The following is a 70,405-nucleotide window of genomic DNA, read 5'->3' as shown; positions in this document are numbered from 1 at the left end:
GCAAAGTTTTTTATTTTTAGATTTAAAATCTTATGAGGCCTCATGATTCTGTTAGAAAATCTGGGCCAATCTGTGGCAGCGCATGGAGGGAAAAAAAAAAATGAACAATCACTCACATTCGTAAAAAATCACTCAGAGCTGATTTTGGATGCAGCAAGAGAATTTAGGTTTAATCATCCCGTCTCACCGTTAAACACATTTTATCAGCAGCCCAGTGGAAGCCGAAGCCGCCCACAGGCACAATGTTAAGAATAATATCGCTGGTTGGGGCGGTGCTGCTGAGTCAGGCCGGCTCTCTGGAACACTTGTTGATGTTCAGATGAAAAGCGCGACCGGCGAGATGCTTTCTGGGGAGGAGGAGGAGGAGGAGGAGGAGGAGGAAGAACCGGCAGCTTCCCACTGAATCGATACGCAGTGAAATGAAATCACGCAGCGGAGGCGGAGGAGTTGTGCGTGGCGATGGGAGCGGCAGATTGGGGTTGATTCACACGCTGCTGATTCACCGTGATGGGAACCGGCAGCATGGAAAGCTCAGAGGCCACTGCAGCTGCGTGTCTTCAGTTCGGACGGACGGACGGACGGACGGACGGACGGAAGCGGCGTAGGTGACGGATGGAAAGCATAACGGAACCAATAATGTGCAACTTTTCTAAAAACCTTCTCCACTTTAATTGCTGACATCAGAAGGTGGACTGGGACGATGACTGGCTACACAACTGGTTCGGGAAATATATACGAGGGAATAAAAATAAAACAAAATCAACTCGTTCTGGCATTTTTCCCCCACCCCATTACACAATCGTCACAACAAGTTCATCAGTCATCGCGACTGGGTTCCCGTCTGGCTTCCTGACTACACGACGTCGCAATTAAAATTGTATCAGACGTGCTGATTGGTCGGTCAGCCAATGAGGGGTGGGCCGACTTGTTCTGTTCCTGAGTTAAAAGAGAAAAAGATGATCGGAGACGAGATGTTTGCATTGCACTTTGGCAAAAAAAAATGAATTTGTGAACCTTTGAAGCGGAAAATCAATTTCTGAAAAAAAAAAAAAAAAAAATCAGTGTAGAGGCTGTTTTCCAGGGTGAGTCGATATCCACCCCTAAAGTTGATTTTTTTTTTTTTTTCCTTTTTACGCCCGGAAGAGAAGCACAACAACGATGATTGTCGCCGACTGCACTTTACGTCAAGTGGGCAGGAGTTGAACCAAATAGGGGCAGAAAAGTGACAGTTGGTGATGATGAACTGCTGAACAGTGCAGAAAGTGCTATTGAAAATTGAGAAAAATCTCGACCAGCAGTTTTTGCACTTGACGGTTTAAAAGGAGCAAAGTTTCGCTTAACTTAACCCGGTGGTGAGAGAGTACAGACTGCAGATAGGGATCAGCTTTTAGCAAATGAATTAGCAAATGAAGACAAGTTCAGCTTTTAGTAATTTTAGTAAAATTATTTGGTAATGCTTTATATTAAGTCCTTGTAATACGCATTAGTTAATAGGTAATAAGCATTTTTTTGTGCTTTTGGCAGCTACCGGAGCTACAGCGAGAACAACGCCTTATCATGGCTGACAGGCTGCATTCTTGCCCATGCTGCATACTGATGTGACGTTAATGCATAAACACATTCTAATGCATTTAATGAGATTTCGCCCCAAGCGATGACACTCGTCAGTTCCGACTGGGCCGCTCTGGCGTCCATCGGATGTGACACGATTGTCAACCTTCGGTCGCTGCAACCAGGTTATCGACCGACTGCCCGTTATTCTGACAGCCGCTGCCGGTTCGTGAGCGCCGCGTCCCCACCGACACGAAATCAGGTTTTCAGCACATCAGTTTGGTGCCGTGCCACAGCCTCAACGCCGGCTGCTGATTGCAGGTGATGATAATGATGCTGCCGACACGTAATTGTTTGGCGGGTGCATAAAGTGCACCCAACATGAATAATTAATCCGATGGTTATCTTGCCAGGGAGCGGTGTCGTAATTAGCTCGAGGATAATCACAAATATGTCAATTTAAACTGGAAGCTCATGTTAAAAAAAAAGGAATGAATTCATGAGCAGGAAGTACAAGTTGTTGCTTTCGTTTAGGGATTCAGTAGAGTACAAGCACTTGCATTTCAGTACTCACCAATAGACCACAGATGTGCTATCATTTGAACAAATATAATCCTTCATTAGCTAAACGAGTCAGTCGTGGCCGTGCGCGATGCGTGTGTGTCATCTTTAAAGCAAAGAGTTTGATAATTACAGTCTAAAACAAAACAACCCAAAATCCAACAGCAACTGACAGCAAGCCGCTCTAACAGGAAGTCACTTGCAGCGTGTGATGTTGTTTCTCACACAGCCGTCAGGATTTCCGGGTCCGGGCATCCACGTCTCGCGCAAGAAGACGAAGGAAAACAAAATCGATGGTATCATTACAAATCATGCGTCCCGGCTCGGATGATTGAGGGATGCTGGGAAACGTTGCTGCTCAGAAGACGCAGGCTGCCTGCTGTCTGGATGAGACATCAGGTGAGTCAGTGGAGCAGGCGATAAATTTATCCCAGCGGCTCCAGCAAGACAAACCCTGCGCTGCAATCTGCAGCCACCAGCCTCTAGGGGCAAACAGCATCTTTTTTTTTTTTTTTTTTGACAAGCTGTTTGGCTGAAGCTAACAGGGGCCAGTTCACCCCAAAATTGGGAGGGAGAAGGAAAAAAAAAATCCTTCCTTTCTAGTCAGGAGATTCTTTACAGCTCTGGATTGGTTTGGGCTGAGCAGAAGACGTCTCTGCTTTCATTCCAGAGTAATTGAAGCCGACACTTCACGTCTCCGACAAGATTCTCCCCCGACTGGATGAAGGAGCTATCATTTTCTCTCCATCTCCACAGACAGACGGCCAGAGTGCATCGACTCCAGCAGGATCCCTGCAGCTGAGGGTGACCTCATCGTTGTGGCTCGTGTGGCTTCCATCCAGAACAAAAGGAAAACTGCAAAACTGCAATAAAACAAAACAATTGAAACAAAAGAAGTAATAGCTGACAAAACATTTATTTTATTCATATTGACCTTCTTTACTCTAAAACCTGGCCAATATGAACACGAAAAAAATAAATAATTTTGCAGGATTAGTTTGAACCCGCCTTGAACTGTTTGATTGAATAAAACAAAAGTGGTTCCTTTGATCCATCCAACATCTCCGTTCTTTGGTTTCTGGCTTTTTAAAACCCCCACAACTCTTTGTGAACTTTCTCCCAGTCGGCTGTTAGATACGGACTAAACCTTCCGCGAAACATTAGCCTAAAGCCGAAACCTCGTCGGCGCCTCCCTGCACATAGTTACCGTTGCTAAGGCAGGATTGGACTGTCGCTGTTCTCGCGAAGGGTCAATTACCAAGAAGCGCAACCTTTTTCCCCCGCCGCGGGTCAAACAGAGAGGAGGATGAGGAGGACGAGGAGGAGGAGGAAGAGGGGACGAGGATGAGAGAGATGGACGGGTCTGTCGAGACTTGAGGACGTGATTAGCTCCGGTGTGGAGGTGTGAGGGTGACCTTCAAAAGACCTCATAAGACCTCAGCTGTCCGTCTTCCTGCCGTCACCATGGAAACGCTCCAGTCAGGGGTCGCTGGGTGACCCCTGGGCTTCCTGCTGCTCTGCTGGTTGGATCAGGGTGGGATCTGTTTTTTTCGTGCCAGATGGAAACCGTTTCCTCCCTCCTCACATGTTGTGATTGGACAATCAACTGTCACATGGTAGCCTGAGATCCCAAATGGAAGATTTCTGGATTGCTTGAGCTCATTTCATGCATTTGTTTGTCACTTTCTCAAGGAGATCCTACGGCGAGGTCCATAAAAAAACAAACAAACATGGAAGCCGATTGGACGGCCATTCTGTTAGTTTCAAGTTGACTTTTTTTTTTTTTTGTTTTACTGCCAGTTGAATGGACTAGCAACAGGTTGAGGATTCGTATTTGTCGTGACGGGCAACACCAAGACGAGCTGCGGCGTTCAGTTACAACTCTTGCAAAATATGGACCCGTCCATCAGGTGAAAAGTTTGAAGAAAAACTGCTTTAGTTATTGTGAGGAGGAAACAGTTGATTCATTTTAATGATGTGTAGATGTCTTTTAAAAAAAAAAAAAAGGGGGGGGCAAGCTGTAGATTTTCTATTTGTTCTTAATTTTAAAACATCACCACATTTTGACAAAACTGTTGCTGCTGTGTAAACCAGGCTATTCGTTAGCTAGAAGGTGCTGTGTTTGCACAGTTGCAGTTGTTATGGTAGATTTTCCGAGCAGGGTTCAGGCAATCAGAGCAGTCTCTCTTGTTATGGTACTTCCTCGAAATGCAGAAAATGCAGATCCACGACAATTTTGAAAAAAAAAGAAGAAGAAGAAAAAAAAAAGAAAAGCCATCTATCGGAGGCTCACAAAATGGACGGATGAGATTTGATGGTGGAAATCTGAGCGACCGGAGCAGCTGCAGTGCGGTTTTTTATTTACCCAGAGCGGGAGGCTCTCTCATGATGAATGAACTTTGCTCCCCTTCAGCGCCAAATTGCTTGTGTCTAATGAAGTAAGTAAATCCAGAGGCGAACGCTCCGCCCTTGACTCAGGCACTATTTTTCTAAAACCACTTGGTGGCAACAGCGTCTCTCGCTCAGGTCGAGTCAATCACAGTTGGCAGGCTGCATTAGATTTCAAAGATGATTTAAGGCTGAGTGGTCAGAACAGAGGACGTTTGACGTGACACAGATCAGGGGATAAACACTGCAGACTTTACAAAAGTAAACTGAAACTGAACAAAATCGGGACACAAGACTGATGGGAAACAAAGCGGCAACACAACCAGACCTCCACCCGTGCAGCACGGCGCAGCAAATACAAAGTCTCATGGATGCAACTCTTGCAAAGTCGTTAACGGCTCAGGGTTGCAAGCGAGTCAATTATTATCGCTGTTCAATTATTACAAACCATAACCTGCTCGGGGGCCCGTGTGTTATTTATATCTCCACGCTGAATTTAATGGCCTATATATTCTTTCAATGCGGTGCTGCATTCCCCTCACAAGGGAACACATCTCTCACATATTTATACATTTTTTTTTTATTACACAAATCCAAACACTGTCTGCTAGGGAGTTCCGTTCCTCCAGACACCAGCGCTAAGCTAACTAGCGGCTAAAGGCGCTAGCCAGGCAAAATGATTTTATGGTATAAACACCTTTGGTGGCCTGTTTCCGTTCTGACAAGCGCGTTAAAAAAATGGAAGGAAATGAAATTTCTTTCCCGACAAAAACTCGGCCCGTGTCACTCGTCTATTTTCATACCTTACTCACCGCTAATCCCTCACTGAGTCTTCTGGCCCACTTACTTGACTAATTAAGATTCTCCTCAGCAGGAAAGCCAAGTGCAATGAAAGTATTTTTAACAAGACCCAATCATCTGCTGCGCGCGCCAACAATGGCCCATTGTTACGAGTCGCGCCGTGCGCTCCCACACAGGGAGCGTCGAACCAGAGCGCAGCCTCTTCTTAATTGTGTTTTGATTTCAGCGCCGGCGAATACCAGAATGAGGAGACAGCCGGGGTGCGATGGGGTGAATCAACGTCCGGGTGCCCCACGTCCACTCTCAGATCTTCCAGATTCTTTTGGCATCGACTGGCGTCCTGCTGTTACCGCCTGGACTCAGGGTGGAGTCGAGGCCGAGCTCTCCAGAGGACTTTTTTGTTGCTTCCTCAAAAGTTGTGTGCGTGCGTGTGAATCTGAACTTGTGACGGGAAGCCCTCAAAGAGGGAGGGATTATCTCATCCAGCCGGCCTTATTGATTGGTTGGTTGGGTGGGTGGAGGGCTGATTTGGACTGATTCAGAGCAGAGACAGAGACATTTTCTCCTACTTCCCTCAGCAAAAGTACCGATATATTATTCTCCAAGCCAAGACCCAAATCTGTTTACGATTACGTATTTACATTACTGCTGCTGTCACGACAGAATCCACACTTGCAGTATCTTTAACAGTAAGCATGGCTTTCTGTCACTAGCTGCATTTCCATCACAATATTTCTAAAATGTCGACAAAGTGCAGTTGCGATTTGCAGGTGTTTCTTTCCATTGAATGGTGTGAAGCGCACGAGCCGGAATTTTCGTAGAATTTCACCCCGAATTTCAGTTCCTTATTGTTTTACGCTGAAAAACGCTGGACCGCAGCTCGGCAAGGTAGTCATCATGCACAGCGGAGCAGCTGCATGGTAACGGCAGCCACTTGACTTTATAAGAAGCTAAAGAAAAGTGTGCAGCGGGGACTGATGACACAGCGGCACAACGAGCGGCTCAAACAGTGATGCAACAGCTGGCAAGGCAAACTTTACTTTTCCCGCTGTTTAAAGCGGAACGGGATTATTCGACTTCATATTCAAAATTCCGACTCCTCAGATGAAGACATGAGTCGGTGTTGAGTGATGAGAGGACGCAAGCATAAAAGTTCCAACAACTGCCGTTGACTTTCAGGGGCCTTTTATTTTAAGAATCAGTGTCCTTGTGTGACGTATTGGACGAAACGGACAATTGTGAGTTGAAAGCGTTTATCTACATGGAAGAGTTGAAGAGGGCGAGAGGGCAAATGTTTTACAAACTCACAGACGGGTGAGAGATTAACTAAAAAGCTCAAAAAGACTTTGCTCATTGATCCCGAGCTGAAATTGCAGTTTCTTTTGCTCAGACTTAGCAGTTGTTGTCAGTATCTTTTTATACTTCTTCATGCTTCATTATAATCACAAAACTAGGCACCAAATGCAAAAATAACTACAAGTTAACAACAACATTTTCACATTTCAAATCTGAAACAGAATGTTCCACAAGGACACATTGTTCTCTTCAAGCTGATTTGGCAGAAAAGACCTTAAATCCCCCTTCAGGCTGATTTACTGGCAATCAGTACATATGGTTTGACTTTGGACAGCAAAGATCTGAGCCACTTTTACAGAACTGCAGCCTTTATAATTAAGATCAGAAGCTGATGTCGCAGATGGCATTGATAAGAAATCGGCCCCAAGACCCAGACTGGCCTTTGTCTATTTTTTATCTTTTCCTCGTCTAACTCTGAGCTCGACATTCAGACACCAGTGCTCAGCCAGAGCAGCGTCGCTGCTGATGGAGAGCACAGCCTCGGGCCGCTGATCCGATGGCGCTTAACAATCTAAAAAAAACACCTGCAGTTTTTGATAATGTAACCCTGGCTAATTTGCATCGACACGAGACAGAAGTTGCAATCTGCAAACATCATCTTTGCATCAAGATTGGCAAAGAGAAACTCGCTGCTAATTGCAGAGTTAAATATGAAAAAAAAAAAGAGAAAAAGAAGCGGGACAGGAACATTAATACCAGCTGGGAGCAAATCAGAGCGAGCCTGTTTCTCTGCAGGGAGCACCGGGTGTTTGTATTATTTTATTTCTATTTTTTTTATTTATTTATTTTTTCGTGACAATCAGTAGATAGCGTCTGATTTCAGAGGCAGTTTCCTCCGACGGCTCGACTCGACCCGGGAGACGATTCACTTCAACGTCTCGCTGCTATTGATCCCGACAGGGACGAATTAATGCCTCAGACTTCTTGCGCCGCTTCCCTCATGGTGAAGGTCAGCAGAGCTTCAGAGTCGCACGCACACACACACACACACACACACACACACACACACACACACACACACACACACACACACACACACACACACACACACACACACACACACACACACACACACACACACAGCTGTGCTTTTATCGCCAGTCGTCGTATCGGCTGTGACAAAACTCACGTCCACTGGGCCGGCCTGCAGAGGGCAGCGTGACTCACCTCAGAGGCCCAATTAGACTGAATCAAAACTGTCCCCCAATTATCTCCAATCTGTATTTGGCACACTGCGCTGCTTTCCGCTTGAGTTGATGAAATGACATGAAATCGCATTAAGGCGACCTTGGATTTGGGAAGCCTGTTTTTTCAATGTTTCTCCAAATGTTTTTTTTTTTTCCCCTTTGTTTTATTTTATTTATTTTCAAAGTTATACTTTTGAGTTTTAGGAAGTTGAGATGGATTTAGGATGGTGGAGGGTCGGCGTCACAGTGGAAGGTTCCTCCAATAGCCCAAGGGGTCAGAGGTCAAATGTCAGCACAACAACAACAAAATACTGCCTTACTCCAATTATGGTCCAATGATATTATTGGTATTACTCGTCTAGAGTGTCCAGGTCTCTTACTCCATCTATGAAAACACTATTTACATACATTTTAAAACCCCGACCACAACATACATTTTTTTTTTTTTTACCTTTTCTAAATTCCCTTCATGCCACCCTTCACTCATAAGGTCATAACAGTTGAGGACAATTTGTCTGTGCACCTCCTGATGGTCTTTCTCCCCCCAACCGTCCAATCTCTCTCTAACGACCGTGACCACCATGAAATACCATTTCGTGAAATCCTCCGGATGGACCCCCAATCAAAAAGGTGGATTCACAACGTGAGTTGCGTGAAAAGTGGCCCTTCGGCCGCCACGGCGGAACAGAAACCACGAAAAGGCACAGCGGCCGCAGCAGCTCTGAGCTCTGGTGGCGCCACGGTGCATTAAAAAAAAACCAGGGGAGTTTTAACTCCACAGTTAGAAAGTTGCTCAGTGATGCAGCACACATGGGAGCTGGGATCGATAGATAGATCCCTCTGTTATTGTCCTCAGACACACGGACCTGGGAATCAGCAGCTGCGTCTCCATCACCCCTAGAACTCCGCCAAAACCTAAATATGGCAACAAAAAACTGGTAATGGAAACACCTCCACTTGGGAAAAACCTCTCAAATATGGCTAAAAGGTTTTTGACGCTGTCATGAAGCACACACACACACACAGTGGTGTCACAGGTGTGTTGTCGCTCGTCAGTTGACATTTGGCCGGGGATTACAGGAAGTGAAAGGTCAGAGCGCCGTGTTTACCCTGTGGCTCTCCAAACAGCTGACAGAGGGGGGGGGGGGGGGGAAGTCTCTTTGGTAATCAGTCAGGCTGAACCGGGAGGTAAATAGCTCCACTCGCTTCCTTCAAAGAGCAAACAGGGGTTGTTTATTCGCTGAGGTTTTTTTTTTTTTTTGTTTTTTTTCCCCCCGCTCACTTTCAGCAGAAAGGCCGGGCAACACGTTGCGTAACGCCACACCGCATTGAACCGACATTTATCCTGTGAGAGACCTTAAAAATGACCCCGAATTGTGAATCTCCAGGCTTCCCATGAGTGGCAAGTGCAATGTTGTGAACTACATAAAAAAAAGAAGAATGTATTGCACTAGAATGGCTCTTCCTCGTTTGATTGGCACTTCCCATTTCAAGTTTCTTCCCATTTCACGCTGAGCAAAGCGGAACCTTTAAAAAAACCCAGGAAATTTCTTTCTTTTCTCTGTCAGACAGGTGAAGCTCGAATGAGAAATCAGCAGGGGGGGGGGGTATACGGCCGGCGTGTGGAGCTCCCGGCCCGTGAAGACGACGGCTTTTCATGCAATCACACAGAGAGAGAGAGAGAGAGAGAGAGAGAGAGAGAGAGATGGGGAGAGAGAGAGAGAGAGAGAGAGAAAGAGAGCCGGTCTTCCTCCAGCGAGCCGCTCCGAGGAGAATGTCCAGCGTGAGCAGCGGCAGCGGCAGCTCCCAGTTCTCACAGCGTTCATAAAAGGCATCAGCGTGTCAGTCGCTCTTGTTTCTGTTCACCTGGAAGAGTGGAGCGCCGTCAGCCGTCAGCGGCACCACAGCAGCCGTCAGCGGCTGACACTTACAGTAGATTCCTGCTTGCATTTAGGTGCATGTACATTTTTTTTTTTTTTTAAATCCTCCCCGTTTCCTGACGACATCACGTCAAAACACAATCAAATCAGCACTCGTGCCGTCATTATTGCGCTAATCAGAATATTTGCTTTGTTTCTGTAAAGATAAAATGCATGCACGTGCGCACACACGCTCGGGCTTTTGCAGCAGGAATAAAAGCACTTTGGTCTTGACCTCATGAATGCTGCTCTCCTGGCTGGAGAGGCTCAGTGATGAACAAAATAGAAGCTGCAGAGAAGCGAGTCTGGCTGTGCCTGCATAACTTTTTTTTATTCTTTTAATTTACTTTGATAACATTGATCTGGCTTCTGTCACCCTATCAGGTTCTTTATAACCTCTGTTGGAAAAATAGGTGCGTCGTGCACAGAGTGCGGCTATAGAGGGATTTGGGGGGCATTACAGGTAGAAATTGGACACAGTGGTGCATGCAACAAAAAAAAAAAAAAAAAAATGAGAGTCTTTTCTGGGCACTGGTGCATTCTAGGTAATTCCGCAGTTTGACCACCGTGTCGAATCGACGAGGCCAAACACCGCTGGGTGAAGTCTGGCCAGCTAATTAAGTCTGCCGTGTTGTTGTATTGTACTATATTTTTGAATAAATTGGATATATTAGAAATAATTGGACAAAACCAGAAAACTGGTGATCTTTGAATCCTCTCTCTCTGTGTGTGTGTGTGTGTGTGTGTGTTTTGTTTTGTTGTTTTTGCAGCCTCAGCAGGTTTTCTTTCCATAACTTCAGTTTGAAAAGAAACAATGTTTTGGTTCGCTGTTGCAACCTTGAAAAAACACTGATATGCGATATTGTAAATATCACTCCTACATGGTGTTTTTCTTCACGGCTATTATAAACCGCCGGCTGTCTTTCAGCGTGACATTTTATGGAGTTTTTACGCGCGACGTTATTGCCGGGGACATCGCCTCGCAGGTCAGCGACTCCGCTGCCAAGAAAAAATAAATAAATAAAATAAATACCAGAATCGATATGACTCAAGTTAATTTTTTTCCCCTCGCCACCCCAGTTTGAAATGCCACGAGTCAAACAGTCCCAGAATGCCACGGTGCAACCTGAGCCCAAAGCCCCATCACTTTCATGACATCTTTTCCTTTCACTGATTATTTCCTACAAGGCTGGAGTTCCCACTTTCATCGTGTTTTTTTTTTTTTTTTTTTTACATGGAGCCTTCGGGGGTTTGGCTCATTTGAACGGAACACGGTCAACCGACCCATGATTCCTTTTGCACATAGAAAACTTAGAGTGAAAACACTCCAAAAGGCTGAAAACGATCCTTAAATTCGAAGGCCAACGTGCCTCCAATTCTGAAATTCTGCGGCGAGGACGTCGTCACGGGTCTAAAGTGATCCGTTCCGCGCTCCCACTCCCACTTCGAGTGTTCCCCAGACAAATACGTCGGAATATTAATAGTGCTCGATCGGCGTGCGGCTCCCGGAGGGAAGGTTTAACAGATGCAAATGACGGAGTGAAGCGTCGCTCCGTCGCTTCACGGCAACCCGGAGTCGCCGATCGTCCACCTGCGGCACCCGGCGCTTCGCTCGGTTGCCATGTGACTGTGAAATACGGAAGCATTTAGGTGGAGAGCCGAGAGTCAATTAACCTCTGCAGGGTGGAGGGATGAGCAGCGGCGAGGGAGGGTTTAATTAACCAAAAGCGTGTCTGCGCGGGCAGGACGTCGTTGCTATAGCGTCGGCATAATCAGCAGCACCGGCCGTGATTTATTCTCGCTCTCAAGGCATTAGTTGCCCGAGAGCGTTGGAAATACAGGGCGGAGGAGAAACTTGTCGTTTATTAACACCTGAGCACCTGAGACAGACGTGTGCAGGGAAGCGTCGGCGTGTTTGATCCACGCGTTGAGCCTCCTGAGCCTCTGAAGTCCAGGATGGTGGCGATGTGATGATCATACGTGACAGATTTGATTTGCATCCTGGCACTGAGCCTCGTCAGCCCACTTCATGATTAGAACAACAGGAGATTTTAACATCATCATCATCGTCGTCGTTGTTGTCATCACTCTGTGGGATTCGTGGAAGAACAAGGTCAGGTAGAGGTCAGTCGTCCTCTACGGAGATCGTGAAAGCTTCTTTACGTCGTTTTTCTTGCGACTCTGCGATGCCGCCTGCTGACTGGACACGACTGATTTAACACCAGTATAATTTCAAGATTTGTGAGGGGGGGGGCGTGCACCGGCCGCATGCATGCATCAACATGCAAAAGAGCCGATTAGCTTGCACTTAGCGAGCGAGCCGCTGCAGGGACGAGGCAGCCACGCCTACAGAATCTGCTGGCGAGGCGTTTGGTTTATTTTGCCTTGTTTATTTCATTATTATTACAGGCTCGTCTGCGCGGAGCTGATGAGAAACGTTGCTGAACTCGTTCCTCCCGCCGAGGGCCATGCGAGTCTCCTCCTTGACTTTCAAAATGAATAGCGGGATTATTAAAAGGCAGCGCGTGCTGAAACAAAGCACAAGATAGAGAGAAACTGGCCGAGAGCTCACGACGAGCTTCCTTTTGATGAATGGTTCACTGCATTCTTGTCAAACAGTCACAAAAAAATAAATAACAAAAGCACATTTGGTGCGTAGTAATCGAAGACCTGGATCGCATCCCAAGCTGAGGGGGGAAATTATCTTCAGCGATCATGATTTAGGGGAGGTGAAAACATTTCACAGAATTTGGACACCAGAATACAAAGCAGTACTGACTCTGACAAAAACCAAAAACAAGTGTGTGTGTGTGTGTGTGTGTGTGTGTGTGTGTGTGTCAGGGTTCTCCCAGGTGTGTCTGTATCTCCAGCACGGCTCTCCACCTCCTGAGCTCCCGTCCCGTCCATCACCTGCTGCTAATCCCTCATCACAGGGAACAACAAGAGCCCCAGCTTCTCCACTCATCATCCCTGGACTGTTCCTCCACAGCCACAGAGGGGTGTGTGTGTGTGTGTGTGTGTGTGTGTGTGTGTGTGTGTGTGTGTGTGAGAGAGAGACAGAGAGAGACTCACAGACACCAGACTGTCTCTCTGGTTGTCTTTGTGTCCTCCCCAATTAGATTTTCTGGCACAAACAATGTAGTACCGCTTTCATCCACCCTGTGGGACCCCTCCCCCCCCGCCCCTCATCCTCACCATAAAAATATATTTTGTCCAAAACGTGTCGGTCAGAATGAAGAATTTGACTGCACAAATTTCTCAATAAAGTTCTTCTATTTACAACATTAATTGAACCTGAATTGTGACGATCTCCTTTTCCAATTACAATCAACACAGGGATTATCCAAAGGTCAAATTATATCAACAATCTGCCACAGTCTCAAGTCGAAACCTAACGCCTGCTAGACCGTCCACCCCCCCCCACTCCCTCCCCCCCGCAGCTTCACCAACATTCTGCGTTATTGCGTCTTTTACCGCCTTAATCCCCGCTGTGAGAAGCTGGAGAAGCCCTGGCGTCTGTTTTTACGACACAGTCGCCGAGCTTTTTATTTCATAGAAGAAGAGCGACGTCTAATTCCCCTCGAGTGGCCAGCGAGGGGCGAACATAAAGCTGCTTTGAAAAGGGCAGCGATCCAGTGGAGGCTCGCCAATAAAACTCGGCCCGGCTCATTTTCTGGTTCTGATCCGTCTGTCTGTGGGTCTGCTGCAGTGGGGGGAGGGGCATCCAACAGGGACTGGACATTAGCTGCCTTTCTATGACAGTTTGTCGCAAAATGAATGCGATATTTCTAAAATTACGACAAATTACAATTCCATTGTGAATTTTTCAAAGTTTACGGGTTTCCATTGGCTGTTTTTCATTGGGATATTTAGGTTTTGCACAATTCTCGGTGTAATGGAAACAGCCACTGTCTGACTTAGATGTGAAATGTGACTTAGTGGGAAAAAACACAAGATTAAAAAAAACAGGCTGCCCTCTAAAGTGCAGCCAAACTAATTTTTACGCATCAACTTCCAGAACCAGAACTGGAATCGTCACAGACGCCCTTTTCCTTTAAACATTGTGTCTATCCGGCCAGTGCTGCAGGTTCCGACGTCCCAGAGCAGCTCCAGCGATGAGCTAGTCTCTTTTTGGACCGCGGATGTGAAGAGGTGGAGGTGCCTCAGGTAGAACCGACATGATGCTGATCCAACGACGATGAGAGGGATGAGAGATGAGAGAAAAAAACAAAACACCGAGTGCTAAAATGTCATCATTCTCCCCAGGGATCCTCCCCTCCACTTCCTTCCTGCTCGCGTCGTTAGCTTAACGTGCTAATTAACAATCGCTACGACGACGACACTCACGCTACGAATCCCCAGAGTGCCGAGCTCATCCGCGGCTTCGAGGCGTCCGACTAACATCCTGAGAGGCCTCCGCCTCTGCCAGCCGCCTTTCTGTAAATATATTTAACATATGTATTTTCAACAAATTGCTTTTGGTCAAAGGGTGATGAAGTTGGCAGGTGTTTTGTTTGAGAAGAGGATGATCGGGCTTGGAAAGGGGGAAGTGGGAAGGAGAGCGTTAGATTGTTCAATTTTTAATTATGTCTTCATACTTTCGTACGGGCTCAATGCAAAAAAGATTTCAGCCGTTACCTCATATTTTCATCATACTGCAGAACTTGACCCTTCTAATTATTTTAAAGCAAGACCACAAAGAAAATGTAGATGAAACAAAACTGAATTGAATTTGTTGTGTAATTTAGTCATTAAAAAGTGTTTTTTTTGGGGGGGGGAGGGGGGGGGGTGGATAAATGTGAAAGTCATGCAAATATTTCGCAGAATTGTTTTTTTTGTAAATTAAAAGTGGACTAACAGCACAAAAACCATCAATAGAGGAGGTTGACTTTTTTCACATTGTTAGTCGGCCTGTAAACGTATTTATCAGCCACTAACAGACGCTGCATCACTTTAGGACTTAATATTAATAAACAAATAATTTCTCTTGAAGAAACAATACGTCATATGTTTTTCCCAATCAACCATACTGTCACGGTACAATTAGGTGGATTTGAACTTTTTTATTCAATTTTTTCCCTCCTCGACATCTACAAAAAGATTCGGTCAAAAAAGATGAAACCGCAGATGAGGTTTTTTTTATGATTAAATCGGCTGATGGAGCCGCTGCGCTGTGTGTGTGTGTGTGTGTGTGTGTGTGTGTGTGTGTGTGTGTGTGTGTGTGTGTGTGTGTGTGTGTGTGTGCGCGCGCGCGCTGCTGATCAAAGCTGAAGCCCATCAAACAGCAATTAGAGGGTCTGGCAGCAAACAGCTCAAACACAGGCCCGTGTTACGCGACCGCCACTGGAGGAGAAAATAACTGCACGGCGTTGCGTACGTCGGCGACCCGTCGTGTTCAGCCGACTGCCAACCGACAGTCGCGTCCCTCAGCGTCTTCGCTGTCGTGACGCGACTGTCGAGATGCTTTTATCCCGGATCAGGAGAACGGACTAAATTATTCTTGAAGAGCTGCACTTCGCTTGACATTTTCTGTGGAATTTTAGTCTTGGAAGAAGTTTCAAGAAATGCCACGACGAGACGGGTGCAGCACCCCTACTGGCGAGGGGCCGTAGTTGCAAAGTCACTGAAGCAACTTAAAATAATGAAACTTTTGCATGACATTGCAAATAATTATTAATGCAGCGCAAGGCAAACATGGAAAGCGGTCAGAAGCACAGACTATGTGATTGTGGTGGTTTAAAGGCTAAGTGTGCAATATTTGGAGATTATGAACAGCAACGTCAAGTGGTTCGATTTTAGATTGCAGCCTCCGTTTTACTTTTATTGCACTGCGATTATAAATTTTTATCAATGTATTCATGAGCAGTAGATTAAGTTTTTTTTTTTTTTTTTTTTTTTACCAACATACAAATCATAAATCAAGCCAAATATTACACACTGGACTTTTAGGGAACTCGAGGCGCAGTGCGTAAAATTAGTGACACCTAATGGCCAGACAGCACATTGCATCTGTTTCATTTCCAGTGGCTTTTCTCCCTAAACCTCCAGTTTACACTAACCAACAGGTTACAGAGTTACGCACCGGCTCGCCGATTTATCTTCAGTGCATTTATTATGCGTGGTAACTTCAACTGAGGCAATCGTACTTACTCATCGCATCTACTCTAAAAGGATAACCTTGCGCTCCACGCCTGACCGAGTGTGTATTTGCATATAAATTGGCCGCCTGACGCACTGCGAAGTGTTCGGCGACGGCAGAGGCAATGCAAGTTGGCAACAACAATGTGTTGTCGGGCGACACGGGCCAAATAACTCACCGCGTAGCTTCAAACTGAATCAACTCTGTTTTATTGCCGCATTTAACACAAGATCGCTGGGCCGTCAAACTCTGGATGACTTCCAGCGGCCCCTTTTTTTTTAATTTAGGGCGGCATTCATGTTTTAATGGAACGTCCTTGTTAAAAAAAAAAACAAAACAATCCTCCAGCTACAACTGTTGAGTCAGAGAGGAAGTTCGACCAGCGTGTTTCATATGGCGAGACCATATGGATTTTTCCAGAAAAAAAAAAAAAACACTCAAAATCAACATGCTGCTAAGATCGTCGGCAGATGGTAATTACCGGTACAGCCGCAACTTCGAAACAACTCAGCGGCCTTTTTGAAATGAACAGCTGGCTCCGTCATTAGCCTGGCTGCAGACCAGAATGGCAAAAACCCACGGCCGCCGCCGCCGCCACCGCTCGGTCTTTCACTCCCACTGGCCACCTCCAAAGTCAAAAGTCCGTTTTCCTACCCGACGACACTTGGCCCCACTCGACGACCCGCCGATCGTTACCTGAATCGCAAGCAGCGGCGCTCGCCGCCGGACCGGTTACCACCGAGCGGCTCGAGCTAATCAGTCGCTTCGCATCCGTCGTCCACATCAATCACGGCGAGCGTCGCCGCCCGCAGCTTTAACCTTCTTAACCTCCCGCCGCGGCGGCTGACAGGACCTCAGCTTTTATCTTCAGGGGCCTTAATTTGGCGCCTGGCGCAACAAAGGAGCAGGTGGTGGTGGTGGTGGTGGTGGTGGTTAAGAAAAAAAAATCTTTGTATTCCTTTAGCAGGACAAATTAACAGAATTGCCGCCTGCCGTGAAGCTCGGCTGCTACGCTCGATGCACCGGCAAAAAAGAAAAGGAAGGAAGTTTGGCCCAGTGTTGGAGTGCTGGAGTTTGGTCTTGGTCTCCTTTTCAAGAGTCTCTGTCTCCTCTCGGACTCTGAGGCATTTTCACTCAGTCTCGTCTCGGACTCGGACTGGGCGGACTGGGGATTTTTTGATCAAGACCAGTCAGAACTCAGCCAACACTGCAATGACACGATAATAACAGAAAAGAATCTCGCTGAAAAGAGATGTTGCTGTTCGACTTAGAAGCAAACTTGAATTTAAAAAAGATATTGGTCATTTTTTTGGGTTATTTTTCTTTGATATATAAAGTCTTGGTCTTGTTCTTGGTCTGGTCTCGATCTCGATACTCTCGGGTCTTGATAATGTCTTGGTCTGGGTTGGTGCCGTCTTGACGACAACACTAGTTTGGCCCCTGACAGACAATAATTGATAATGAGATCCCAGAGGAAGCGGCTCCTCCTTCAATCAGTCTTTGTGTGTTCGCCCATCGAGCTGTGTGACTGATGATACAAGGAGCATAATCACCATCAAGGGAAACCACTGATTATTTGGCTCGACACTTAAACTCCTCGACATCCACGAGACATTAGTCACGCCCACAAACAGGCTCGCCACAACTTCCTTAAACACACAAATATCCACAAAAAATGAACAAACAAACAAACAAACAATATATATATATATATATATATATACCATCTGACAAGGATAAATGTGCAAATAGCTAAACAATGACATCATTAAAATATGTAGTTCTGTTCTAGTTGCAAACTGGAACAAACCATCTCAGTGCACATCCAGCCCCCTGCTGGGCAAACAAGGAGGTGACGCCACCGTCACCAGTTGGAAAAATGTTGAGTGACCAACGGGGAACATGTGCGATATAAATATAAATCATTCATAGTGCTGCTTTGCCTACGGAAGTTCAGAAGACGACTTGGCAGAAGAATCTTCACTGCAAAGTCACTCCGGTCCCGTAGATTGGACCCGCCTTCCTCCCAAAAAGACTTTTGACATCGGCAAAATGCTGCGTCTGCGAGCTTCGCCTCCCGCTTCATCCGATGCGAGCGGCGGACGGCGCTGTGCAGACGCGCTGAGTCATTTGGCGGTAAAAGGCCAGTTGTTATCGCTCCTCCGGTCGTCTGCCGGCCGTCAAACCTTTGCAAACGCTGACGTACGAGCTGTCGCTGCGTCGGCTCCGCCGCTCTTTGACGAGCGCTCGTAAAAATGTGGACGTGCTAAAGTGCGAGCCGAGGCCGTTGGAACACCGTCGGCGGACGGAAACTAAAACTTCCCCTTTATGGTTTTGCCATTTCCGCATTCGGCCCTTGTTTATGTGCACCGTACGGGAATCACTGGAGCAGTTTTTCAGATTTATTTTTCGACTCAAGGAATCCGCGGACATCGGCATACTTAACCCTCTGTTTGCAGCCACCGACAAAAAAACCTGGCTGTTACCAAGCTGAAACTTGACTTTGTTGGACCTCCCTGGGGTCCCAGGACTGCGTGCTTTAGCACACATTTTCTATAAGTTAAAGAATTAGCAAACTTCTTGTGCAGCCAATCAGGTAGCAAAGATTTTGTTTGCTTTATCTTTTTTTAACACGAAACATATAAATAGAATTTAAAAATAAACATTCAAGGTGCATTTGTGTCCCTTAAAATCAAAATATGAAGGCGGGTGAGGAAGCACTTTTCAAACTACAGGTGACATCATTCTTAGTTTCCAGTCGCACAAAAAACTAAAAGTTTTTGAGATTGGAAAAGGCTGCGAGTTTGAAAAAAAAAAAAAGAAGAAGAAGAAGAGACAGAGAGACCAAGCAAAGGAGCAACACAATCAAAAGCTGCAGCAGAGCGGGCGACACTGACCCCCGTTCCACTCCGCCACTCCCTCGGCTCCAGAGGAAAAAAAAAAGAAGCCACAAAGTGAGAATAATAAAAGGTGAATTTCAGCCCGCGGCCAATCGGTTTGGCCCTCGGTGAAATCTGCCGGGGAACGACAGAGGGCTCAGCTGGGCAATAAACACAAGTGGAATCTCTTTCCATTGGCGGCTTCCGATACCATCGGCTCCCGGAAACACTTGTGACGCCCGACGCCTCCCTGAGGGGGCTTTCATTCAAAACGACGCCAACAGCAAGAAAAGAGTCTCTCAGCAGGATGAAACTGATAATTAGCTTTGACTGACAACAGGGTCGCGGTGCCTTTTTGTCAAAAAAAGATGTAAACCCAGATTAGTAGCAATTGTATTATTCTTCGACTGGCAATGAGGAAGAGCGCAACTTTGTACAATATACGTCAGAGTTTACGGATGTTTTCTTTCCCTCCCCACATTCTTACCCACCACCGAACCCGCTAAAACAAACCTCTGTTATTGGACGGAGAAATAAAATAAAAGCTCACCAATATTAAGACTGACTGCCGCTGGGAAACGTTGCTGCATGGCGAATGTACCGGCGGCTTAATCAAATTAATCGGCGTTTTATTGCGGAGGCGGCGAATTTCGAGAGGGAGCACTCAGCGATCATTTACCGCTCAGCAGGAGCCGCTTCAGCTTCCCAGCATCATTTTTTTATTTATTTATTTTTTCATGTACAGGAACATTTAACCCGCATTAGCCCGTGAAAACAAATTTAATTTCCATTGAGGCAATTTAATTCACACTGGGATATTTTTCTAAGTGCGGAGGTAGCATGTGACACGTGTTGCTTGGGGAACGATGCAGCCACCAACCAGCAAAAACTCCCAAGTATGAATAACAGTCGGTCGTCCTGCTGATGACTGTCATTTCAACAGGTCAGTTCTTCCTCATCACGTCCTCACTGTTGAGAGATACTGAAAGCAGCAGTATGTCGTTTTCCAACTTTAAAATATCACTCTTTTTTAACATCAATTTATATAATTCCTTGACTTGCAGCGAGAATGACAGCCCTGACATTGACACAGCGCCCCCAGCTGGCCTGATGTCGTAAGATAAAATGCCAGTCGCCTGCCCAGCACCTGTCCCATTGCTTGGCTACCATCTCTTCTTTTTCTTTGCTTCTCTGGCATTTAGAGGCCAGCAGGAGGCACTGTGCAAGTGGCACAGGTGGAAATCACCACATTTACGGGTCAGGGAATCATAGAAAACATTGTTTTAAGGTGAAGAAACTCTAAATAAAAGTGTTGCACCTGTGTTTCCAGGCCCTTCTTACTTCAGCAAAGAGCAGTCATGTGACCGATGGCGTCCCCCGCCCCCCCCCCGGCACCAACCGAAATGTTGTGACGGACGCAACAGTAAGCAGCCGGTCAGCCGGCGCTGACCTTCAACACCCGTGTCTAGGTTTACAACATTCATCATGTAGCGGCCAGATCGATAGACAGATCACCTTCAGAAACACTAAACTGAGTGACACCCGCCAAGGTCGAGCCCCGTTTCACCTGTGACGGTGGGCGGGGAGGGGGGGGGGCTGAGAGGGACAAACAGGCGCAAACTGGATTTGACCGGAACATCAGATTATATTAAGCCGGTACTTAAAGACCCTGGAAGGAATCTTCAAGGAAGGAGGGGCGGCAGCGGGGGGCAAGGAAACAGAAATAAATAATAATAAAAACGTAGAAAAAGAAAGGAGTTTAGTTCCAGCCTGTCAACCAATCAGAAGCCACTACCGTCTTTTTTTTTCTTCTCTCTTTTCTCCGGCAATTCCAACCGGAGCGTGTCGGCTGTGCCGGCTCAGAGCCGGGCTGCGCCGGGCTGCTGTCACTTCCAATATGTTTATTTATTCACAGAGTGCGCCGCCACACGGAGACAGCTGCTCCAAATTGATTCCGCCGTACAATTAAGTTTGGGGACGAAGAGGGAACAAACTGCCAAGAACTCGTTCCGCTGGCAACTTTATTTCTCAACCCCCTCTCCTCCCCCCACTCACCTACACACCCCACCAATCCTCCCTTCTCGAGAGAGCTTCCAAACCCACTATAGAATGAAAATAAGAGTCATGGTCTCAGATTTATTTGACACCTACTTCCTGATTCAGCAACCAGACCAATGACAACATATATATATTTTTGGCCGCTTTTTGTTTTAACGTTACCACCGATCTGTTCAGTTTGAAATTCATTTATTTCACTTTCCAAATTTCACTGGCCTCCACATTATTGACCTTTCCTTGCCACTTCTGACAAAAATTCTGGATGAAACTCGTTTCCCTCTGGGGCTTCTGACCCGTCCAAGAAATCCGGCCGGTGCGTCCGATATCAACGGCAGCCGTCCATCAAGCTGTCGGCGCTGCGGATGTTGGTATTGAGCGTCCGTCAGCGCCAACAAATGAGGCTCTTTCTCCTCTGATTTAGAGCAGCGGCTGCACATGTCAGAGAGGATGGGAGGAAGTTCGGTAGAATCGCTATTACTGCCCCAGTTCTGAAGTCGCTTTCATTGCTTTTAATTACAAATGAAACTTTTGTTTTGTCGTATTCGTAATTAAAACTATTATGGACTGCTTTGTTTTTTTTTTTGGGAACCACTTAAAAATGCTCTCTACTTCCACTGTGCTGAGAAAAGACAAATTGATAGACAGACGTGTGGCTACAGGGGTCGCTAACAGATCTGAGGCTGACTGATGAGTTCCCGTTTTATCATGTGCAATCTTCTCAGAATGATGCTGACTTTTAAAAGCACGAGACGCCAAGGCCACGCAGCGCGTCACACGCATTATCCTGTTAGCCCCCGGAGCTCCGCCCACTTCCCCACCTTATTTATCCTCTATTTACCGACGTGTCTGCGCTCTTTAAAACCTGACACCCGAGCGGCGCGACAAACTGCAGGTCGCCTCAGGCTCCTGACTGAGTGGCAGTCCTGCATTTGAATCATGGCCCCTGGTGGAGGAAGAATTACAGGCACAGGGGGCAGTGTGTGTGTGTGTGTGTGTGTGGGGGGGGGGGGGATTGGGGCGCTTTTGTGTGACTCAAGGCTGACGGCTGACCTTGACGGCCGGATGTGTCGCCCGGGTCGTCAGGGATGTGATGTGCTGCTCGTGTGAAGATGGGTCATGACATCATTCTTCAGGCTGAGGCGCTGCAGGCTTGTGCAGAAATTCACCACCAGGTGTTGCGGAATTTTGCAGAACGCATCTCCAGGCACCTCCAGGCAAACAGAGCTAACGTGCTAAATGTTTAACACGCTAAAGGTTCGCAGTGTGAACAAAGTCAGCCGACCTGCAGTAGAATTTACTGAAGCCTTCTCACCTGTCGCTGATTTTGAACCCTTTGCTTCCCTCCGGGAGCCACGTAGCACTGTTGTGTGGCATGACTACACTTTACAAAGTTTATTCACACCAAATTACTTCATGGAAAATTCTCAAAAGTTTGCTTAAAATGCGCTCGACGTTTCACAGAAAGTGTTGATGTGCGTGGCTTTTTCCAGGTTAATCGCGAGCTGCAAAGGTAGACAACCTGCCTATCCATCAATTTTTTTTTTGTCACCTGACCGCGTTGACTTCAGCGAGTCTTCCGTCAAATCGGATGACATACGTCTCCTGTCCACGCCAAGGTTGAAGGAGGCGGCAGTGATGGCGGCGCACTAAATCACACGTCACCCGATGCTCTTCAACAGCCGCGACAGAACGGATGACTTCTGTCTCCCCGTCAACCCTCCCCGACTCTCACCAATGTGAACAGACCTCTGATTAAAGGCACGTGTCACAAAAATCCCGCGTGGTTGCCCCGCCCTCCGCCCTCCTCCCTCCTCCCCCCCCCTCCTACCATGTGACATTCATCTCAGACGGCGACGGCGGATCAGGTTACAAACTCATCGATTGTCCCGCGAATATATACGACTCCTCCGGATGAGCCATCGATTACTGTCTCAGCAAAACGGTGGGCGCCTGGAGGTGGAGGGAGGGCGGGTGGAAAGTAAAATATGTGCTCATCAACATATTAATTATGCGTCCACCCAATCGCCCCCTCCGCCGACAGTGAGCCATTCACCGCGGCCACATGTCGGCAACAAACTCAGAGCCAGGAGGAAGTTGGGTTTTTTTTTGGGGCACATTTTTGAGGAGGAGTTTTTGGATTGTTTTCACGTCCTCTTAGTAAAACAAAAACGACAAATAAAAAAACCAACAGTCATCGATGGCCCTGAGCTGGGAAGCTGAAATTCGTTTTTTGCCGGTGCCCAAATAAATGCAATGAGTTCAGTTTTTGGCAGCGCTGTGAAGCCACTAAATATCCCGCTTGGCAAAGTCTCCCTCCAGTCAGCACACACAGTAAAATGACAGCGAAGCTAATCTTCCGCGTACCTGCAGCCAAAGTGCAAACGGCAGCAAAAACATTTTCTGCACAACGTTCAGCCGGCGGCCGCTCGGGTTCGAGGCGTGTTTTTAAGCACTCCGTTGTTCCAATACAACAACAAATACATCCAAAACAACAGCCCCCCCCCCCCACCTCCTCCACGAAAGCGATGAAGGATTCAAACAGGTGAGATGAATTATTCAGTAATTCGGCGGTAAGCACGGCCCCCAGGTGACCAGGAAGTGCTGGACCGTACATCAATCATGTGTCTTGAGGCGGCGCTGAGAAATGTGGCCCGGTGGCTCCGACTGGAAGAGTGTCAGAGATAAAGCTGCCGGCGGCGGTGGCGGCTGCCGCTGTTTATGGCAAGCAGCCACGTACAAAAAAAAAAAAAAAAAATGAAAAAAAAAAAAATTGGGCGGAAGGGGTGGAGGGAATAATTGACATGTCACCCATGAGATAGTGCCTCGTCCGCCCTCTCCTGCCTGTGAAGTTGGGAGATTTATGATGCAGCGTGCAACTGCTGCCTCTCTTGGAGGAGAGAGTATCAACAAAAAAAAGGGAGAGAAAAAACATGGGATTGTTCCGCCACACTGGATAAGATGCTTTATCGCCGTGTTCCAAATGACACATTTCTATTCTGAAACACTCGAGTGTGCGCTGAGCACATAAGTGCCTGATTGGAGGACACTTAGGTCCTACTCAATGTTCCATGTCCGAGACAAGAGGAGGCTGAGTCTGGTGTTGGCCACGCCCCCCAGGGTCAGTGACAATGGTAGGGCGGAGTTGCAGTGGGGGCGCCGTACTTTTAGGAACCAGGGGTGGCGCTGTTGTGCATGAGGCTGCCTGTCATTGGGTGATTTCACCCTGGAATGAAGAGACCAGCTACTGCTAACCTTATTAGCCTTTTAAAATTCTGGCTAGCTCGCTACCTAGAAAGTTACCTACATATAGAACGACCTAAAACCAAGTTTTCTTTGTCTTTGCTAGATGTGTGTTAATGTCCCTTTCAAGGTTGAAACAAAGTAATAAAATGTAGCAGGTAGTTTGTTCTTTGCTGTTGTCACATGCATAATTTAATTCAGAAGCTGTCATTTCCCTCAACAACGCTACAAGCGTACATCCACAGTCGGCAGATCTGACCTTAACGGATGTGGGCGAGCCATCGTCAAAGACGCCGACGAGAAGACGTCCATTTAAAAAAATGATCCTCTGTGGGAACAGGTGTGCAGCGGTTTTATTGAGAAGCAAATGTCCTGCTCACATTTTGTCCCCCGTGTGAGGCGATAAGAATCAATCAGGTATTGATCGGTACGTGGACTGACACTGTGTCCCTCGGCCCGATGTGGGAATTCCATTTGATAATAACAGCTTTTTTTTCTCCTCATACCTTTAACAACAAACACAACATGCGGGATAATGGCCAGACTGCTCGGTATTGATCGAAGCCATATGAATGGAAAATTCACAGCATTGCATGGAGTCACAATCATGAACTGAACATAAATTGCAACTATTTGCAACCACGAGCTAAGACTGAGTCTGTGGTGGGAAGCTGATGTTATTTTTTTTTTTATCTCATGGCAAAACACCACTGTGCTAGTTCAAAGGCATCATTTTTTTGATGAAGCATACATTTCTGTGATGTCACAAAGGGCAGGCGTACTTTTTTCAGGGTAGTGACGACGGCCGCAGGCGCTTCTACCACTTTTACCGAGACACCTTGAAGCGAAGCGTCGGCTTTAGCAGGAGGCTGCAAACAAAGCGGAAAATACATTGCTTTCAATCAAGGTGGGTTTTTTTTCTGTTTTTTTTTCGGAAGGCTGATCCAATGGCATTTTGGAATGGAAAGTGTGACTGAGGTCAACAACTGAAGGCTGAGACACACACAAAAGTCTAAAACTGAAAAATGTTGCAGAGCTTTGCTCAGGTGCTGAGCTTGTTTAGCAGATAAATAAATAAATATATAAACTCTGTGTTTGTCCTTCAACACAAACAAAAATTTCTTCTTCCTTTTTTTTTTTTTTTTCAGTCTGAAAAACAAAAACAAAATTCTGGTGCCGAGATTGCGAACTTTAATTTATGGTCTGGAATATTGAACGGTGACGGACACAAAGCGAGACGCGGAAGAAACAAATTTCACTTTTAGCCGCTGATGGATTTGTCTTCCCTCCCCCGCCGCTGCTCCGCGGTGCCGCTATTTGCGTTTGCACTGACCGAGGAAAAGACACCATGCTAATGAGAAAGTGTGCTCGCTGTTCCCCCCCTCCCCCACCCCCTCCACCTCTCTCCCTCCCCGGTTCCTCCCCCTCACCGCTGGAGGCCAGGTTTAAATTGTCTGGCTGTGACTAGAAACATTCTTACTGCGGTTTGCCCTTTCTTCTTCTGCGTGTCAGTTTTTCACATCATTACTTCCTTATTATTACCAGTGCGTCTCTTCTCATAGACCTTTTTTTAATATTTTTTTTCCAAACAATTGCACAGGTTTGGAAAAAAAAAAAAGGATTAGTTTTCCGTCAACATTTTTATTCATGATGCCCTGCGCGTAATTGGAAAAATATTAGCCGGGCCGCCTCATGCATATTGCAGGCCGGTCACTTTAATTTCAGTGTTTTACGTTGCACATATGCGGCGGCAGAAACAAACGTTGCTCAAAGCAGAACCAGGCTGCTGCTGCTGAACCTGCAACCTTGGACCCTTTTCACAGTGAGGGTATAAACATTTATTTACAGGCCTGAAATACAGGCAGCTCAAAAATAAATACCAGACATGACGGACAGACAGTCACACATTAGAGGCATTAAGTCGTAACAGATTAGATTTAATGTAACAAAACAGGGGAAACGTGACTTTCCATGCAGCCAAAAGCCACAATAAAGATAGATTTCTTCTTTTTTTATTATTACGAGGTTTTGCTGCTGTTGGACGCCATTACAGTTTTTATTTCCCCTCCTCCTCCTCCTCCTCCTCATATACTGTACATATATGGTGCCAGTGGCGGAGCTTGATCGGAGGCTAATGTTTAATGACCCCGGCTGTGAGCTTTCCACTTGTCTGAGTGATGAATGTGTCTCACATCACCTGAGACGGCCGTGCCCCTCCCCTTCCCCTGCTGGGGGGGGGGGAGGGTTCCAGCTTATGAACAGAGATACTGGCTGACAGCTCGGCTCGGCGGCTCCACAACAACAACAACAACAACAACTCTTTTGGATTTGGCCTCGGCGGTTGCAGTGGGGAATGATGGCTTCGAACCGTCGTGCACTTGGCCGGCGACGGCGCCGAGGCCTCGGCTGCTCTCCGGCTAATTAGCTCGCTGTCAACAGCGGCTCATTTCAGAGTCGACAGCGGGACCGATTGGGCCAACGTGCTGCTCAGCCACAGAGAGGTAACACAAAGTGGCGTCCCCCTGCCCCCCCCCCCCCCCTCTGTCTCCGCTACTGGGGCGCTGGAGAGCTGCGAGCTCACCCGCACCACCTGGCCGCGCTCTTTGCCACGCTCGCTTTCAAGATAATGAGTTTGGCCCAGGAGCGCCACTTCAGCGTGCACAGCTGCACACCTGCAGCAGCAGCAGCAGCGGCGGCGGCGGTTTCTTCTAAAAACACTTATTTCTCATGTGAAATGTGTCACCCCAGCCCCCTAATGATGAACCGCTTACAGCCATAATGAAACCCTGAACAAACCTTTGTAGCCGTGAAAGGTCAACTATGTGTGTGTGAATGGGCTTTGACTTTCTCTGAAGCCATATTAATGTTTTGATGTCCAAATTTTCAACAGGAATTTCCAACGATGTGATGAAGTCTTGCATATGGGATGTTGTTTTTTGGTTTGTTTGCATTTACTGGCTCGCTGTGGCTCGTTTCCCCAGTCAAGACACAACTTTATCCCAGACTGATTCCTCGGGGCAAATCTTTCCTCGCAATTTGTTATTCATTTTTATTTTACACAAATTTTAACATCGGCGCTACATGCCAAAGATGTTTAGCACATAGCATTAGCTTATCGAGCAAAGTAGCTGTGCAGCATTTCAGTTTCTGTCGCCAGATTAAGACGCCGCAGGAGTCGGGACGAGAAAACCCAATGAAACAATCAAGGCTGCAGAGAACCGTGCAGAGCGTAAAAGTTCACCACCAGTTCACAACTGACACTGGGGTCTGAGAGCCTGCCCTCCGGCTTCCCACTACAAAGAAGCGTGCGGCTCCACGAGCTCAGCTATTCAGTTTGCTGTTTGACGGCACAATCAGAAGAGAAACAGAGAATAGCGCCGTCACTTGAGATTAATTCCTCCGTCTGGGGCTGCGTGTCGAGGGGCATCGCGGCTGATGATCAAACGCTGGAGGCGGGATTTAAAAAAAAAAAAAAAAAAACACCAAGCACCCAACAGCGAGACCTCGGGGGGCGAAAAACATTGCTCGTCAAGCCTTCGCCGGCTCCTCCTCCTGGTCAGAGCAGGCATCCTTCACCCCGTCGCTGCTCTCCGTCAAGCTAATCTAGTCAGAATTAGCTCCTAATAGGTCCATTTGTCTCGCCGCCGGGCCGCCGAGGCTCGGGATTGAGCGTGATTAATCTGTTGGGGGATGAGAGTTGTAGGATCGTTGCGATCTCCATTGCATCACAAATCGCTCAGCGAAGCAAATTCTTTAAAAAAAAAAAAAAAAAAAAAAAAAAAAACAGCCTCCGGGCGGCCTGCGCGTGTTTCTGAAATTCTGGAGTTTGACACCGAGCGCAGCGGCGTCGGCGTGAACATGGAGCCGCGGGAGCGCTGGGCCAACAGGTCCGGAGGCTGCGCTCGCTTATTTTAACGCGCCCATAATTCTTTAAAGATCTGCCGCAGTATCGACGGAGGCGCGGCTAGCACCTCAACGCGCCAACGGCTGAGACTGAGAGTGCAAATATTTAAATCCGCTTTTCAAAACTGAGGCAGTGGTGTCTGGTGGGAGGCATAAAATGCATTTTTGCAGCAGACAATAAATCATTTTAGGGCTCCTTAATTGGCTTCTTCCTCTCGGGGACTCCTCCTCGCTCCTTCTCTCAGTTTCAATTAGCGCAGCGGCCGAGATGCCGAGCGGTGTGAGGTGCCAGAAGCGCAGACCTTCAGAGAGTCGGGGCGGGAAAAAAAAACTCTCCCAACTTTAAAACAAAGTTTGCAGGGAAAGTTTGCAGGAAGTCCTTCTCCACTCTGTCGTCAGACTGATTTGTATCGTGGCAGCGGTGGGACAATTTCGGGCTGGAGGAAGGCGGAGCTAAACTCACTTCCTTATCCTGAACCTCGTCTCTCAGCCGTCCTGAGAGATTTGAAGGGGCTTCTTCCAGTGAAACTGGAAATACGTCGCCAACGGAGACTAACGAGCAAATATTTGCACGTCCATCGTCTACAAAAACGCTTCTTTGCAGTCGACATGGAATTCGATACGGCGCGACGGCCCAGCCGGTTTGACCCCTGACTAGAAGCCTCGTCAGCTCCAGCTCGCTGTGTAACCCGGCGCCGTAACGTGAGAGGAGCAGGACAGCAGTGTTCCGCACGGAGCCCTTGACCCAGAACCGAGCAACCGACGAAGAAGGTTCGGCGCTACGCTCTGATCGCCGCGTTCGCTTCTGTCCAGGCCTCGAGTGCAGAGACGGGGGTCTCGGCTTTTGGCACACACACACACACACACACACACACACACACACACACACACACACACACACACACACACACACACACACACACACACACACACACACACACACGGTCACCTTCACCTCCACGACAGGGAACCTAAATCATCCTTACTGCGAGTTGCTGTCTAAAAGGGAGCTGTTGGAGGCGTGGCATCTTGGGGGGGGGGCGTGGCCAACACACCACCACCCGTCCGTCCGCTCAACTGCACTCAGGATCTACGTTGCACCAGGGAACCGGATGCACAAAGCGACTCTTTCCATACTTAAAGAGCAGCTGTGCCAGGATGCCTGTTGTCGCTGGCGAAGCAATAGGGCGAAGGGGGAGGGGCTTCATCCGGCAATATATATGCTAATTTGCTCCACGTTCCAAACTCAGGGGGTTGGGGTGTTGGGGGGCGTTTCACCTTGAGAGAGAGAGAGAGAGAGAGAGAGAGCGGGCGTTTCGTGGAAATGACGCAAAGGGACGAAAAACACTTTGATCGGACGCCGTTGCATCTCATGAAACGTGGCGTTTCTAACGATGGTGCGAGCGCTGTGAGCGGAGCTGCAGGCGGAGGTGACGGGCGCCAGGCGGGCGAACAAACACTGAGGGAATCAGCAGCGAGGAGCCAAATTAGCAGGAAATGGAAGAAAAGCTCTGACGCTAACAGCTCTAGATGTAGTTCCGCAGTTTGCAGCCGCCCGATTGGTTCCACTGAGCTCTGCTAAATGGAGTGCGGCGGCGTTACTTCCTGGTCAGCGCACCTGCCTTACGCCTCCTTTTTCTTTCCTCCCCCCCCCCTCGCCCCCCCGATGCAGGCGTAATGTCGTGAAATTCAATTTGCCGCTCGGCTGTTGCCTTTCCCGCCAGCGCAGTAGCCGCCCCCGCTCGCTTTTTCAATAGAAAAGGGTGAAAATCCCTTTATTAAGGTCGGGGGGGGTGGGGGGGGGGGGTGAAGGACAGACGAGGCCCTCTGAGGCTACGGCGAGTCATTCGGCGAGTCGGCTGTGATGTGAATGTCAACGACAGGCAGCCGAGCTTATATTTGAAAAACAGGAAGAAAAAAAAAAAACCCCACCTTGACTCCTGCGTAAAAGGAAAAGTTAATGTGAGTTTTGATATTTAGTCTCGTCCTCTGACGCTTCTAAGTGTCCGCTGCCGCTGCCTCAATTACGTAATAACCCGGCAGGGCGGCCGGCAAGTTCACATTCCCGATTCATCTCGGACGTGCCGGCGGCAGTCGTCACAACCTCCATGTCTGAAGTTGGGACGTGAGGGAGGAAGCGACTGATGCAAGAGGGAAGAAGAAGAAAGAGAAGAGGAAGAAGGGTGAGACGGGCTCTTTGCAGGACGGCTGTGCAGTGGAAGCCTCCTAAATACACACACACACACACACACACACACACACACACACACACACACACACACACACACACTGTGCTGTCGCTGTTATTAGCAGCCGAGACCTGAAAATTGAATCTCTGGGCTGCACCTAAAACGGACGACACAAAGGCCGCGACCTCGGAGGGTTCCGGCGTTCACCACAGCCGCACGGCAGACCCCGTTATCTGTGACCTCGACCCTGGGCCCCGCCCCCGCTGTCTTCCTGCTGCTGCCACCCCGCTATCGATTGAAAGTCCCCCGCGTGCAGGCGGAGGAAGCCATCCGAGGTCTCCGGCCTCGCTCGGCTCTCTGGCTGCTGGGAACACAGTTTGATTTTCTGTTAGGATCACTCCAGCTTCTCTTCAATAATGTTTCTTTATTTTGACGTTAAACTTTCCAATTTTTTTTTCTTTTACACAGCAGCTCGTTAACCACTTGGTTTTCTTTAGTTTACAACTACTCTAACTCGGTTTTATCATGTTTTTTCACACCTTACTGCACCATTTTCTTTCTAAAATGAACTCATTTGTTTAGTCCCTTCCCTTCTTCCCCGGGCTACATTTATGAAATACTTAAAAAAAAAAAAATCATTTATGGGTTAGAATGATGGTCATAATTAAAAGGAACAAAAAGGATAAAGACTTATTCTGTCTCTTATTTGGAGGAAGTGATTGATATCTATTTTTAAACATTTTCTGAAATGAAACGATCTTTTTCAGGTGGAAATAAGTGGGTTTTTTTTTCTAAAGATAGGCAAAAAGCTTGTGTCAATCAACGTTAGCCAGTTTTAGCTTGAGCAAAGTAACGCAAGTCACTTCCAAGGACGGAAGAAAAGACGGTTGCTAACCAGCATGGAAGCACGCGACCTGTGGGAGTTTAGCTCCCCTCGTGGAACAAAACCTCGGATCCACGTTGCGGGGGGAAAAAGATCAAACGCTCACGAGACGTCCACGCGTGTTTCAAAACTTAATCAAACCGCCTCGGCGAGGGGCTGTGCGGCGGAACGGGCGACGAGTTCCGCACTCGCTATTTTGGGAAAAATTGTTGCCTAAGGACTGTAAGCGCCTTAAAAACGTTCCCCGCGTTACGGCTGTTTGAGACGGAGGAAGGAAGGAAGGAAGGACGATGAGATCCCAAAATAGGTGTGAGTGTGTTGGGGGCGGGGGGGGGGGGGGGGGGATTCAGAGGAAATTTTAAGAGCTGAATTTATTTTATTTTTTTATTTTTTTAGAAGGGAAGGGCAAACAAACTTATGCCGCTCCTTCAGATTCTGCGCTGGCTAATGCAGGACATGCATGACTTTGACCTCGCCAGAAGAAGAGCCAAAATCTCTCTTTTTTTTTTTTGCCCTCGGATGTGAAAGTGTGCTCATAGAAAAAGGGCGGCCGGGCGACGCCTGCTGTGAGAAACAAGGAAACTGGAAAGAAAGCGTCTCCTCTCGCCACGTAAATCGTTGGAAGAAGAAGAGCAGGAGTTGTTCCTGCCCGAGGAGTCGCTGAATTTAATGACCGGGCGAGCGGCGCGGCGTGGAGGACGTCCAAGCTTTTAATGGTATTGGAGTTAAATCACCGAGAGAGAGAGAGAGAGAGAGAGAGAGAGAGAGAGAGAGAGAGAGAGAGAGAGAGAGAGAGAGAGAAAGAAGGTCGTCAGCGATTTCATGTTGCGTCGGCGTGAAATAATAATTCAAAAAAAAATCATATATATGAGATATATGTCTGAGCCTGACACATCTGGCAACAGATTCTATTTTAATAGAGGCACCTTGTCGTCTTCACTGTTTTAATTTCAGCCTCTCGTCAAATTTACGGCTGATTTTCAGTCACGCTGACGTCCGTTCGCTCTTAATGTCTTCTCTCCTCTCCGGAGCAGCTGATTACATCCCAGCCCGGCAGCCAGCGCCGCCATTTACCTTCACCTTTATTATTCATCCCTCCAGGGACACGGGATTGTATTTATCGTGAGCAAACGCAACAACTGGACCCGTCACTGGTCCAATTCAGTGTCAGTCACTCAGAATAAATCCTCATTCAAAAGCTAATGTCCTGCTGCTGGGATTATAAAGGCAGGTCGACATTTCTCTGTTCAAAAACTTGCGTTGATGGGCATAAATTTACACCTATAAGTGAAGTCTGGGGCTCTTTTGTTGCTTTTATTTTGAAAAAGTTTCAAAGCAGTGACAGAGGGAGGAGCTTCATATTGTGAGTGACACTGCTGGATGTTTACAAAACAAAATCCCCTTGGGGGAAAAAAAAAAAAATCTATTTTTTTGGCCAACATTTCTCGCTCTCCGACTTTTTTCTCCATCTAATCCTGCGTTCTTCTCTCAAGTGCTGAGAGGTTAAGTATCGACTTTCATTGAGGAGGGGGGGAAAAAGAAAGTGTCCGCACGCTGGTGTTTGAGGTGCTCAGACGCCATTAGCGACGTGCACCTCCAGCCGAGTGTGGTCAAGTGTTCCGTTTTGCTGCTCGGAGCACTTTCAGTGTCTGTGTGACGGCTCGTATAAATTTTTGGCCAATCACAGCTCATTGCTCGGCGTCAGCATTGTCCGGGGACAACTTTTTTTTTTTTTTTTTAAAACCAAAGTACAAACTCATTTTTCCCCGGAGTGCATCGGGTGAAATGTAATCTTAAGGCTGTTTATGTAAATATGAAAAAGGCTCAATTTGGAACGTTTACTGAGATACGTGTGCATGTATCAAGGTGAGACTGACAGGTGAAAGAAGGGGCGGGTCCTTCAGCCTGTATAAAGTGATGAAAAGGCCTTTACGTGCAGGTCTAAAGGTCCTTGCACACCGGGCAAGAGGCGAACTGGTGCAATGAAACGATGAAAAAAACGCACACGCAGCGCGAGGCCAATATGTGTATAAAATTCGCTAAGCGAGTCAAATTTTGCGATTTTTTCCTTTGGCGCCGAAGGAAGGAGAAACAGTGGCGTGTCTCACTCCAGCTGCTTGTCATCACGTGCAAAACACGCACGTGAAGAGGTTGTCGGCTCAACCTCGAGCCTTTATTGCTGATTTGTCCAAAACTGCGAGAGAACCTCCAGCGGGGGGCCGAGGCCCTTAAATCACCCATTACAACATTTCTCCCTGATAGCTTTGTTAGCGGCGGCCGCGGATTTAAAAAGCCAACATTATCGCAAAGTCGCTTCCTCCGTCTCCGAATCCCAGCGCCCCCGCCCCCCCCCACCCCAGTGGCTAAAGAGGCGTGCCGGAGCCGCTTCTGGGGCACCGAATGCGGCGGCGGCAGCTCGGATCGTGTCGGCGCTCCCGCAGAGGATTAGCAGAGTTTTATCGGCGCCGACACACTTCCGGCGTGCTGCACGGCCGTGGATATGTTTGACGGTCAAATCTGCAAGGCTGATTCTGAACACTGGGCAGCGTGAATCCGTTTGGTGCACGGTTTTATGTTAATGGTGGAGAGGTGAAATGAATTTAGAAGCACTAAGGGAACACAAATGGGAATAAAGTATTACACTGAATGCATAGCGATCAGGGAAACAGTGTTTACTTATTGGGAAATTCAGCCCTTGAATCTTTACATGTCTTTGAAAAATGTGTTACTTCAATCCAGAATAATATAAATAATGTATGTCAGATTTCCTTTTTGCAAACTGTCTAGTCATATATTTTTGGTTCGTGAAGCAACGATCCAACGCAGATTGCTGATGGTCCAGCAGCCTGAGTGACATTCTAGCAGACTCGGCAAGCTGACGGTCGCTCACGTGACTGCAATTACGGCCAGAACCACAAAAAAAAAAAAGAAAAAAAAAAAGAGGACACGACTCCCGTATCGCTCTACGCACAGCCTGCCGGGACGAGGCAGGCGCACACGTGCAAACGTGTGAGGCAGGTTGTCTGACAGGTTCTCTGAACACCGCCTGCTCCTGGAAGATACGCGGTCGACTGTCCGACTCCTGCAGCAGCAGCAGCAGCAGCAGCAGCAGCAGCAGCGCTGAGTGTCTCGTTGTGGAATCAGCCGAGAGCTCGGACCTCAGCTGCTCTCTTCACACTCGGCCGATAAGCAGCTGTGGCAGCAGACGCTGGTTCTGGTCCAGCTGCATCAGGTCCAGTTTTCACCGAGACACAAAAGCACTCCTGGACTCTTCGTCACTTATTATCCCAAACCTCCGTCTCCGAGGAGCCCAACTGTCCTACAACATCTTAAAGGTCCAGTGTGCAAAATCGGGCTTGATGTAGGATTTTTAAAGCTCAACATGTTGCCCATAAATACATTAATATCTTGTTTTTCCTTTCTTACGAAATATATACATACTTTTTATTCTATGTCTTCATTTCTTTTGAATTCATTGATATATTTTTTCTGCTTTTTGCACTGTTTGTTGCTGCATTTATTCAGATTTCCCTAATCTGGGATTAATAAAGGCATTCTAATTCTAGTTAATGAGATTGATGACTCGCAGTGCAATAAAAGTAATTCAGTTATCCTGCCCTTAGAATGATTCTCATCTATATACATAAGAATATACATAGAGCAATAAAGGTCTTGCTCCTAGTTAAGCCCCCCTGTCAGTGGTCTAAATAAAAAAAAACACGCTGCCAGACGGGCTTCCCTAAACATTTCACACACTGGACCTTTAACAAAAACAAAAAAAAAAGTCCAAGTCTGAATTTATTTTTCAAAACCGCAGCTTTCACAGGGAACCGACTATCGTGAATCTTTCCAGCGGTCTGATCCGGTTTTCGGCTCGCTATCAGCGATTGTCATGGATGGGTAGCTCCCAGATTATCCCCCTGCTCCCTCCCCCCCTCCCTCGCCTCCTCGTCAGCGAAGCCGCCAGCCTGAAGCGTCATTAAGATAACATCGTCCTGACACCGCCGTGTGTTGGGAGGACGCACTTGCGTCTGCGCCTGCTGTTGAAATACGGCGGTTTGTTTTCACAGTGGGGGTCCAGTGCACCGGCGTTTCCTGCTGCTGGTCAATGGTCCTCGCCGCTGTTACTCACTCCAGTGCACTCGGTCACGTTATGCAGACGCAGAAGCTTTAAACTCTGAAGCTGGCCAGACGCCCCTGATGGGCCTCGCCGAAAGGGGGAGAAAAGTAATTCTCATAGAAAATCTCGTCCCGCGAGAACCCACTTTGACAAGGACAAAACATTTTGCGCTTTGGAGCGGCGGCGACGACTTCAGCTGTCACTACTGCCGTTGCCGCTGTTCTCATCGGGCGACGAAGGCAGCGGCTGATGGTTAAAAACGATCCAGCGAGCGGCAAGATGGAGGGCGCGGAGGAACAGGCCTCGTGGATGTCAGGGGTCAGAGGTCAGACCGGCTGGACGGCCACGGCAGATCAAACCACCACCGGCTGCAGTCAGTCGTCCGTCTCAGATGGCTGAACCGTCGAGCAGTGTGGCTACCATGGTCATACAGTGTACACTCACTGGCCACTTTACTAGGTACCGGGGACTTGTACTCTGTACCTAATAAAGTGGCCGCAGAGGGTGTCGAACACTCCTCCACTACTAAAAACTCAAAGTTGGTGTCTTTAAAGATCTCAAAATACCTTCTGGAAGAAAACAGACGACATATACGAGGCAGTTAAAGGGCAATTCCGCCCACACCGAGGAAGCCGCTGCTGCATATGTGAAGTAGATCACAGCCCCCCCACCCCACCCCAACACCCCCCTTCCTTTTGGCCGGCCCCTCTTTTCCTCGGCAAAGAAAGAAATCATTCAGCTTCAAGCCCTCCTCTCCTCTGCACTCCAAACACTCCAACCTTGATTGTGTGTGTGTTTCTGCTCTTTTCCCTCTCTCGCTAACATGAAGAAGGCGTGAGTGTGTGTGTGTGTGTGTGTTTTTTGCTCTCGGAGACGCTGACGCTGAAGGGTTGGAGGCGTCGGATCACAGGAGGGGATAAAACCGCCGGGATCACTGGGTAAGTCGACTCCGACTCCCTCCGCCGCTCCTTCAGGGAGCCTCGCTGTCGTACTGGACAACATACAGCTCGCACCTGATTGCCGGCGAGGCCCTGCGAGCCTCTGTGCATCGTTGGCCGGGAGCCGACGGACCACCGCTGTGAGGCCGGTGAGGCCCACCTGTTCAGACCAGGGGTGGGGAGGGGCAGGCTGGGACTAAAGCAGCGACGCTCAGATTAGCGTTGACCCTTAAAGCAGGAACCCAAGGGCGGCCGTCAGTCAGTCGTTAAGTTTATTTTAGCATCATTTTTACCAGTTTATTTGTAGCGATCGCTGGTTTTGTTAAATGAGCTGTTTCGATTGGCTGCTTTTCTATTTACAAAAAAAAAAAAAGAAAGGGGATGGATGGACAGTTAAACTGAGGTTTTAACAACTTTTTGGAGCCGTTTCAACTCTGAAGTCAGCATCTGCATCAATTTTCTAAAATCAACTTTCTGTGAACAAAGTAAGCAAGTCAATTTTTACTTATGTAGCACCTTTCATACACGAAATGCAAAGTGATTTACAATGAAACACAGGAGGAGCAGATAAAAACAATACCATGTATCCAGAGAAATACATAGGACTGGTTCCTGTGATAATATATCAGACACATCAAATCCATTACGCTTTAAAAGAAACAAAAGCAGCAGAAAGATTGCAAACGTGCACTATTAGACCTTCTGGAATTAAAAGAGCCGCCTTCTTCACAAAGGCTCCATACACCAACAGAAACACTCACTGGTCCAGGCCCTGTTGCACCACTCTGCTATTTTCAGGCAGACCAAAAGTCAGACCAGCCAGCTGAAAAAAACTCCACAATGATGACTCGTCCGCAGACGTGCCAGAAAGGAGGCGGCAGCTGACTCAAACCACTGAAACCTCAAGATGGCGCCATGAAAACCAGAGCAGGGCGACTGCTGCTGCTGCTGCTGCTGCTGCCAGTCTGCTTCCTGTCGACCGACTGGCCTTTTTAAAGCCTGACTTCACGTCGCCTTGCTGGCCTTGTAGATATTTAGTTAGATTTCACCATTAAACTGCACTTCCATTATGCTGACGTCGTCGTCTGAGCCGAGCTTTCAAGGCAAGTGCATCAGACGGGCGCAGAGACAAAAAGCTTCGTGCAGCAACGTTTGTTTGTCAGCATTCTTCGCCGATCAATGAGAAAACACACTAAACTAGCAATGTTTGGATCGTCCTTCAGGTGTCGGCATCCTTTACTTCTGTCATTTGCTCCATTTTTCCACAGAATGTGCACAGCGACCGTCTCCACCCCCTGAGACCAACTCAGTTATCGGCCCCCATGTGGAGGCTCAAACTAAGCGGCAGTTTTAGCCGGAAGCGAAACGTTTTTTTTTTTTCCTCAAGAGGTTGCAAACAGAGGGCTAAATATTCCGTTTGCTGGATCCTATGGAGGGATTGTTGTTTTAGGCGGGGGTAATTTATGGTGCCAGAGTCTTCAGCTGGATGACAAATGAAGATCCAAGAGCTGTTTAACAAGTTTTTAAAGGCTCTCTGGCTTCTCTTGGCTGTGCCTTCCCGTCAAAAAGCAACAATCACTGTCTGCTTTCACACACAGCCGCCGCTCTCCTGCATCTGGCAAACGTCTCTAAAAGGCTGCGAGCTGCACGGCGCCTCCCAAAAATCACTGCATCTCACGACCTAAAAACCAGCAATTCAAACGGAATCGACACAGAGCAAACGCCACTGGTTCGTAAAGACAATAAAATAAACAATGATGTTTATTTCAGGACGGCTGCGGGCCGACCTCAACAACCCAGCAGCCCTGTTTACTTTAAGGGGTGACCTCACATGTGGCGCAGCAACTGAACGCAGAGCTCCTGACAGGAAACATTAAATGAGTCCAGACAGTGTGTGTGTGTGTGTGTGTGTGTGTGCGCGCGCACGCGTGCAGACATGGGGCATATTTGAGCTTTGAGCCGTCATGTTCAAACTCCAGTTTCCTAATAAACTGTTATGTTACATGTTCATAATGAAACCCGGACGATTTACTGAGTGGAAAAACAAATGTAAAAGTTCTGTGCTGGACACAATTTTTGTAGGTTTTTGCTTTTGAGGACAGTGAATCAAAAAAGGAGGAAAATGAGGGTCAAGGGACTTTACTGTTCTAATTTTTTTGTTTCCTGACCACTGGACAGATCTCAGCACCTCAGTCTGTGGCTTTGACGGTGAGATACAGTCGCAATTTTTTACATCCCAAAGTGCTGATTCCAATAATTAGCTTTGCTGTTGCTGTTGTTGCACCATTGTTTGTTCATTTGCATTTGGGATCTGGACAACAAAGTAAGAGTTTCATTGTCAGAGAAAACTTGTTTCCTACTGCTCACGTGACAATAAATACACTTTGAGTGTGGAATAGGCAAAAGCAGCAAAGGACAAAATGATTTCATGACCAGGCGAAACAATGAAATAAATACGGCTAATGTGGAGACACCTCAGTTTCAGATTGACCTGGGACCTTCAAAGGTCTTTGTAAAGGTGAGATTTGTTGTGAGAGATGAAACAGTTTCAGCAGATGCTCCTGATGTCCCAGCTCACATTTCACTCACCTGCTCTGCTCCCCAGGCCCACGAGATGCTTCGCTGCCTGACGCCACAGGTCCTGGTTTGGGTCGTCATGGTGACGCCGACGCTCTGCCAGAGCGGCGACTGGGGTGCCGGCGGCGGCGGCGGCTCAGGTTTCGACGTCCCGTCAGTGGCGGCCGCCGCCAACGGCAGCCTGCAGGAGGCCGGCGACGAGCCCGAGAGGAGCAGAGAAGAAGATCAGTTCCCGTCTGCGGTTTTCCCCTGGCACGTCCGGACCAAATCTGGCGGCCCGGACGCCTGCTCCGTCCGCTTCGGCACGGCGACCCGCCGGCCCAGGGCCCAGTGGGAGGAGCTGGGCTTCCTGCAGGCGCTGCAGCGCGCCAACGGGGCCGTGGTGGACAACCTGGAGCAGTACGTGGAGGCGGAGGTCGGGGGTCAGAGCTACGGGGACGTGATCGCCGAGAACGTGGCGGCGGTGCGGGAGGAGCAGGAGAGCTGCCGGGGGGCGGTGGAGCAGGCGGAGGAGGACCTGCAGCAGCGGCTGGAGGGAGACGTGTCGGGGATCATCAGCGGCATGAAGAAGTGAGTGGGACCAGGGGAGCTGAATCGGATTATTATTATCCAAAGAGGTGTGAAAGAGTGCTGCTCTGTTTATTGAAACTCTTCATTCAGGGAGAGTTGCACTTTTTTCTTTCACTTTTCCAGTGAAAAAAAGTCCAGTATGTGAAATTTTTGAGCCCAGTATTTGCCTGGAAACACATTTTTATATATTAAGGCCACTGTAAGACAAGCTTCCTTAATGGCGTCGCAAGACTAACGAGCAGCAAGACCCTTAATGCTCTACGTATATTCTTAGATATATGAGAAGTGTTCTAAGGGTAGGAAAACCAAATTACTTTTATTATACTGCAAGTATATTAATGTATTTATGGGCAGTATGTTGAGCTTTTACCAATATAAAAACCATAAGCCACATTTTACATTCTGGACCTTGATTTGTTGCAAATTTGGAAAAAAAACTTTTGGAAATAAGGTGGAGGCTGGGGACAAAGTGCAGCAGGTTCAGTGCAGAATCGTCAGAATAATCATGAAGGAAGCGAGAAAGAAGATACTCACCAGTCCAGGGAACAAGCCTGAGGTGAAAGTGAGCAGAAGCAGCAGGTGAAACTCATGAGGTCCAATCAGACCAGGGGAGGAAGTGTCAAGTGGGAGCATGCAGATTAGCAAAGAGCTGCAAAATAAAACAGGAAGTCAACAGATTTTCTGTTGCAATTCAGTCAAAACAATTGAAATTGTTCACTTTGAATCTCCCACTTTGCAAGAGAAATCCCACACGTTGACAATCACCCCCTGCATTATTATTTCCCTTTTTTTCCTTCCTTCCCAGACTCAGGGAAGAGTCCAGGGCCTTCGAGGAGATGCTCCGGGCCACGGCCGACGTCGCCCACCGGCTGGAGGTCTCGTCGCAGGCCCTGCACGCCGCCTTCACCCGACAGCTGAAGGGCGTCTCTGTAAATGTGCGCAGGAGGAAGCACCGCAAAGCTTAAGAAAAAAAAAAAAAAAACGCACAAAACAGAACAGTGGGAGTCGGGGTACAAGCAAAAGTGATGAGGACGCAAAGCGAACTGTTGGATGAAAAGACCCCCTTTTCCACTCGCAGACCCTCACAGAGGAGCAACATTCCATTTTTCCGTCCTGATGTTATTTGTGGAATTCACTGAGGTCGGATGCTGCCACGGTTTGTGGTCCAGGTTTTTTTTCCGCCAAGCTGCAAGTATTTTATGAACCGCATTCGAGAGACAGAGAGAGAGAGAGAGAGAGAGAGCAAACATAACAGTTGCGTTCATCTCGTCTGAAGGAAGCAAAAGAGTCCTGGTTCCCGGGTGAGGATGGAGGCCTGGTGAGGGAGAGCTGGGCAGAAACATCACGCAATACAAGGGGAGAATGCTGCAAAAACATGCATATGTTTCAAATATAGCAGTGTTTAAGGAGAAATAAGCCGGAGCAGAAAGCAAATGGTGGAAAGTTAATGTACATTTTCAGAGAACTTTTTCAATTAAAGGAATAAATCCAAAACCTCTCAGAACCTTCTTGTTTCGACAGCTGCATGCAGAACATCCACAACTAAGCTCAGATCTTCTTTTTTTTACAGAGAGAGAGAAAAAAAAATTCCTGTTTTAAGTTTTTACTGATCAAACGTTTTCATTATCGAGCGAAAGCATGAAAAGGAATTGATTGCCAGCCACAAAACAAAAGCATGTTTTTCAATTAAACGAATCACGTAATAAATTATACATTCTGTAACACCTCTTGGCCTTCCTGATTGTTCTTCCGCAATGTTTGGCTTGCCCTCGTTCTTCTTCTACTGCTTCTTTTATCGTCTATTTTATTGTGGAGGAGCCAGAGTGTGAATCAGTCAGTGCGCCCTCTAGCGGCTGCCTGTGTGACTCCATCAGACTGGAAATCCCTATCACACACACACACACACACACACACACACACACACACACACACACACACACACAGAGTTAATTCTGAGGGTGAGGTGGATGGGGTGGGGAGGAGAGGGAAGCGGGGGGGTCGTGAGGGAGGGAGGGGGGTACAGGTGGCAGATGTAAGAGCTCAGACGAGTCCGGATCGTCTCACACTGGATGATGCAGCGACCACGACCGGAGCAGCTGTGGACCTGTGGAGAGTTTTGTGTGTGTGTGTGTCCCCCCCCCGTGAAAGTTTCCCTCTAGTTGGATCTGCACTGCGCTGCTCCTCGGACCCCGCCAGCTGCTGATCATAACCTTCCTCCAAAGCGGGCATTTCATGGAGAGACTACGGCTGTGCGCTCAACGGACGCGCGTACGGAGCGCAGCAGCCGCGCTCTAAGCGAAGTGTCCGCGCCGTCGCACGGGACCTCCTCGCTTCCGCCTCCGCCCTCCTCCTCCTCCTCCTCCTCCTTCTCCGCCGCTCCAGCCGGTGTCACCGGGCGCCCAGGGCCGCCCTGAGATGCTTCCCCGCCCGCGAAGATGACACGTCTGGCGCGCACATCGCTGTGTTACCGAGACGGAGCGCAGCATCACCGGAGAGCGACATGGGGAGCAACCACCTGTTCTGCGCCGCCGCGGCTCTTCTCTGCTCCCTCATCTGGACTGACGCAGGTAAGCACGACTTAAAAATAATAGCAATCAAGATAATACTGGAAGTAAAGGTGTAGCGCACAGGGTTGCATGTGACACTTTTACAAGCTGCTTGGCTCACAAAGAGATGAACATTTTTTATCTTACTTTTTTCTTCTTTTTTTTTTTAACCTCACACCTGCTGGACTTGAGCCTCCACTCTGGACTCCCACCGTCATAATACATCATTAGACAAATCATCACTCTGAAAAAAAAACAAAACAGGTAGCCAAAGCTGCCAAGGCTGAATCCCCCCCCCCCCCCCCCCATTCAATTCACATGTATTGCAAAACCTGTAAAATAAACTTTGGTGAAGCGTTGACCTTTTACCCCTCCATCACATCCTATGATTATTTTTTTTCAATGGAACAGCTACTTGGATAAAGCAGCACTTCCAGGTCCGGCTCCTTTTGAAACACTTGGCAGTTTTAATGAATAAAATCATAGGGATAATGGTGTAAAAAGTCTTTCCAATGTCAAATAAAAAAAAAAAAACAACCTTTTTTGAAAGAACTCCTTCAGTCAGAAGATCTGAGGAGAGATTCGCAGCTCCAGTGTGCATATGTGTGTGTGTGTGTGTGTGTGTGTATGTGTGTGTGTGTGTGTGTGTGTGTGTGTGTATTCACTTGCATGATGTGACTTTGCTAAAACGCAATCAAGGTGCAACGCACGGTGCACCATGTACATATTTCCCCTCAGCGATTCGCATGTCAGCTGTTTGATTCAGCGCCAGCACGCTGATTATTAATACCCTGGCAGGCTGGAGCTTACAATTTTCAGTTGAACCTACCCCCCACCCCCTCCACCCCCACCCAGCCCACCCCAACCCCGCCCCAGCTCCCTCCTAATGGCAGCTTCTGCACTATTTTTTAAGTGAACTTAAGCGTTTGACTTAAGCAATTTGAGGAAAGCGGGAAAGCTGCTGACTCGGGCCGAGCAGACGGGTCAGCGTTCCGTCCACCTGCTGCCAAGAGGAGCCTGGATCTGCTCCAGTCACCGTCCATGGCTCACTGGGCTGGGCGCTGGGTGCTGGAGGTGTCATCTCGTTTCAAATCTTGGCTGGCAGGAGGCTTTGATCTACAGCACCCAAGAGCCGCTTCCATCTCTCCATCCCGTTCGTTCTTTTCAAGCCCGGCGCAACATCTGGCCCTTCCCTGATGCGCAGGCAGATGAGCGAGCGCTGCTCTGACTGTCAGATGAGCAGATAGGAATCCTCCAGTGTCTGCTTGTTTGCCAGAATGAAATTAGTTCCGGTGGATGGAAGAGCCCAGGAGTGCCACGGCTGAATTGACTCTGAATTTATATGACTTACCCCAGGGAGAACCTGCCCTCCCACTACCGCCCAGTAAAAAAAAAAAAAAAACAGACACAAATGTCTTAATGCATCTGCACATGTTCAATCCCAACATCTTCAAGAGCTCCAAGAGGGACGAATAAATACATAGAAAATAAGCCACTAAATAATTTTGCCGTAACCTGCCGAGCCAGATGGAACGTTTGTTCGCTGGCGGTTCCTCTGTTGAAGGGGTGGGGGGGGCAAAAGTTGGAGTGCGATTGGGCCGCTATCAGTCATGATCACAGTGGACCAATTAGATTTCTTTTTAGCAAAAAGTTAGCAATGGTTTGAGATTTCCTGTCTGTGTGAGGAGGCGGCATGAGTTGCCAAAGAACACTTAGCTAAACTCTTGCTGAAGTCAGTCAGGAGCCACAAAATAAATAGACTAAATAGCTAAAATCATTTTAGCTGAAAAAAGTGCTTTCTTTTTTGGTTCCTCCTGCTAATGGTTGATAAAAACAACTATTAGCACAGCATCAATGCTAATCTTTTAGCTGCACTGACTGTGACCTCCTAAATTGTCTTCTTCTTCGGTGGTTTTGCATTCATCCGCATCATTCGCCACCAAAATTCTGAAAAAACAAAACAAAAAAAAAAAAAACATTTCTGCACTGATATCTCACAAGTCATATCCGACCTTTGGCCAAGAAACAATAACTGAGATGAGGAACGGTCCATTTTAGTGATTGGGGTTGAGCCGACCCTGCAAAGACCTTCACCTTCTTACACTTCAGCGGTTTGTCAGACGGCTGCACGGCTTAAATACTCGAACAATGTGGTGAACAGATGCACAAATCACGACTGGACAGCTAATGACGTGGCCTCGGTTAAGTGACCGTGAGTGCAGCGCCACATGATGGAGCTTCAAGGTCTTGTTTTAGGCTCCTGCTCGGTGGCACGCTTCGATGGGTTGAACAGCACCCTCATGCTGTCAGACCGGAGAATCGCGCTGGAAGATTTCGATGACGTCTGAAGCCGGTGTGAGTCGACGAAACAGCATCCTCTTGAGATTTGGATCCTGTGTTTCGTCAGTTTGATAGAGAGACCTCCTTCAAGTCTGAAAGCTCGTTAATTCACAGTGAAACGCTCCAGAGGAAACGTTGTTTTTTTCAGTCTTGGCAGCGTTTAATCAGGGCTGTTTCATTTGTGACGAAATCGGGATGCGACTGCTGCAAGCTGCCCTCAAACACAAAAACAAACAAACAGCAACAACAACAACAACAACAACAACAACAACAACAACAACAACCAAAGACTGCTAAGAAATACCGACAGCCCAGCTCCTATCATTAGCGACTCTGCTATTGTCCTCCAACATGTTTAACCTACTGAGTAAACATGCATCTAAATACATGTCACAATTCTTTGAGGGAAAAGTAATAAGCTGGAGGAAAAAGCTAGTGTAGCCTAGCCTAGCGTAGCATGTAAGATGTTTTTATTTTTTAACCCAAGATGTCACTCTAGCTATGTTTCCATAACAGTTTTTCGCGAAATAAAGGCGATATTTCTAAAATTTCGACAAAACACAATCGCGATTTGCAGGTGTTTCCATTGAATGGTGTGAAGCGCACAAGCCGTAATCGCGTCTCGCAAGATTGTAAATGCAAAAAAAGTGTTCCCGTGACACATGTGACACATGTACCTCCATATCGATATACGTCTGAAAACCACCTAACCAGAGCGTCAAATCCCTTTAGCCATGTTTGAGAGGTTTTTGAAGTTTAGGTGTCTCCATTACCAGTTTATTATTGCGATATGTAGGTATTGCACAATTCTAGGGGTCGAGGAAATGGAGCCACCGTTGCTTTGCTTTCATGGGAAGCTTAACCGTTGTGATCCAATGTATCAAAGACCATGTATTCCACTTAGCCCCCGATGCAGAAGTTGAAAGGAAAAAAAGCGCACACACACACACACACACTGTCAGCAGCTTCCACCACTAACGTCACTTAATTGCTTCACGCATCAGCTGCGGCGCAGAGTGACAGACACATTGACAATAAACACCCTTCAGCAGTGAGAAATTAGCTCACCTCTGCTTAACGCCGGCGAGTAATGATGTGTGTAATTGACTCTGACAACATTTGTGGAGGCGGAGGCGAAGGCGGAGGCAGCGGACCCCCCCCCCCTACAGGGAAGGGATCCTTGTCTCATTCCATGAGAGTCACACCGGAGGAGAACAATGCCTTGCACGGACCTCATATTCCGAAAAAAGAAAGTTTGATTTATGCGTGCATTGTAATAACATCTCACAGATAAAAGAGGGGGAAGGATTAACTCCCTCGGTGCTGCTGCTGCTGCTGCTGCTGCTGCTTGCCTCGATAAATTTTAGTAGACGACCCTCTCGGGGAGCTCGGATCAAAAAGATCCAAAAGATGTGAAAAGAATCAATGCGACTTTAGCGAGAGAAGCGGAGGGGGGGGGGGGGACCTAAAGCTTCACAACAGCTCGCCTCTTCCACCGAATCCATAATATCACGGCTGATTTAGCGCCAGGATTAGACGAGACAGGGATGAAAAACCCATCGATGTGATCCCAGCTTCCTTCACACTTCTGATCCCCGCGCTGATCGCCAGCCAGCAACAAAACCTGGCCGACAAAGCCGGTCGAACATTAAAATGTCACACAGAGATTTGTGCTTCATTCAACATTCATTGCTTCCCCTCGAAGTTGTTCAAGATTTTTTTTTTTCCAAATGGACTATAATTTTCTTTTCTTTAATTTTTTGGTGCGTCTGCAGTTCTTTGTGACCGGAAGATGCACTCGCATGCGGAGGACGACCTCTTCAAGAAGCTCTTCGCTGGCTACAACAAGTGGTCGCGACCCGTACCAAACATCTCGGACGTCGTCATCGTCAAGTTCGGACTGTCCATAGCGCAGCTCATCGACGTGGTGAGACCCTTTTTCAGCAATGCCGATTTACCTGAAGAAAATTACAAGTGTTATGGTCGTGCCAGGCAAAACCTTTTGAACTGAAAGACTGTCTTTCGAGAATGCTGCTGAAAAAAAAAAAACTCAAACATGAACATTCACATTGTTTTCCGACGCATCCTGAGCCAACCGTGGCTCCCACCAAGTGCAATTCTGAATATCGTTCCTTTCACGAATGGCGCAGAATCCTCGCTGAAATCTTCCTCACGTTCATAGCAACAATGTCATGTTATTACATGTTATTACATGACAGGAGGCTGTAAACGCAGGGTTAAGTGTCATTTTTTTTTTTTTTTAACTTGTTGACACTTGATTTCATAGATTTTGCCAGTACTGTAATTGTATTAATTCAGTACCACAAGTAAAAAGCAAACAAACAGCCAACCATGTTTGCTACCAGCACCCACCCATGTTGCAAAAACAACTTCAATTTGATGGAGTGTTGAAGCAAAGTTGTCGCAGGTCTAAATTTGGCTGTGCTCTGACACTCTGCCACTGATTCGCTGCCTGTTGATGCTCCTTGAAAGTAAAAGTGTGCCTCCGTGTCTGTCTGCTCATCAGGATGAGAAGAACCAGATGATGACAACCAACGTGTGGCTGAAGCAGGTTGGGTTGCAAATCCACAAAAGTTTTTGGTTTTCCAACGACTACGACATATTTTAAAGGTGGCAGCCGCTCAAACATCAACCGCGTGTCTTGTCTTGTCTGTCTGTCTGTCTGTCTGTCTGCACCTCACAGGAATGGAACGACTACAAGCTTCGCTGGAGGCCGTCCGACTACGACAACGTGACATCCATCAGGGTGCCGTCGGAGCTCATATGGGTGCCGGATATTGTCCTCTACAACAAGTAAGACTGATTGCCTTCACGCGACCTCATCAATGAGCCGGCAAGTCACTCTCTCTCTGGGTGGCCTGATTAAATCCCACCCTGTACCATTTTGCAGAGGAACACTGATTAAGAATAATTATAATAGATAACCGATTCCTTTGATGAGAGCTTTCAGGAGTTGCTGCATCACTTTTGGAAGTCCTTCAGGGCAAGTTTAAATTGGAAAATTTTAATTATGGGGTATTAATAGCGCCATCTGCTGGACGCAAGGCAAAAATCCTGTTTAAAGCGTTAGGTCATAGTTATTTCCATTAGGGTTATTTCTCAGTTTACAGCGGTGTTTGTTTGATGATAATCCTCGCTACTATTGAAGATAGCTTTTTGAAGGTGTCTGCCAAATCCTCTTTTGTGTGGATATTGAAAATGTTCTTCCGCGCTGATGATGGAAGCTATTGCCCCGTCAAGCCGGTGTAATCATGAATCTGTAAGTGAAATTAAAATTAAACAGAGAAAGGTGCGAGACTGATGAAATGATAAGGACTCGTCGCCTCGGCTATTATCGCTGTGACAGCAGTGAATGGGTTGGGAGGTTACCGGAGGAGATAATTGGCGGGGCATCGCAGCGCCTTTCTTTACATGGCACAGCTTTTTTTTTTTTTCAGAAAATGGAGGAGCAATTTTTTTTGTTTTTTTTTTTTTCCAAAGAAAGAGAAAGTTCTGGAGATTCTCCCCTCAGCCTGACCTATTTAGGTTCGCAGCCCTTTATAACCATGTAATTACAACCCTACTGTGTAAGTCTGCAATGCATGCGTTACTGTTTGTTACAGCTTCGACTTCGACCAGAATTTATATTAGCTTAACTTGCTCATCTCCAATAAACCCCTAACCTGAGTTTTTAGTTACACCATCGAGTCAGCTGTGCCCAGTGCCAAGACCCGAACACCAGCTGCATGCAAAAGGGCCTATTGGGAGTTTTCTCCCGCCGCTCCCAATTAGCCAACCTCGGCCCGCTTGCTAACGTTCCACTGTCTCCTTCCACAGTGCAGATGGCGAGTTCGCCGTAACCCACATGACAAAGGCTCACCTCTTCCACACGGGCAAAATCCGCTGGGTGCCTCCCGCCATCTACAAGAGCTCCTGCAGCATCGACGTCACCTTCTTCCCCTTCGACCAGCAGAACTGCAAGATGAAGTTCGGCTCGTGGACGTACGACAAGGCCAAGATCGACCTGGAGCGCATCGAGCACACGGTCGACCTCAACAACTACTGGGAGAGCGGCGAGTGGGCCATCATCAACGCCGTGGGGACGTACAACACCAAGAAGTACGACTGCTGCCACGAAATCTACCCGGACATCACCTACTTCTTCATCATCCGCCGGCTGCCCTTGTTCTACACCATCAACCTGATCATCCCCTGCCTGCTGATCTCCTGCCTGACCGTCCTGGTCTTCTACCTGCCCTCCGACTGTGGCGAGAAGATCACCCTCTGCATCTCCGTGCTGCTCTCCCTCACCGTTTTCCTCCTCCTCATCACCGAGATCATACCGTCCACCTCCCTGGTCATACCGCTCATCGGCGAGTACCTCCTCTTCACAATGATCTTCGTCACCCTCTCCATCGTCATCACAGTGTTCGTGCTCAACGTGCACCACCGCTCGCCCAGCACTCACAAGATGCCCCGCTGGGTCCACTCGGTCTTCCTGGATCTGATCCCACGCTGGCTCTTCATGCGGCGGCCGGCCCCGGATGGCCGCCGGCGGAGGCTCTTGCTGCTCCAGCAGGAGGCCATGGCTGAGCGCAGGCGCTGCCGGGTAGCCGGGTACAAATCGGGTAACTTTTTGAGCACCTCTGCCAACTGGCTGATGGACGGCACCATGTCAGAGGACCACGAGAGGAGCAGCTACGAGGACCTGGAGCTGGGGACGCTGACTTCCTACTTCTCCTTCCGACCTCCCTCGCCGAGACCTCCGGAATCGACCCCACCTCAGCCGCAGAAAAACCCCTCGAACAGTCAGAAGCGGCCGGAGGGGTCGAGCAGGCAGCTGGCGGGAGGACGGGTCGATGCAGCCAACAGAACGACTAAAGGAGATGCAGTCTCAGACTCTGCATTCCTGCTTTCGCCAAGTATCATCCGTGCCCTGGAGGGAGTGCACTACATCGCAGACCATCTGAGGGCAGAGGATGCAGACTTCAGTGTAAGCATTATCGTGAAATCCTCGCTCCACTGTTTTGGTTTTCTTCTTTTAGACGTAGATTACACGCTGGCAGCAGAGTCTGTTTGTTCTTCCCGTGCCTGCGTGGGTTCTTTCAGGGCACTTCGGCTTCCTCCCACTGTACGGGGACCTGCAGGTAAATTGCTGAGGTTAATTGCTGGTTCTTCATTCTGGAGGTGTAGATGAGAGCGTACCTGCTTGTCTCTCTATATCGGCCGAGTGGTAACCCAGCAATTCATCTCAGATGTACCTTGATTTTCCCAGACAATATCAGCTCCAATTTGTATAAAAATGTTTTTGCACTTGTTTGACTTCTTGCGGCAATATTTTGGAAGCAGCCACCCAGACACACTCTCTAAAGCAATTTGTCTTTCAGTCTAACATTTTGGTCAAGCCAATTATTTGGTAGGTTTGAATATTGGTGCAGGTCGATAAAAAAAAGAGACTCATTTCAAGACCGGTGAGATTAAGTTTCGCCCTGCATTCACATGCAGATTTTGCTCTTTGAAATTATTTGAGGGTGTGTTTCTCTTAGCTAATATCATCATAATAATTTCTAATAATTGCTTTTGGGAAATTTGGTGAATATGAAAAAGATACCAAAATTCTCTCCAGCGGCATTTTAATCAAAAGGGCACAACTTCCTATCGCATAATAGCGGCTGTCAAAAGTTGAGAACAGAGAGTCGGAAGGGACATTTGGAAATAAATTGCTTATTGTATCTTTTGCTGTTCTCTCCATGCAGGTGAAGGAAGACTGGAAGTACGTCGCAATGGTGATCGACCGCATCTTCCTGTGGATGTTCATCATTGTGTGCCTGCTGGGGACCATTGGTCTGTTCCTACCACCCTGGCTAGCTGGCATGATTTAACCCTTGTGAGGAACGATTGTAAAATGATTGTTAATATTTATTATAACCAAGACTTTTGGCCTAGATCATAACTAGTAGGACAACACCAGGAGGGACCAGATTCAAGCCTCAGTATTTTCATTTTATCGGCGCCAGCAACTTTGACAACCTCAGGTGTGACCTCTGGTCCTCGGGTTCTGTTGGACCTGAACGCTCAGACGAACCAGTCAACATGCCCCGCGCATGCTCTCGAAACTACTGTATCTCGGCATGTTAATGTTTTAGCGTGCAGGGGTTTTAGCATGTTAGCCGCCAGATGCTAGCGTGGTTGCAGGCTAATGTTTAGAATGCCGTCCTCTTGATCTCTTCTTCACCATGTTTGTCACAAAGCGGTTTTTACAGTTGTCCTGAATCACTTTCTCTGTACTTTAATGTAAAGTTCAATAAATATTTAAAGCTGAATTAACTGTAACCGAAGCCAATTGGCTTCCGCTAGTACAGATTGTTTGGCCTCAGCTTCTTGCAGTGTTGTCATGTATACCTTAATTATAAATATCAATATTATTTCCCCGGTGGGAGCTGCATCAAGAAGACACATATACAGCCTTGATGTCTTAAAAACACAGCTGTATTTATTCAGTTTTGGTCAAAACGGAGACAGCCAGAGAGAGAAAAACAAACAGATTCAATATTGTGGTGGAACGTCCTCTAGAGAGTCGCCGGCTTGGCTAAATTGGCCCGCACTCTGGCCTGGTCCACGGCGTCCAACATGTTTTTGCTGTCCATTGCGAGCGTGTGCGCCGCAGCCAGCATCTGCTTCTTGCACTCCTCCTTCAGGGAGGTGATGGCGTTCTGCTGGGCCAGCCGCATTTTGCTGATTAGCTCGGCCATGTCGTTGTTCAGTAGCTTCTGAGTGCCTTCGATCTGTAGGCCATGGGATGAAATGTGTGAAAATTTTGTTGTTTCACTTGTTTTATTGCGCAGGTCAACTGGAAGCACGCTAACAACAGCAGCGCCTTTAGCAGTACAGTTTTACCAAAGCAAGGTTAGCTTGTGTGCTAATTAACAAACATCTCTGTTTGGTGAATTTTTACTTACACAAATTAAATGACCTTTTTTAACGACTTAAAAGTTGACAAATGTAAATCGGTTGGTCACGGATACTTAACACTACACCACTACTAGCATCAGACCAACTGAAGGTGCTAGCCTTGCATAGCAGCTAAATGACAGAGATTTGTAGTGAAATTTCTCACTCATCCACCTTGACAAAAAAAACAAACTTATTTCAGTCCGTTTGAGAATTCCTCAGCCAGTCAGCTTCCTTTGAGTTGTGAAGAATCCAGAAAGTGACTGAAGAAGGCAAAGAAGAACTGCAGGAAGCGACTTTGAGCCTTGCTGCTGCTAAAGGGATTAGCGTGGACAATGCTGTAGTTTTAGCAGGAACGGACACTGCGAAAAGACAACAAATGGCAGGGTGCTCTGGTTGGAGTGGGAGCGCGCTATCGCTGTCCCGCTACGCCGGACAGAGACACGCAGCGGGCCGGATGTGGCCCGCGGGCCGTAGTTTGGGGACCCCTGGTTTAAATGATCAATATGAGGTCACTTCTGATGCCTGCAGAAGAGGCCTACTATCGTTTCTTGTACGTTAAATACTTTGTCTTGAGCTTCCTGGCTAAACCAGCAGCGACCCTTCCAACTGAGCCGCGGCATTTCCACCAAACGGATGCGTGAAGCAAATCCCATCGATTTGGAGAACATTGGTTTCAATCAAATAAAACATGCGTCTGCCGGTCGCTGGCCAGAGAAGATCTTTCCTGAGTGGAAAATCGTTTCCTCCACCGCTGGAGCAGGGGAAGAGCTTTTAAGTCTGGATAAGGAAATAGGCCCCGGAGGGGGGCGGAGACCTACCTCAGTCCTGACTGACTCGTGCAGCGTTGGCAGGATGTCGTCCACGCTGCGGATCAGGTCCCGCAGAGCCATGCCGACAGACTGCGAGCGAGAGGATCAGCGCCGTAAATCACCGGCGTGCCACTCCTGAGCCGAGCACCGATCGCCCTCGGACTCGGAGCGAGCTTCTCACCTGAACGAGGGAGATGTACTGCTCCGGCTTCACCTCTGGAATGTCGTTCTTGAGCTGCACCACCACCTTGACCAGGCCCATGACCGACTGGTAGACTTTGTCGTCGGAGCGGTCCAGCTCGGCCGTGGGCGCCGGCTAAAGCAAATGGAATTATGGGTTATTAGCGACTGCAAAAAAAAAAAAAAAACTTATTAGCCGACAGAAAGGACGACTGTGCGCTATTTGATTAAATGAACACATTTTGCTGCTCGGAAACGCAAAGGTCACTCTGCTGTTTCTCAGCGGCTGATGGAGTCTTTATCTGGAAATCAGCGGAGATATAATGAAGTGCGCTTAAGAGAGATACGACGGTTAAGAAACCAATTTGGAATTCTCACCTGCGCCGAGAGCCGTGGGGGCTTCTCCGGAGGCGCTGCCGATTGGGGGGGGGGATGTACATCAGAAGAGTAGCAGAACAAAGACAAGACAGGACCCAGGCAAGACAGCAGGGAGGAAGGAGAGAATGGCTGTTAAAAATCAAATCATCAAAATACATGCGTGCGTGCCTGCGTTTATGCGAGACGTCTCTTACCGCTGTCTGGCTCGGCTTCCAGAGACTGAAGAGAATCAAAGACGGGGGGGGGGAAATGTCAAGATGTGAAATATTCAACAGCAAACAGTCACAAAAAAAAAAAAATTACAGCAAACATTACATTACTTTCTCTCAGCAGCTCGTTCTATTCATATTCAAATTTCCCGTGTCATAAATGTGCTTTAACAACACATCACCAGACGGGTTAAAAAAAAAAAAAAAAAAAAAAAATCATCTTTTTAGTGCATTTACACATTGAGACTTTTGCCACTAAATAACAGACAGACAAGATGAAGACACACAGAAATCCACGACCACCCCGCACGTAATCAAATCTAGTCTAAACCTCAGCGTGAAGACTCCATCGCGCTGTGTTCTGTGCAGAGTTGACAACTGTGATCACCCTCTAGTGGTGCAAAGAGTAATTACATGAAAACTCGTGCAGAGATAGTCATCTGGGAGCACTTTAACCGCTCTGCACCAATATAAACAGTTTAATTGCAGCTCCGTTTAGTATACACAACCACATGACAGCCTAGTCTATATTTATATCGCTCATCTCTCAATAAAATTGCACGACACAATGGGGGGGGGGGGGACACATTTTGCTACAAAACACGTCTTTTCAAAACCTGCAAGATGGAATTTGCTACCCAAAGTTCAACCTGATCGGCTGAAGAAAAGAAACCAACCCAAAAGCACCAGCATGTTTTCAGTGGCTGGTCTTACATTCAAGGGTTTATGGCTAAATCATTGTGTCTGGTGCAGGAGTGTGTTTTGAAGCAGACATTTCACAGCGGAAACCCTCCTGTAGTGCATCTGAACCCCCAGACCTGACACTCACCGCTGCACCGCCGGGCCCCTCCAGTCGGATGGGGTCCTGCAAAAGAACAGGGAGGTTCATTTTATAGAATACGGACGTGGACCCCGTGTGTGGCAGTGCGACGTTGGGAACATTCAACTCAACGCGAGCGGCGCCGCGCCGCCCCGACCCCGGCCCGCCCAGCGCGGCCACCAGGGCCACGCCGAGCCGGGACGCGCGAGGGGACGCGGCGAGGCGCCCGACGAGAGTGAAAGACGCGGCGCCGCCCACCAGCAGTCTCTCCTCCATCTCCAGCCACTTCTCGTCCATCCTCATCTGCTCCTTCTGCTGCCGCAAGGTGTCCTGCTGCCGCTGGCGCCACAGCCGCTGGGCGTCCTCGCGGCTGCTGGCCTCCACCCGGGGGAAGTCGCCCTCCTGAGCAACAGAGGAGGTCATTATGAGGTATGAGGAGGAGGATGCACAGACACCAGCATCAGGTATCGGTGGGATAATAGGTATGTAGGAAACCATGAATTTCTTTAGCGTGTAATGGCGTTATCAAGTACTGAGTATTGGTATCGGTGAAGATTTATTTGTCACATGTCACATTACATGGCAGTGTAATGTTGCTGTGGCAGAACCCAACGAGATCGTGCATACAAGGAATAAAGAAAGTATTAAAAAAAAAAAGTTAAAAAGTGCCAAGTTAAATATAAGTTTTACAAAAAAAAAAGAAAAAGGCAAAAGAGTCCTGAAATGCAAGTACTCGTACTGTAAGAGTGGTATCAGTGCATCCCTAGTTAAGAGTCTGGCTTACACCCATGCTCCTCCGCCGAGGGGACCTGACCGGCAGCGTCAGTGTGTTCATGGAGTCGACAGGAGACTGGTAATCACAGGGGCTGGCCAGGTCCGGAGAGCTGGCGCACAAAGCCTCGTTCAGCTGCACACACACAAACACACATCAGCCACTGGAGAGACCTCCCAGATGGGAAAAAAAAAAAAAAAAAATCCTGTCCGGGGTCAAAGGTTACCTGGATGTGCAGGCCGATGCTGAGCGTGTTCCCGAAGCGGCCTGGCTTCATTCTTGAAGGCTGCGGTCAAGAGTTAAAAGTTAAAAGTTTGGCAAAGAAGAAAGGGGAAAGTGCACCATGAACAGAACGCAAGCGTTAGGGTTAGGGTTAGGGGTCACAGTTGGCTCCTGACCTTGGGAGGAGGCTCGTTGAAGTTGAGCTTGGAGTCGAACAACCTGGTGGAGCGCGCCCGGTCCCGCTCCCTCTCCACCTCCTGCTCCTTCTCCATCTTGTGCACGTCACTGTAGGCAGATGATGTTCATCATTCAGCATCATTACCCATCATTGCCCGTCCTCGACACCACGAGTCGGACCAACGACCGATGAGGGTGACGGCAGACACGACACCCAGCCCCGCCAACACCTGTCACCCGGCCGTTTCATTCACCTGATCTTGACCACCAGCTCAGTGAAGTTGGGCCTCTCCCTGTGGTCGTAGGACCAGCAGCGGGTCATGAGCGAGTAGAGGGCCGGCGGGCAGTTCTCCGGCTTGGGCAGCCTGATGCCCTGTTCCAGCTGGTTGATCACGTCCCGGTTCTCCAGCCAGAAGAACGGCTGCTGGCCGTGGCTCATTATCTCCCACATACACACAGCTACCAAGACAGAGAGAAACAATCTGAGCAGGCACTTTGTAAATCAGGTGACGTGGGCTGGTCCACGACAGATGGACCAATTAGGACCCGTTTGGACCAGGAAGACTGCTCAGTTCTTTAAATAAGCACTTTGTGATGTCACAAGGTGTACCAGGGCCTCTGTCAGGTGGGTGACGACACTCCCAGCCAAGCGTTTTTCTACTCTCTCATGCCACCATGTGGCCGTGTTGTTGCTGTCGCCTATAGCAGGAAGCTAACATGTAGCGTTTTTGCAGAAGACTGTAAACAGAGGGCTAAATGTAACATTTTCTTCAGTTTTCAGTGATAACACTAAAGGAGTAAAGGAATCCCCTTAAAAAGCTTCATTGTGGGCTCACCAAACATCCAGACGTCGCTGGCTGTGGTGAAACGCCTGAAGTTGATCGACTCCGGCGCCATCCACTTGATCGGCAACCGGGAAACGGACGCTGTGAAGGAGACGACAGGCGGTCATCACACGGCGTGCTTTGTCCCTTACCGAGGCCATTTCGCCTCCAACTGTGTCGGTCACTCACCTTTGTAGTACTCCTCATCCTCGATGTACCTGGACAAGCCGAAGTCTCCGAGCTTCACGCACTCTGGACTGGCCACCAGCACGTTTCGAACGGCGATGTCTCTGCCTCGCAAAGCAAAATCACAAAATCAACTAACTTCAATTCAAAGGCCTGATTATTTTAGTTTTTCACAGCTGCAGCATTGGATCATCTCAGTAAAATGTTATCTTCTATCTAAAACGTCACTGGTTGGTGCCTCACTGTGGCCAAACAGCAAAATTGCATCTTTATTTGATTCCTACAAAACACAACAAGCTTGCCCGTGGGTCCTGTGTGAAACTACATCTGATAAACTCGGCGTGGACAAAGAGACAGAAGCACTTGCAGAGCATCCAAAACGTCTTGAGGTCGTCGACCCACCTGTGCACCACGTTGACTCCCTCGAGGTAGACCAGCGCTTTGCAGATCTGCAGGCTGAACAGCACCAGCGTTATGTTTGTCAGCGTGCTCTCGTGCTCCGTCAGGTAGGCCCCCAGCTGCAGGAACATCAACATCGCACTGAGGTTTCCCACGAGCTTGCATGGTCTACGGCCTCACTTCCTGTCGTGGGCTGCAGACTCGCGTCGTATCTGCCCTCAGAGGGGCTGGAAGGCGGAGCTACAAACCTCTCCGTACGGGTAGAGCTCCATGACGATCCACACGGGACTTTCCTCAATGATCCCGATCAGTTTGACAATGTGCTGATGATCGAGGTTCTTCATAATTACTGGAGACAAAAAAAAAAAACGGTTCATTGCATTTTTTTTTTTTTTTTTTTTCATTGAATGACTTCATTTGGTGAACATTTATTTGGTAATAACCTGCTTCACTCATGAACTTCTCCATCACATCAGGTGAACAGTCCTTGCAGGTCTTCACAGCCACGTTAATCCTCTCGCCATTCTGCTCGGTTAAAGAAAGGTGGAGCAACACGGTGACATCCAAAACCCGGCTTCAAACTGACTAAAAGTACAAAAAAATAAAATAATCTTTTACATTTACTGCAAACAGGATAAGTCGACTTACGATGTTGTTGTAGACTCCATCGTGGACTTCTCCAAAAAAGCCCTCCCCGAGGATCCGTCCCAGAACAATGTCACTGCGCTCGATCCCGTACTTGACGGCTGCAATAAGAAGGCGTTCATTGAGGCAGGAGGAGAAGCTGATGCAAGATAAAGATTCGAAAAACAAATTCAGACACACAAACCTGATTTCGGCCTTTCATCAAGAATCTCGCAGTAGATATCAGACCCTGGAAATCAGACTATTTTTTTTAGTACTGTACATATATAAACATACATAATATTAGCAGACACACACACACGTATAAATATAAAGTGCTCGCTCACCTACACTCTGTCTGACGATGCTGTTGCCTCTGCTGTTCCATAAGAAAGACGTTCATAATGTTATGACTCCTCAGAGAACCAAATAAATGCATCAATAAAACAGCTCCTTCCAAAAGTGGATCATAACACGGCTACCCTGAACCTAAAGCAAGATCTTCAAAGCTCATTGAGACCGCCACGGTTCACTCACCCGTCAGGAATATCAGGAAGGGCACTTCGTAAAGTGACATCTAGGAGGGACAAAAAGGTCACGAACAATCAATAAGAGAGGTTTTGAGTCATTTTGCCCTATGATTGTGAGCAAGAATCCAGGTCAACACACTCTTGTTTGGTCTGTAGATGATGGTGTCGTCCGTGTCTTTCTCCAGGCGGCAGTAGCCGTCGATCAGATCCATCATGTTCTCGGCCACCGGCACCGCGGCCACATTGATGGAGAGGCGCTGCAAAAGAAAGAAAAGATATAAAGTCAGTGCGAACACACAGGCAGATCGAATCAGAATCCCAGTGTCTCTCCAAACACACACAGGTTGGCACACAACTGACACACTCTAATCAGCACTGTGGTGTGACAGTGTTGACCTGGAGCTCACCTGTCTGGCCCCCTCCACGTCCATATGGACCAGAGCCTTGCCGTCCATCTGGGCGAAGCATTGTATCCTGTTGATCTGTTTGAAGTCGGCTAGAAAGACAGCCTGAGGGACAGAGACAGAGAGAGAAATGTTTCATAGGTTTCATTATGCAGGTGGAATCGATAACAAAACGGTCTACTGCTACAACCCCAAACTAAAAAGAAAAAAAGTAGAGTGCTCATAACCACAAAGAGCAAGTACACAGAATCAAACGACGGCATATTTCTGTTCTCTGGTTACTGTGGTTGAAAGGAGTCATTAGCCGGAATTAGCATAAAACCGGAAACAAGCGTTACAAATATTCCTTACACATGGCAGCTAAGATGATGCACGAGCTCAATTGTAGAAAAATTAATTTTGTAATTATTTATTTATTTACTTTTTTAAAGCCAAGCCACGTGAGACGCACCTGCCCTGAGGGGTTGGCTAGGCTAGGCTATTCTTTGGCGGCTAGCTGGCTACGGCTACACCACTTGGACAAACTACATGACGAACCTGAATTACACGTCGCAGCCTGGCTATATATACCCGACAAAAACGAACAACCAGGTTATATAAATACAAGTTTATGAACCTTTTCAGTGAACTAACCATTTCAAGGATTGTGTCAATAACAATTTGTATTTGCTCATAAAAAGAGCAAAAGAGGCGGTTGACACGCCATAGCAAAACCATAAGTTTGCTCACCGCCGCGTCCTTCTGTGTGCGCTGGCGAATCCCCCTGCCGCCGATGACCAACTCCACCGAGAGACTCCAGCCTTGCTGTTGACCAGCCAAAGCGTTAAAACGGTTGTTTTTTTTTTTTGGGGGGGGGGGGGGGGGGGGGAGAACCTTTCCAAGATGTTTTCTCAATATTGACTTACCACCAGCTCACAGGGAAAAACCTCTTCGTCGTAGCAGACGACGTCTTTGAGGGTCTCGAAGAACTTGACCATGCAGTCGTCCTCCTTGAGCGTTGCGTACTGCTGGAAGGTTTGCTGGATCAGCTTCCGTAACTGCTTGGACTGAAGGACATTTGCGAGTTTTATTTACTTTGGACACGCCACAACGTACAATAATCATAAGCAAAGTTGTGAATTCACTTTGAATGTTTCACCTTCATGCTGTTGATCAGCTGTAGAGGGAAAAAGAGCTCCAGGCCCACTTCTTTTCTTTGTTCAAAAAGCAAAGGAGAAAATCAGGCTGATAAATACATCAGAACTTCTATGTGATTAGTATTATTGCAGTTTTATTAAAATTAAAAAGAAGATACAGCAATACTTACTCTAGCAGCTCAAAGTTGGACTTTTTCTCCAAACCTTTTGCGTTCATGTCTTTGTAAAACCTCCTGCGGAAAAACAAAAAGTTTGAATCGGGCCTAGTCAGTTCTATAAATTCCAAAATCCCACGATCAAATTGTGAAGGAATTGCGGTGACTCACCTGATCTCCAAACAGCCGAGCTGCAGGGCCATCCCGTCACTGACCTTGCTGGCATGATACTGCATGTAGTCACTGCGAATCTGCCGTGGCAAAGTGAAGACAGAGAAGTTGATCCGAATAATAGTAGAAGTGGATGACCAAAACTGTTTTGCCATGGGTAGATTTATGTCACGGTAAAAAGGTGTTTACACACGTTGTCGCATGAATGTTGTTTGAAAATGTTGACGACAAAGCAGAGTTTCACAGCCCTCGATGTGAGTTGACCGACAGGTTTAAACAACACTAAACAAACAACAGGAAAAGCAGTCATAGGGCAACATGGAAAATAACCTGTGGCTCAATACCTGCTGATAAAAGTACAGTAACGAAGATCTGTCATCTTGGAATTTCTCAAGGAAATTGACTGGGACGTATCTGATGCGAAGGTCATACCTGCATCCAGAGGGAAGGGAACCGGTCCAAAAAAAAAATAGCAGACACGTTCAGGCGAGAAGAACTAGCGCAAATGTTTGGGTGGTGGATGCCGTGCGTCATACCTCCATTCAGCCTCCACGTGATGGCTCTCGTAGCGTTGCTCCACCTCCCCTACGGTCAAATCCGGATGCAACCAGTGGAGTTCCTCAGACTTGAGGTGCTTGAGCAGGAGGCCATAACACCCGACATGTTTTATGTTGGGTCCCAGGCGGCCGCTGATCAGGATCGAGCGGATTATTGCCTGAAACATGCAAAAAAAAAAAAAAAAAAAAAAAAAAAACTCAAATATTTTTCCACATTAAATATGTTATATGCTTTGTTTGCATGGCCCAGAACCTTCACAGGTCACAACTCAGACTTCCTGTCACTCGTTCTCACCCTTATTTGCCACGAGCTGTCACACTTGACCAGCTTGAAGTTCTTGCCCAGGGTGTTGCTGGTGCAGAAGCACACCTTGAGGATCTTGGTGGCCCCTCCGTCACCGATGAATTGCAACTCGGGGTCGGGCTCGACCTCGCTCTGTCTTGGACTGGGCACCTTCCAGGACAGGGTGTCGCCAGACATCACCTCGTACATCGTCACGGCTGGGCGGGATCCATCATATCCACGTCATTCTGGGGACAGGCGGAGAAGTTAGCGAAGACTTGAAAGGCTTGAAGGAGAACTCAAGGTTACAAGGTAACCCAAGTGCCACACAGTAGTCACGCACTTTCTTCACACTCTTGCCATGAGGCTTGCGGCGCTCAGTGAATCACTCACACCGGAACTTCTGATTGCATTCTTTTTCGCTTTCGACTGCAAGTAAAGGCCTGCGTCAGCTCTGACTTTCATTCATCTGCATGAATCAAATGGATCTTTTTTTTCTGCTAAAACTGGAAAAACAAAGAAAACAGCATCGAGGAGAGGGGGACAACAGGCAATAACAAGTGACTAACAAAGCCGTGAAGTAATTCTGCAAAGTTACGCAAGAGATGCTGATTCATCCAAGAGGCAGGAATGGATGATGGACACACTCCAAACAGTGCGGAGGAGCTCCTTCCGGCCTGGGAGTCACTGCAGAGGTATTTATGGGAAATAGTTAGCTTCGCTTAGCTTAGCTTCGCATAGTTTACTCCCTGATCAGACTCACAACTTGGCACTGTTTTAAAATGTGATGGGATCCAACCCATCCAGCTCATCTGATCCAACGACTCCCTCACTGACGTGTCGAGTCGCGTTTTGCAACGTGTGAAGATCAAAGTCAGTCAAAGTGTGAACACCTGTGCGGCCGGGGAAGCACGATAAAAACGTCTCAACCCTGCAAGGCTTTAGTTTGGCCCTCCTCCTGTTTTATGCAATGCTGGAAGACAGAGGTGTGGAAGACTCCATGAAATCTGGATGTAAAAAAAACCCCAAACAAACAAACAGACAAACCAACATGATTAAAACATCTAAAAACATTTCTAGCTCTCCAGAAAATATCTGATTTAGCCCCTCTGTTTACAGTCTCCTGCAAAGAAAATTAAAAATCATTGGTTTTAGCCTCCTGCTAAAATCTGATGCATCGTTGGACCATCCATGTGTTTGAGTATTAGTGAGGTGTTGTGCCCTTTGTGATGTTACATGGGGGCACGTTCTAGAACTGTTTTAGTGCACACTTCCCAAATAAGGCGGAGCAAGCAAAAAAAGTAAGAGGATGGACCTCTGTCATTTTCAGGGAGTTCACTGACAGGCTGGTAAAGTGAATTGGCCATGACACATTTGACCTTTAACCCCTCGAGGGGTCCCAGTGAGTCTGTCACGTGTGAAGCAGTGATGACAAACCAAATATATAAATAGACAAGTATTCATACATATATATATATATATATATATATATATATATATATATATATATATATATATATATATATATATATATATATGTATATATATATATATATGTATATATACATATATATATGTAAACAGTAATATTTAAAAGTTCACTCAAGCAAGAAGCAGTTTCAAATATTTTCGACCTCAAGACCTGAGAGTCTGACAAGTGCAAACCAAAGCCAACGCAATTTCCTCTCAAGCAGGAAGTGGTCGCTACAACCTGGAAACCGGAGGCCACAAATGGTCTGCATAGAAGCAACAGGCGCACTGGCCACACGCATGGGAAGTCGCAAAGAGTCAGAGTGAAACCTTTCCGCTGTGTCAAGAAACCGAGAGAGTCTCGACGGCAATTGAGTGAATCTGAAAAAAAGGGGGGAAAAACCCGCCGAGGCACCGAGCGAAAACTGGTCCGCGGCTGCTGCTCTTCACTCCACTGCATCAGTCACAGTGGATGTTTACTCAGCCAAACGGCGCGAGGTCAGAGCCAACAGCTCGCTGATAAGACCGACGTTCTGCCACTCACCCCTGCTGGCGAACAGCCACCGTCTTCAATCACCTTTTTGCGGCCTCTCTCCTCTCTCTCCTCTCTCTCCTCTCTCTCCTCTCCTGTGTCTCCTCGCAGAGAGTCCGACTCTGCTGCCGCCTCTCCACCGCTGCCGCGGCGGCGCAGATCCGTGTTTTGTTAGCCCGAGGCCATGAATTCCCCAGCCAGCAGGGCTGTGTGGGTGTGTTTGTGTGTGTGTGTGTGTGTGTGTGTGCACGCGTGTGAGAGAGACAGTGAGTGACTGCGTGCAAGCGGGGAGTGAGAGGAAGAGGGGGGTGAGCAAAAAAAATGAAAGGTGCAAAGATAAGGTATGAGTGTGCAGCACCAACGGCCGTCTTGCACCATCACCTGGGTGTGGGAGGCCTGACAGGTGGGTGAAGCTCGGCGTGATGGGGTGATCGAAGGTGAAAGAAAACATTGGCTGAGTGATTGCAGCGTGCGTGGATGCGCCAGTGCATTCCAGAGCGAAAGCGGAAGAATCCCAGTGACAGAGGCCTGCTGCATGAGAAGCCTCCACGCCAGCATCGCTGGGAAGCGTCACCGCTTTTTTTGTTATGTTTGTTATGTGATGAATTTTTCTCCAAAGTAACAAACACGAGTGCAGCAGCGCAGCTTCAAGTGGCGAACACTTTGGCTCCACAAGCTGCTCTGGACGGATGCCAGGAGGTGATGGATTGTGACAAACAAGAACGAAATTCCACAGCGAGCGGCCTGGGAAAGAAACAGCTGTAACGGGGCTGCGTTCAAGAGACCAGAGGTTGTCTTGTGAAAATAATTGGGCCACTGGTCACTCTATAATCAACATTAACATTCGAAATCAATCAAGTATAAAATAAATACTTTATGATGGGGCCCCCATATGATGCTAAATCCCCTTTATCAATGTTTCCTAATAATAAATGTGAGACTTATGATCGCTGACGTATTGCAAAGACATTTTTTTTTTTTTTAAACTGTTCACTTTTTAGAGTGTTCCGGAATGTGTGGAATTTGTGATGTCACAAAGGGCACTGACACCTCTCCCAGTTCAGCTGTTGGCTCCGCCCTCTGAGATTTGGCCCCTTTTACCAAAGGTTCAACAGAGCATCCGTTTTACTGGGAGGCTGCAAACAGAGGGCTGAATATTATATTATGTTATATTTTTCGGATTGGGTAATTAGCCGTACGAGTCTTTTTCCCCCCTTACGTGATCAAATTCATGTTTTTTTGTCATCCAGGATTGAGTATGAAAAACATGGGGCCTTTAAATGAAATTTGAATGAACCTTTAGGAAAAAAAAAAAACCTTCTAAAAGCTGTTTCAATTGCAATTGCACACCTATGCGGCTGATGGCAGCAGTTGAACTGTGTAGCTGAATGTTTAAGAAAACCAGAGCAGTGTAAGGGTCAAGGGTCGAGGTCAATGAGGAACGGTGTCATTGTCGCACAAGTTGAGCTTAAAGAGACAGATAATTAGTAATCCCCCTGTTGTTTTTGCCGCAGAGATCCCTCCTCCAGCTCCTGCCTCGGGTTTTACGATAACAAGCCGACACGCTTCGGTACGGCACCTCTGTGAAACTCGAAAACACTGCAGGAGAAATCCCGCGGGGGCCTCGATCCCAAAATCTGTCGCGACTACCGTTTGAAAAGCCGTCGTCAGAGAATCTTTTTTTATTTTTTATTTTTTGCAGGTCGCGATTACCTCTGCACGCTGCACTCCTGAGGCCCCGGCCAGCTTTAGTGTGCGTTTCAATTGAATCGGACGGCCTTTTCTGTGAAAGATCAGTCCAAAAATAAAGGCCACTGTGCTTCTGCTGACCCGCTGTGCTTGTGTGCTTGTCAACGCAGGCACTGACAGGGGCCCACACCGCTCTCCCGGCGGCTCAGCTGAGGTACCGAGGGTCTACACACGCACTGCGACGTCATGACCCCGGGCTCTGGAATGTGGCAGGCTGGCTCCTCCACCTGCACAGACTTGCTTTGATAACGAACAAACTCTTCCCTGTCTGTCTGCTGCAGAGCAGAGGGGCGAAGAAGAAGAAGGAGGAGGGGAAAAAAAAAAAAAAAACACTGTTTGTGCTCTTTCACCGCTCCATTATCTCAGGAGGCGCAACAATTTTCAGCTTAAGAAACAAGGGAGTGGAGGAGAGCAGTTCTTGTGTTGTTGTTGTTGTAGTTGTCGAAGCACAAATGTCATTTTTAGACCGACACTGTAAAACGTTTTGAACGACGACGACAAAATAAGCAGCTCGTGTGCTTTAAGAAGCAGCCCCGCTGTGTTTATAGCCACCATAAATGTGGGCCTGTTGCAGCCGCTGCTTGAGCTCACCTGAGCACGACCCAGCGCTCTAACACACCCACACACTACCACTCTCTCACACACACACACACTGGAAAGTCCTTCTTACCTGATTTGTGTTTTCTAGACAAAATAAATCCCCACGAGTCGAGACTTTTGACAGAAGGTGTTATTCCCAGCAGACAGCTGAAGGCTCTGACAGTCTCTCTCTCTCTCTCTCTCTCTCTCTGGTAGAGAGCACAAGGCCACGCCCTCACCTCTGCCAATCCTGCAGGAAGGTGAGCCCACTTCCTCATTTTTTTCCCCAACCACTAAGTTTATAGCCTGATAACTTGTTTCCCCTCTCTATTTATTTAGTAAAAGTTTTCCTTTTCTGTTAATAGACATTGTTCAAACATTCAGGAAGTACTGCAGTGATGTGTATTGTGCATATTACGTAACGGTACTTTTAAAAACAACAACAACAACAACAACAACAACCACACAAACCCTGTGTATCTTGGCCCTCCTTCTCAGTGCCCTTTGTTTCCAAGTGTAATAGCACTCGCCGAGCGGCAGATGGCGCGATATGCTCACAATCAGAGCCGTAGTGGAACAGGGCCGCATTGCCGCAACCTCATTTGAACTTGCGCGCGGTTATATAAAATCTTGTTTAGCGCGCGGTATTTTTGGCCGACCGAGCCGGTGTCAGCTCTTCAAAAACACTCGTCAAAACACACACACACACACACACACACACACACACACACACACACACACACACGCACGCACGCACACGCACACACGCACACATGCGCGCGCGCGCGCTCAAAAATCTTCGCCAGCTTCACCAAAGAATTGCAGATCTGATGCAGGTTCGCTCAGATTTTGTTTTCTCAAGGCCGACAGACGCAGAAGTCACAGCATCGCCAACAGCAGGACTCTGACACTTGACGTGTCTGTCGACTAATTGATACTGAACAAAGTCTAAAAAGGTGTTCAGGCCACTCGCCTTTTCTCTTCTTTTTTTTTTATTTTTTATTTATTTATTTATTTTTTTTTAGCAAAATAGGAAGTTAAGCGGCAGGTGTGATATATATATATACATATATATATATATATATATATATATATATATATATATATATATATATATATATATATATATATGTATATATATATTTACTTTTTTAAAATTTATTTATTATTGCCTGTTTGGCTCCTTATGTTTGATGAAGTTGTGCACTGATGAACCCCTGAATCGGAAATTCTATAGTTTCCTGAACTGATTTTTTAGAGTTGAGGTCATTGTCAGCGATGCCTCCTATTTAGAAGACGTGGCACAGGAAGTGTGAGAAGCGGAGGAGGGGGGGGCGGTGGTGGTGGTGGGGGTTGTGGTGGTGGTGGTGGGGGGGGGGTTTTACTGTTGTGCGCAGCGAACAAAATAAAAAAAAAAGCCAGAACCTCAGACACAGAAGCACCAAAAGGTCAAATGAACTTATTTAGTTCCTGTATAAGATGGGCCAGCAGGCATGTAGTTGCGTAAGATGACCTCGAAGGTGTTTGTTGAAACCGTCCTCCAACATAAACACAACACGCAGCATTTTTACTTTTCTGAGCGACAGAAAAGAAGACACTCAAACAGGCCTGATTGGCTGTAAACAGCCACGGTGTTTTTTTTTTCCAACCTGGAAATAAAACCTCCTGAGTGCATTTGAAACGGTTCATATTTGAGATGCCAGTCTGGACTCTGCTGCAGCCCCTCCGCTCCGCTCTCCCTCTTGCCAGAGGCGTTTGGAATATCTGCGCGGTGCAACGAGCGACAGCTGGGACGTGTGTGAGTTCACGTCTGGGTCAGAACTGGGCCGAGGACCACACCCACGGCCCTCTATCCCGCCGCGGTCAGCGTCAAAGAGCAGGAATCTGCAACAGGTGCCGGCGGAGCTCAGATTCGTCTGGACGCCTGGCCGCACAACACAGCGCCTTCACTGTTTGCCAGCGAACACTGACTTTATTCAGGGGTCCCGTCCACTGGGAAACCTCAAAATCACCACCAGCGTCACCTCCTCCTCCTCCTCCTCCCCCTCCCCCTCCTCCCCGCCCTTCCTCCTGGGTGGAGCTGTGCCAGGATGTGGACGTAGGAAGGGAAATGGTTGTGATGGCACGGTTGTTCAGGCAGAGTGACAAAAGAAAACTATCAGAAATGTTCCAGCAGTCAGTAGCTGCGTTTCCGTGACCCCTTGAATTGCGCGGAACCTGAATTTCGCGCGAAATAATTGGTCACGGAAAAAACCTCTCGAATATCACCAAGAGGTTTTGTCGCTCTCGTGAGGTGGTTTTTCCCAGACGTATCAACACGGAGGTATCTCGCAAAAGTGTCACGGAAACACAAAGAGAAAAATGTAACAACAATTCTCATAAGATCTTGTCCCGCAAGAATTCTCATGAATCTCGCGGGACGAGATTTCACAAGAATTACGGCTTATGTATCATGGAAATGCAGCTGGAGTCAGGGGGGGTCTGCATAGAAGCAACAGGCGCACTGGCGACACGCATGGGAAGTCGCAAAGAGTCAGAGTGAAACCTTTCCGCTGTGTCAAGAAACCGAGAGAATCTCGACGGCAATTGAGTGAATCTGAAAAAAAGGGGGGAAAAACCCGCCGAGGCACCGAGCGAAAACTGGTCCGCGGCTGCTGCTCTTCACTCCACTGCATCAGTCACAGTGGATGTTTACTCAGCCAAAAGGCGCGAGGTCAGAGCCAACAGCTCGCTGATAAGACCGACGTTCTGCCACTCACCCCTGCTGGCGAACAGCCACCGTCTTCAATCACCTTTTTGCGGCCTCTCTCCTCTCTCTCCTCTCTCTCCTCTCTCTCCTCTCCTGTGTCTCCTCGCAGAGAGTCCGACTCTGCTGCCGCCGCAGGGGGGGTGGGGGGGGGGTACGTCAGTGTTGGCTGGTGTGTTTTTAATCAGTCACTTCAATGAGCTGCACGGCACAAAAGAAAGTGATCGGGCTGTGTGAGCAGGCGGCGCTCGCCACCGCGCTGAATTAATCACGACGTCGCTCTTTTCATGTGGTTCACAGGGATGCTCAACACTTGGCGCTGAATGTTTTATCGAGAACATCAGCTTTCGATGAGCGCGAGAGCAATTTTCACATCTTTTCCTTTTGTTTGTTTTTTTTGCCGCTGAAGCGTAATGTTTATGCGAGCCCCTCGTCTGTTTGTTTGCTACATCGTGGCACAAGGAGGAGAGAAAAAAAACAAAAAACATTGCCCCTTGAAGGCCCTGTGTGTGATATTTGGTACCATCTTGTGGTCAGAAAGCACACTGCAAATAGCGTGACGATGACACATCGTTCTCTGTGACTTCCGGGTGAAATCATGGAGACGTTTTCTTCTCCATTTCACGCTGGCGGAACCCTTCCAATGTTCCACGTTTCTGCTGCGGGAATCATCGCTTCCCCTTTGAAAGTGTTTTTCAGGGCGGACGCTTGAGTGGACGCAGCTCTCGGACGGCCACCACCAGGGGGCCCGCAACACAAAGCATCCGAAAATGGATGAAAGCGGAAAAAAAAAAAAAAAAAAATTTAACAGTTCGTCATGTTCAAAAAGACGGTTAATAATTTACTAGTGTGACACTTTGGCCCAGAACATCTGAGGGTGTTGGACTACTGAGAGAGCAAATATTGTTTTTTTCATTCTGCCCTCCTCCGTCTATTTAAAGAAACGGCTCTTTTTTTTTTTCTTTTTTTACGAGAGACCAAGTGCAATAAAAACCTCTGATGACCGAGCCCCTCTCCCCCGCCTCCCCACCCTAATGACCGACGTCCCCACCCAAAAGCTTGGCATGCTTTGATCTCACACCACGGACTCCCCCTCCGGACTTCTCATAGAAATCCGTCCGGTCAAAAGAAAAAAAAAAAAAAAGCAAACCTCCCCAAAAAAACTGTCCAGAATATTTATCTTCCCGCCGATGGCCACCGGGTCCGCATTCTTTCATCCTGACCCCTGGAGGTCGCCCAGCCCGCTGAGTGATGGCCCGGCGTGGGCTTCTCTGTTTGCTCGCCCTGCGACCGGCCACCTGCGACACAAAGGGATCGGACGGCGGAACGCCGTAGGAGAGGCAGGGGAGATATTTGCTCTGGGTGGCAGGTGTGTGTGTCTGCGCGTGTGTGTGTGTGTGTGCGTGTGTCTGTGCGTGGAGGAAGAGGAGGAGGAGGAGGGTGGGTTTCTTTGCTCCCGTCCAAACTCAGCGGGAGTCCGCGGTGCTCACCCTGGTGTGAAGTGGCCTGGCGCTGGAGTGGATCATAAACCTGGTGCGCATTAGAACAGAGGTGAGAGGCAAACAGTGCGTAACGGCTCCACTATATCCTGTGTGTGTGTGTGTGTGTATGTGTGTCGAGTGTGTGTGTTCCTAAGGAGGTGTTTTTAGTAGAAACCTGCTGTTTGAAATGATATATAATTAGGTCTCCCGGTTGAAGAGGAGCCAAAGGTCAAAGTGGCGCTTGTGAACGCCCCCCCCCCCCCCCCACCACACCCCACCCCACGCCCCTCCCCTTTTGTGGTAAATGCATCAAAACCAGCAGGCCATTAAATACAGGTTAGACCGGTCAGCGGCGCTGGAGGCTGTTTAAATTCCAGCACCGACCCTTTAAGTGGGCAAATTGCATCCTTAAATGATAGTTTTTACCTTTCGGGGTTAATAGGCTGGGATTCTACATTGAAGCCGCCTTGTGTTTGCTTGTTGGTTTTCTTTGTTGACCTTTTTTATGTGAACATACACAAGCAAATAAAAAAAAAAAAACAGATCAGGGACATTGTGCAGCCTTTAGGCTGCAAATCTAAAAAAAAGTGGCCCTTGTTTTTTTTTTCAGTGTCTCACCTCTTAAATACACTCACCAACCACTTTAGGGTTGAAAAGCTTGTGAACACATGTGGCCTGTCAGCCAATCACGCGGCAGCGACCCCCAGTGCGTTCAGGCGTGTAGTCAAAGTGCCGACCGGCAACATTTTTGAGGGATTACCGAAATGAGGTGGAAACACCTGTCTGAGGGAGTTATTTTTGACTTTAAACTTCTGGGGACTTTCTGTTTGCAATCAAAAGGTGGCCCCTCCCACCCCACCCCCACCCCCAACCCCCCCTCGCCCTTTTTTATTTATTTCTTTTTTTCCTGTAACAAGTGGCTTAACGATTTGAATACCGAAGTTCATAACACAAAATAAATATGCAAATTCTTTCAAACTAAAAAAAAAAATCTTTTTCTCCGTCAGGTGACACTCATCCGTCACCACTCGTTTTCTGCCGGCACAATGGGAGAAAGTCATTGAGTGGGTGGTGGGTGGTGGTGGTGGTGGGGGGGGGGTTATCAGCTATGCCGGGAGTGTTGGAACACGCACAGAGGGCAGCGGCGGCCGGCTTTGCTCTGCCGGCTTTAACGAGCGTCAGCTGCGGAAGGCGTCAGATGGTGCCGAGGCTCAGCTGAGGCTGAGAGCTGATGGAGGCGCAGGTGCACCGATTGCCTGCATGGGCTGGTTTTGGGGATCTGCCTCGTGCACCGGCCCCCGTGTGTAGTGCACCAACGTTCTGAAGCCTCGAGTTTCCCCGAGGCATCCTGCGATCACAAGGCTCCTTGCTGAACTTGCTGCTGCAGTGGTTCTCAACTGGTGGAGCCTCAGGAACCGCATTTTTTTGTCCTTATAATGAAGTCGCAAGTCCAATTTAAGTCAACAGCACTCAAATTTATTCCACAAAAATAAAAAAACGCTAGCCCACTTTCTATCAGGTCTAGTAAATAAATTATTGAAATTATTGAATTGAATTGAAAACTAAATGCCCAACATTTCTTCAATACATATATAAAAATTAAATTCCTTTTTTTTAATTTATTTATTTTTTTATTTTTAAAAAAAGGGAAACTGCCCATGAAGCCGCGACCCAATCGAAACAGCTCCTTGACCCACTTTCCGGTCGCGACCCACCGGTTGAGAAACGCTGAGCTAGAGAACCCCCTCGATCTTCCATTGAGTTCAGTCAGACAGACTCTGCACTGAAAGCTTCATACTGGTTTAGCATCATGTGTAGCCGCAGCAAGCATAGAAGCGATTCCAGTCAGCAGCATAGCTAGCAATTAACCATAACTCAACACAGCCTGCCTTGTCAGGTGAAGTGAGCATGTG

At 47.8% G+C, this 70,405-nt stretch overlaps 3 protein-coding genes across 6 annotated transcripts; 2 read left to right on the top strand and 1 right to left on the bottom strand.

Moving 5' to 3' along the window:
- Positions 1–38,693: 38,693 nt before the first annotated feature.
- Positions 38,694–40,753, top strand: LOC142881545 (uncharacterized). Its single transcript, XM_076015886.1, has 2 exons — positions 38,694–39,259; positions 40,065–40,753. The coding sequence occupies exons 1-2, from the start codon at positions 38,727–38,729 to the stop codon at positions 40,222–40,224; spliced, it is 693 nt and encodes a 230-aa protein (XP_075872001.1). The 5' UTR covers positions 38,694–38,726; the 3' UTR covers positions 40,225–40,753.
- Positions 40,754–41,406: 653 nt separating this feature from the next.
- Positions 41,407–50,468, top strand: chrna2b (cholinergic receptor, nicotinic, alpha 2b (neuronal)). Its single transcript, XM_076015884.1, has 6 exons — positions 41,407–41,826; positions 45,921–46,072; positions 46,673–46,717; positions 46,850–46,959; positions 47,983–49,138; positions 49,902–50,468. The coding sequence occupies exons 1-6, from the start codon at positions 41,760–41,762 to the stop codon at positions 50,025–50,027; spliced, it is 1,656 nt and encodes a 551-aa protein (XP_075871999.1). The 5' UTR covers positions 41,407–41,759; the 3' UTR covers positions 50,028–50,468.
- A 148-nt stretch (positions 50,469–50,616) lies between these two features.
- Positions 50,617–64,504, bottom strand: ptk2bb (protein tyrosine kinase 2 beta, b). Of its 4 annotated transcripts, none has more exons than XM_076015868.1 (31): positions 64,357–64,504; positions 59,948–60,183; positions 59,632–59,810; positions 59,440–59,527; positions 59,096–59,175; positions 58,940–59,002; positions 58,772–58,826; positions 58,539–58,679; positions 58,363–58,437; positions 57,637–57,738; positions 57,369–57,486; positions 57,237–57,276; positions 57,047–57,078; positions 56,905–56,949; positions 56,724–56,821; positions 56,519–56,600; positions 56,324–56,424; positions 56,079–56,194; positions 55,680–55,780; positions 55,503–55,592; positions 54,921–55,125; positions 54,666–54,774; positions 54,494–54,553; positions 54,280–54,402; positions 53,754–53,897; positions 53,505–53,540; positions 52,661–52,685; positions 52,467–52,501; positions 52,090–52,224; positions 51,918–51,998; positions 50,617–50,930 (listed from the first exon to the last, which is right to left on the bottom strand). In XM_076015868.1, the coding sequence occupies exons 2-31, from the start codon at positions 60,143–60,145 to the stop codon at positions 50,715–50,717; spliced, it is 2,973 nt and encodes a 990-aa protein (XP_075871983.1). In that variant the 5' UTR covers positions 60,146–60,183; positions 64,357–64,504; the 3' UTR covers positions 50,617–50,714. The 4 variants fall into 4 exon arrangements, with proteins under 4 accessions (XP_075871983.1, XP_075871986.1, XP_075871985.1 ...); XM_076015871.1 differs by having other exon boundaries at positions 57,047–57,075; XM_076015870.1 differs by lacking the exon at positions 64,357–64,504 and adding an exon at positions 61,950–62,148.
- Between the last annotated feature and the right edge of the window lie 5,901 nt (positions 64,505–70,405).

The sequence above is a fragment of the Nelusetta ayraudi genome, unplaced genomic scaffold, assembly GCF_046127955.1.
Source record: "Nelusetta ayraudi isolate G7.1 ecotype Tasmania unplaced genomic scaffold, CSIRO-AGI_Nayr_v1 ptg000202l, whole genome shotgun sequence".
NCBI lineage: Eukaryota > Metazoa > Chordata > Actinopteri > Tetraodontiformes > Monacanthidae > Nelusetta > Nelusetta ayraudi.
This window is presented reverse-complemented; position numbering and strand designations above follow the sequence as displayed.

Coding starts and splice junctions, on each gene's coding strand:
- ptk2bb (XM_076015868.1), bottom strand. CDS start 60,145: ATGTACGAGGTGATGTCTGGCGACACCCTGTCCTGGAAGGTGCCCAGT. Junction 57,487..57,636: donor ACGTGGAGGGGGCCAGACAG/GTGAGCTCCAGG, acceptor TTTCTTTTGCAG/CGCCTCTCCATCAATGTGGC. Junction 56,195..56,323: donor AGCTCTACCCGTACGGAGAG/GTTTGTAGCTCC, acceptor ATGTTCCTGCAG/CTGGGGGCCTACCTGACGGA.
- LOC142881545 (XM_076015886.1), top strand. CDS start 38,727: ATGCTTCGCTGCCTGACGCCACAGGTCCTGGTTTGGGTCGTCATGGTG. Junction 39,260..40,064: donor ATCATCAGCGGCATGAAGAA/GTGAGTGGGACC, acceptor CTTCCTTCCCAG/ACTCAGGGAAGAGTCCAGGG.
- chrna2b (XM_076015884.1), top strand. CDS start 41,760: ATGGGGAGCAACCACCTGTTCTGCGCCGCCGCGGCTCTTCTCTGCTCC. Junction 46,073..46,672: donor TAGCGCAGCTCATCGACGTG/GTGAGACCCTTT, acceptor TCTGCTCATCAG/GATGAGAAGAACCAGATGAT. Junction 46,718..46,849: donor CCAACGTGTGGCTGAAGCAG/GTTGGGTTGCAA, acceptor TGCACCTCACAG/GAATGGAACGACTACAAGCT.